The sequence below is a fragment of the Larimichthys crocea genome, chromosome XI (genome assembly GCF_000972845.2).
Source record: "Larimichthys crocea isolate SSNF chromosome XI, L_crocea_2.0, whole genome shotgun sequence".
Lineage (NCBI taxonomy): Eukaryota > Metazoa > Chordata > Actinopteri > Sciaenidae > Larimichthys > Larimichthys crocea.
Genome location: NC_040021.1, coordinates 24,138,428 through 24,193,601, shown reverse-complemented (window position 1 = coordinate 24,193,601; position 55,174 = coordinate 24,138,428). Strand labels below are relative to the sequence as shown.

Below are 55,174 nucleotides of genomic sequence, written 5' to 3'. Positions count from 1 at the left end.
GGGGGGGGGGGGGGGGGGGGGGGTCAAAATCAAAATCATCCCTCTTCTAAAATGGTCATCCCCATTCTTCCATCCCTTATGGCATTTTATCAATGCATGTGAAAATTACTTATATTTAACACTGGAAATAGAATTACCATTCGACAATTAGGGGGGCTTTATGATAATCAGTCTATTACCTATGACAGCGGTTTTCAAAGTGTGAGGCGCGCCTCCCTTGGGGGGCGCCAGAGAACTTCAGGGGAGGCGCGGCGGGGGAAAAAATAAAAATATATCTTACGAAGATACAGTATGTGTCTCATCACTGTGCGATGAAAACTCGGCGAGCTAGCCCACAGAGTAGCAAAAAAAATCCACAAAACGACACAGTATGTCTTATCTTTGCTTTTTCGTGTCAAAAGTTCTATTTCAGCGCGAAGAAACGCTGCTAATGTCTCCTGCTATGTCTCTGCTTTAGTTTGAATCAGTCATGAAGCTCCTGGTTGTTACATAAAGACAAAGAGGCTTTGACAGTGAAGTGTGACCTCTTGGTGCGATATACTACCTTTGGGTTTACTTCATTCTGGATCGTCATTGGTGGGTCAAAGGTGAATGTGGGCGGTACTAATAGATTTTCCTGACTCTGATTGGTCGACAGGTGTCAATCATCCACACTGTTTTAGCCTGAGCAGCACCGCTAGCTGCTACCTGCTGCTTCATATTCTTTAATACTGCCTGTTTCAAACATCGCGTCGTCTTAAAACTCGAATTCTTCTTTCCTCCTCCTTACATTGTGTTTTTTTAAGTGAAGATTTTTAACAAAAATGTGTTTAAATGTATTTAAATGTGTTTAAAAACACACAAAGATGTTAAAAACATACACAAAGTTGTGTTTACAGTTTTTTCTGATGGCTTAAACACTTACATGGATTCTTATAGCACAATTTCTAAAACTATTAATATTTATCACAAAACCCTTCACCGAGTTTGCAAAACTGAAAGCACAAACATTGCTTTGCACTTAGTTTGCAATTTCGTAACACACACTTTGTATATGTGTAAACACAATTCACTGCACAGGACTCCTTTTGCAAAACTGTAAACACAGCTCCACTGCTTTACACTCAATTTCCAGATGATCTACACACTCCTATCAAAACTATACATATTTATGGCTATTTTTTACACAATTCTGCCAACTGTCAGGCCACACTTTCACATGTGAAAACTATTATTTATAATTACTTCACTTTGCAATCAGCCTGAGCACTATAAATAAGCCACAGGTAAGCTTTTTGTGTGGAGAACAATGGAAGGAGACAGAAGAGTAAGAGGAGTGAGAGTAAGAGGAGGGCGAGGAAGAGGACTTGGAGGTGAAGAAGCAGGAGGACGAGGACGTGGACAAGGAAATGAATTCGGAGGAAGAGGAGGAGGAGGTGCAGAAGCAAGAGGGAGAGGAGGACAGGGAAGACAAGGAGGAGCACTTAGAGGAAGAGGACAACGAGGTGCACTTAGAGGAAGAGGACGAGGAGGTGCAGAAGCACAAGGAGAACGAGGAAGGGAAGAGGAACGGGAAGGAGTACGAGTAAGAAATAGAATCACTGATGTCATCAGAGCTACAATAGTGGACCATGTAATCAACCATGGCATGAGCCTAAGGGAAGCTGGCCAACGGGTTCAACCCAACCTGAGCCGCTACACTGTAGCAGGCATCATAAGAACATTTCGAAATGAGAATCGGTTAGTACAGTATCTTCTTCACACTAAGTTTTACATTATACTGTAATAGTGTCATATTCTTTTGAGAAACAATACTATACATTTACTGTAAAAATACTGAAATTGCTACTTTACAGAATTGTTAGACAACCTGTTGCTGGGGGCAGAAGAAGACTATTCACGGCTGAACAAGAGACCCACATAGTGAATATGGTGCTGGCAAACAACTCCATAAGGCTACGAGAAATACAGCAGCACATAATAGAGGATGACACAACATTCGAACACATAAATAATGTGAGCATCTCTGCATTATCTCGCATACTGGCACGAAACCGAATAAGGATGAAGCAGGTCTATAGGGTCCCATTTCAAAGAAACAGTGAACGTGTGAAACAACTGCGATATGAATTTGTGCAGGTAAGCTTACTGTATCATTGGTACTCAATCTGGAAGTGCATACTGTGTGCTGTGCATGGGCCTGCTGTGCTGCATTTGTTTTGCCTTTCCAGAGTGATGGCCCTAGAGGCAGATGCCATGGGTCATGAGCTGGTCTTTGTGGATGAGGCAGGCTTTAACCTCAGCAAAACCAGAAGACGGGGAAGGAACATTATTGGACACCGTGCCATAATCAATGTCCCAGGACAGCGCGGTGGAAACATTACCATGTGTGCAGCCATCAGTCAAAACGGTGTTGTTCACCATCATGCAACTCTGGGCCCATACAACACTGCACACATTCTTACATTCCTGGACACCCTGCATGACATATTCACTATCGTTCAGAGACCAGAGCCGACCAGATATGTCATCATATGGGACAATGTTAGTTTCCACCGCGCTGTTTACCGACTGGTTTACCGATCACCCGGAATTCATTGTGGTCTACCTCCCCCCTTACTCTCCATTCCTAAATCCCATTGAAGAGTTTTTCTCTGCTTGGCGCTGGAAGGTTTATGACCGTCACCCCCATCAGTGCATAGCCCTTCTACAGGCAATGGAGGAGGCATGCGGAGACATTGACCAGGTGTCATGTCAGGCCTGGATACGACACTCCAGGAGATATTTTCCCCGGTGCCTAGCAATGGAAGACATTGCATGTGATGTGGACGAGATTTTGTGGCCAGACCCAGTAAGAAGACAAGACTGATTTTTTTCCCTCAATGATTGTCATTTTATGTTTTTTTTTTTTTTTTTGTGCCTTGACCTGAAAAACACACTTTATGTTTACGTATTTGGATGTGTGTAAATAAATATCCATTCACTTTGACCCCTGTGTGTTACTGTAAAAGGTACTGAAAACCGATATGCCCTGCACACAGGATAAGCAAAAGCCAAATGAGTTTTTCATTGTTACTGTCAGTGTGCAGTGGCTGCTTTGTGTGCTTACTGATATTATGAGTTGGGTGCACCGTCGGATACAAAAATAACTATTTTTAAAAGAGTGTGAACAGTTTAGCAAAAAGTGCGTATGCAACAGTACAAAAACATGCTTTTGCAATTAGCAAAAAGTGCGTATGCAACAGTACAAAAACATGCTTTTGCAAGCGATCTACTGTGTTTTGCTATTTGGGTGAAAGGTTTTGCGATTTGTGTGTAGAGTTTTGCAAAAAAAGCCAAAAGTTTCAAAAATTGCGTCTTAGCTATCAGAAAAAACTGTAAAAAAAATATTTGAGCACATTCACAAATAAAGATATTTAAAATGTTTTTACAAATATGTTTAAAAAAGATGTGAATGACATGATGTCAATAGTTAAGTGGTTATTGTTTCTTTCTGATAAATAGTATTGTCTTGTGCAGGCCATGCAACTGAGAATGCAAGCTATGAATCAGATGGGATTTAGGATTTGCCATGTCTAGCAAGTCACCCTAAAATTGACTAGAATGCAGGAAATTGCATCTAAGAAATACAAAATTTTCTGGGGGAGGACCCCCGGACCCCACTGCTGGAAAATATGTCACATAAATGAAAAATTTCACCATCCCCCCTGGTTTCATTTTACAACTCGACTACTGCTGCCAACACACTCCCATACGTCACGGATGCCGACTTTTGAACATTGGGTAATCTAGATGGTCTTTTTTCTCCTTATCCAGGTGGACATGATATACATGATTTCTAAAAAAACTATTAGAAAGGTTGTTAGAACATTGCCTGCCACTTAGACCCAGCTCCTGATAAAGAGATATGGAAACAGAAGGCACTCAAATTATTAGACCTCTCTTTACAGACAAAAAAAAACAAACAAAGTTATTGATTCTTGATATCAGGCATGTTATTGCAAATGTTACTTCACTATTAATGATCTTTTATGCATGGAAACTAACTTCTTTGTCAACAGGTCTGATGATGTTTTTGAGAACAAAAATCTCTGTATTGAATCAGCAAATGTATCTGGCATGAGCACCTTCACCACCACCACATATTTATTATGTGTTTCTGTTGGCTGTTTATCAGTTCTTATAATGTTTGGAAACCTTCTTGTAATAATCTCCATCATTTACTTCAAACAGCTCCACACTCCTACAAACTACCTCATTCAGTCTCTTGCTGTAGCTGACCTGCTTGTTGGCTTTTTAGTTTTGCCTTTTAGCACCATACTGACTGTAAGTTCATGTTGGGATCTTGAATATTTACTTTGTGAGGTACGAACCACCTTTGATATCTTTCTGTGCACATCCTTTATTTCAAACTTGTGCTTTATTTCTGTTGATAGATATTATGCTGTGTGTCAGCCTCTGCGGTACAGAGCTAAAATAAATGTCCTTGTGGTTGTGATCATGATCCTGATGAGCTGGATTGTTCCTGCTCTAAATGGAATTAGCCTCACAATTTTGGGAGTAAACCAAGGACAGTCTAACAGGTGTGTATTTCATTTTACCATAAGTTTAGCAATTATGGGAATTGTTTTGAGTTTTTAGTAAAGATTCTGACGGTGGCACAGAGACAGGCACACAGCATCCAAAACGTAACCTGTCAGAGCAAAAAGTCTGAAAGGAAGATGGAGAGAAAGGCCACTAAAACTTTGGCAATTGTAATGGAAGTTTTTCTCATCTATTGGACCCCTTATTTTCTTTGCGTGACTTTTAACCCTTTGAATAAGGCATTACCAGTTGCTGTAATTGCAGCATTTAAGTGGTTTGGGTGGTCAAATTCAATGCTCAACTTATCTATGTCTTCTTTTACAGCTGGTTTCGATCAGCTTTCAGAATGATATTTTTAAGGGAAATTATTTCAGGGTAATTTTACTAATTCTAAGCTCCTTTGACTTTTTTTTTTAATGCTATATATTTGAATAAACATTAACATCTGCTGTAGTTTTCTGATGTGTGGTAAATGCACATAAAGGCTGTTTATGCTCTAAATACAAAATTGTGTTTACTCACCTTTTTTATAATAGCTTACTCACTTGTATTTGTGTATTTTTTGCATTAAATTTGTAAGTAAAAAGTACATATCACTCATCACTAGTTATTATTGAATGTGAAGCTTGGCAATCTCAATAAGACTATTTATTTACAAGATACCATTAGCTAGCTAATAATATTAGAGTTTGATTTAGGCTATTTGATACTAATTTCAAGTGATGCTGGTTGGATACTAACTTGCTTATTTTTACAATGAATGCACAAAGGGAGAGGCACTACTATGTGTCTGCTCCAAACTGCTAGTGTGATTTGTTTTATGGTTTGTGACAGTTTTGTGGACAGTTTGGATGGTTTTGTACAGAGTTTTGATGGTTAACGTTTTAAATAATTTCAATAAATGAAACTGATCCCAAGTAAACTTGCTGTAAAATTATTTTTGTTGTGTTCTGTTCTTTTGTCATTTCATGATAAATGGTGTAGTATTTCCCCAATATTAAGCTTTGGTGTAACAATCCTAGGTTCCTTGTAATGCGGCTTCCTCTGCACAAGCAAATGGGGAGGTCAGGGTGTTTCAAATAAAAAAGACAGAAAAGTGACAGTTGCATGTATCAGACTTTATAAATTTTGCACCAAGCTTTTATTTTGGTACTTTGTGTCTTCCTCTTTGTGTGGAAAACTTTTAAAAATAATACTTAGAGCTTTTAATCCAGATTGGACAGAGTCTTATGTGTTCATTCTTCCCAAGGGAAGTTCAAAACCAGTATGTCTTATATGCTCTGTGGTAATCATTTTAACCAAACATACCCACTCAAATTGTGCTTGTTGCAACAGCTTGTGTGAACATTTTCTTTTGTTTTTTGTCATTTATCTCTGTTATGTGTCATGTTTTTTGTGTTTCAGGTCAACTCTCTGACCTGGACTTACCCACATTGGACCTCAATATTCCCCTATCAACACTTTCCCACATATCTGGGATCTCCGAGCCCCCTGTCAAAACCTCCACCAAACTGACTGTTTCCAGCAGCCAGGCGAAAAGACAGCTGGAGAGAGTACGCCAGAACAAAGCCACAGCCCCGGATGGTATCAGCCCCAAAGTACTAAATAAACTCCACCCCATCCTTTACCCCAGTCCTCCAGAAACTCCACCGGCTCCCTGTTTCAGAACAGGTCCAAGTCAAAGTCCTCTTCCTAACCTATAATGTCCTATATAATCAGACCCTCAGTGACCCACTCCACCACCACACTCCATCCTAAAGCCGGCACTCCTCTGATGCCAACCACCTATCTCCATTATTTAGAACCTGGCACTGTAGCTGTGAAGTCTGAGCGTACTCCATAGCTGCCTCTGGAAATTTCTTCACAAACAAATCAGAGACTGCACTAACCTGTCTATGTTCACAACACTACACAAAACTCACCTTTTTAGAATAGCTTTTATTGTGTGATTTATGTTGTAACTTGTATATTTTCACTGTGCCTCAGGTCAATTTTCAAAATAAAACACCCTATGCAAACTCTCAATCATAACAACGTAAAACAACCAAAAGGGAAACAATTTAACCACATAGTTAATAAATTTGGCATTTATATATGGGTACAGGAGAGTAAAAGCATATGTGCAAATAACATGAGTAGATATGATTACACGTGATATTGCCCTGTATCAAATGCCACTCCCCTGACCATGATACACTACTGAGTCCAGTATTGATGTGGTACCCACAAAATAAGTGTTTTTGTTGAGATATTGTTTCATCACTGAGAGTCACTTTTTAGTTTATTGCTATTGTATTATTTATTTTATTACAGTCTGTCTGTCTAATTTAGAAGAAACACACTGACGTGCTGTTGCATGGAATGGACACTGGGTGGCAGCACTTACTAGCAGCGTCACCGGGGGGTTCTTAGCGAAGCAGCGCGAAAGCGGGCTCATAATCCGGTTGAATGGAGAATGAGCAACAGTTGTCCTGCTTTGCTGATTTCTGTTTTATAATTCCAGGTTGGTTACTCACTTGTTCTGTGATTTCAGATGTTTATAAGCTAATATGAATCCCCGGTGATGTGTGGTCCATAAGCTAAAAGCTCGTTAAGTGCGTAAATAAAGTAAAATGTCACAGTACGTGATGATTGTAATTGAGAAAATGGCGTCCGATGCTGTAGCCAAATGTTTACTTTCATTTGTTTCTTTCGGCTCCTGAGCATTTGTGAGTTATTACTGTATGTGTGAAAATCAGTTGTGTGTGTGTAGTGCATGGCTCGAAATGTTGAAGCTAAAGCTAATGTGCAGTTTAAGATCAGCTACGGCTGCGGCCTTGGTAAAGGGCACGCACATAAATTGTAAACAATGATATGGTTCAAGTTCATGGGTTAAGGCGGCAAGCTATGGGCTAGCCATGTTTATTATTTCAGTTTGTATTCATATAGTGTAAACGTGAAATAGGTTAACTGCAAGAGAGAATTATTCTGTTATATTAAGTGAGCACTTAATGTACTTTATGTACAGTTATATGAAGGAAATATTTTTTCAGTGGATGAAGATGATGTGTGTAAGGGCTAAACGCATACATGATTGATGATAGACCGATGACATGATTAAAGGGAAAATGTTTATTTATGGTTTAATACAAATTGTGATAAGTTGATTTTTTTGGAAATATGTATAAAATAGACATTTAATGTGAATGTTACCTAAAAATGTTTAATACTAGTGCTTTAATGCAGACAAAATAACGAATAATTCATGATTGCAGTGAAAAGGTTCAAATGAATGTGAGAATAAACATAATCCGGATGAATGGAGAATGAGCAACAGTTGTCCTGCTTTGCTGATTTCTGTTTTATAATTCCAGAAACCTCCAATCAGAGGGTTATCTATATATCTGCCTGCGGGGACCAAGCCGGGACCCGCTACATTATAAAAGCAGATTACATTGTTTGGTGGTACAGAGATGAAGGACTCCAATCAGTACACTTTTTTTCTTTTTGTTTTTTATTTAAGGAAAGTTATTGCAAATGTTATCTCACTATTAATGATCTTTTATGCATGGAACCTAAATTCTTTGTCAACAAGTCTGATGATGTTTTTGAGGACAAACATTTCTGCAATCAATCAACAAATGTATCTGGCATGAGCACCTTCACCACCACCACATATTTATTATGTGTTTCTGTTGGCTGTTTATCAGTTCTTATAATGTTTGGAAACCTTCTTGTAATAATCTCCATCATTTACTTCAAACAGCTCCACACTCCTACAAACTACCTCATTCTGTCTCTCGCTGTAGCTGACCTGCTTGTTGGCCTTTTAGTTTTGCCTTTTAGCACCATACTGGCTGTAAGTTCATGTTGGGATCTTGAATATTTACTCTGTAAGGTACGAACCACCTTTGATATCTTTCTGTGCACATCCTCTATTTGGAACTTGTGCTTCATTTCTGTTGATAGATATTATGCTGTGTGTCAGCCTCTGAGGTACAGAGCTAAAATAAATGTCCGTGTTGTTGTGATCATGATCCTGATGAGTTGGATTTTTTCTGCTTTAAATGGAATTAACATCACAATTTTGGGAGTAAACCAAGAACAGTATAAGATATGTGTCTTTTATTACACACTAAGTTCAGCAGTTATGGGAATTGTTTCAGCTTTTTATCTCCCAGCTATCACAATATCAACTATCTACTTGAAGATTTTGATGGTGGCACAGAAACAGGCACACAGCATCCAAAACACAACCTGTCAGAGCACAAAGTGTGAAAATAAGAGGGAGAGAAAAGCCACCAAAACTCTGGCAATTGTAGTGGGAGTTTTTCTCATCTGTTGGACCCCTTATTTTCTTTGTATGACCATCAACCCTTTCAGTAATCATACAATACCAGTTGCTGTGATTGCAGCATTTAAGGGGTTTGGATGGTCAAATTCAATGCTCAATCCTTTTATCTATGCCTTCTTTTATAGCTGGTTTCGATCAGCTTTCAGAATGGTCATTTCAGGAAAAATATTTCAAGGTGATTATTGTAATTCTAAGCTGGTTTGACTCATTATTTTAAGTGCAGAAATGTTAGTAAAGTTATCAATAGTTTGTCAATGAACATCTCTTTTGCAATGCAGATCGTACTGTATATTACACATGAAAACTGTCACTTTGCTGTGCATGCAAGCATCTGTATGTACTACTTGGTGTACTGATTGTATATATGAGATATATAGATACTGCATTTATTTACAGACTGCATCTATATGTTGAATTCAGGAGTGGATATCTGTCTTTGTAAACAAAACTTTAGGAATTGATGTAAGGTGAAATTATATTTTTCTGACTGTACATTCTGTCTGCATGTCCAGATCTTTGTTTATTAAATAGCATAAATAGTGAACGTTATAACCACTATCTACATTAAAAACAAAGGTCTCTTGCTGTCCTATTATAGTATGTACATTTTCTAATAATAAATACATTAACATCCTTAATCATACAAGTACTTTTTTTGAAAGTTTTCATACTGTCTGCTTTGACACTGATGCTGTGATTTCAAGACTTAATAGAGAAATTGTCTGCATTTATTCACAAACTATGACCAATTCATGCAACCCCTGAACCACATATTACGTATTTAAAAATACAATATCATTGATCTTTTTTGTAAACAAAGCTTTAGGAATTAATGTAAAGCGAAATAATGGTAAGGGAAAACACTCAAAAAATGTTTTGGCCACCTATGCATTTGAATTACATAGAATTTCCATCCATTTGAATTACATTGTTTTAATATTAATAAACGAACAACTTAACGTGACACAAGTAATACCATTTATGTAATAGTACTAATAAACTCAAAATGACTACATTCATTTTCACTGTTGGATTTGGTCAAACAAATTGACTTTTATTAATACTGAATGCAAACCTGGTTACTGCTACACTACTGTGCAGTGGAAGAACATTGAGTTTATTAGTACTATTACATAAATCTTGACAATGTGAAGCAAGTAATAAGATTCATGTAATAGTACTAATAAACTCAATGTACTTCAACTACACATGAATGTAGTCATTTGAGTTTGAGAATAGAATAGAATAGAATAGAATGCCTTCATTGTCATTATACAAGTACAATGAGATTACAAGCCTCCCCATAGTGTGCACACATAAATAAACAAGTGGAGACATGCACAACAAAACCACCACAACTACCACTATACCACTATATATATATACCACTATAGCAAAAACTACTAAGTACAAGAATTAACATAGACTGTACAATTACTAATATGAGCCACTGTCTGTAAAAAGTTGCATAGACTGTGCATAGACTTGTGCAAAGCCTGGAGGTAAACAGGCACATATCAGCAGCAGGTATGACAATAAAGTGACAGGTGTGACTGACAGCATAAATAGGTGGAGGTATTAAGGCATTATAATTTGCAGAAAACAGTAAAACAGATAAAGTGCAGATAGTCGTGACATAATGGTGCAAAAGGTTACAGTGAAGATATAAAATAAATAAATGATAACGACAGTATACGGAGCAATGTTCAATGTTCAAACAAGTCAGTTCAGTGTAGGTTGGAGTTCAGTATGGTGACTGCCCTTGGGAAGAAGCTGTCTCTGAGTCTGTTTGTTTTGGCTGGTATGGCCCTGTAGCGTCTGCCAGAGGGCAGCAGGTTGAAGAGGTGGTAGTCAGGATGTGTGTAGTCCTTGATAATGCTTCTGGCTCTGCCAAGGCACCGGGAGTTGTAGATGGTGGTCAGGGGAGGTAGGGGGCACCCGATGATCTTTTGCGCAGTGTTGGTTACCCTCTGCAGTCTTTTCCTATCAGCTTCTGTGCAGTTTGAGTGCCACACTGACACAGCGTAGGTCAGCAGGCTCTCGATCGCTGATCGGTAAAAGGTCACCAGCAGGTTGGTGTTAAGTTGTTCCTTCCTGAGCACTCTCAGGAAGTGAAGTCGCTGCTGTGCCTTTCTGACCAGTGCAGTGGTGTTAGCTGACCAGGACAAGTCGGCAGAGATGTGGACCCCTAGGAATTTGAAGGTCTGCACTCTTTCCACACTCTCGCCGTTAGTGTATTATATAAGTCTTATTGCTTCACATTAAGTTTGTTAGTTAATATTAAAACTATGCAATTTAAATCTATGGAAATTTTCTATGTAATTGAAACGCATAAGTGCCCTAAAAAAAAAAAAGAACGTTTGAATGCAGCTGTGTAACTCACTATGGCTTAAATTTGCTTTGTAGACAAAATCTAACAAAACAGACTGAAAAGACAATTCTGAAATAAACTACAATAAATATATTGGAAAATAGTTGCTGAAAACATGTGAAAAGACATTGAACGATATATAAATAGTTGCTGAAAACATGTGAAAAGACATTGAACGATATATTATTAAAATGTGGAGTTTAAAACGGGTTTTCACCAGATTTCAGTCCAGATTTTTTAGGCAGTCCTAAAGGGTGGCTCGATGAGACACTAAGCCCCCCCCTGAGCATACCCTTGCCCTCCTAGCAGCATTAATATATCTCACTCAGAGTGTTTCAAAGTTAGTCATGTACACATGTTTCTGTTGCTTCAAAATTGCTGCTTGACCACTCCCATGACTGGGTGTGACTTCAGCACCTTCAGAGGATATACCCCACAGTCCTGGAGCTGAGAACACTGCTCATTTTTACCCGATTTTGACATCTAATTTCATTAACTTGTCAATATTTTTAATTATTCAAATTTGGTTGGGTGGTTAATAACACCTTTTTTCTTTGGTCTGACAAACTCAAAACACATTTATTTTTACTTTACACAGACTTTAAATTATTCAGTGATATGTCAGAGCCTCTGTCAGGAGTTGGCGACTTGTCCATGGTGTATCCCATCTCTCGCCCAAAGTCAGCTGGGATAAGCTCCCCTTTTCTTTTCCCTTTCTCTATGTTATGTCTTGTGTGTCTGTGTTATGCGAGTTGCTGGGAATAGCTTCCAGCTCTTTCAGAATGGACAAAATCAAACTTGTCTAAGCAATTGCAGAATTACTTAGGTTTTGCTAACCTTTAGTGAAGATCCTTTCAGAACAGACATGTGGTAGCACCCTTGTCTAAGCTAACTTCTACCTTAGTGTTCTGTTCAGTTGACCTCAAGAAGCAGAAAAATCCTTTCAGACACATAAGGCGCTATTCACTGCCACTGCTGTGCTCATCCACCCTGATCCTTTTCGCCAGTTCATTATTCATAGGTAGAAAGTTAGGGTTCATTATTCATTTTATGGACTTACCACAAAAATCTGTCCGAAATTCAGCCAGCCCAGGGACTGATCTCCCATGGAGTTTGTTGGGCTCCATCTTTTGGTTATTTCAATCACTCTCACTTGCTATCCTGATATAAGAAATGTTACACCCAATGCTCTCATCACCAATACACAGCAGAAGAACTTGACTTCATTCTCAGTTTCTGCAGTGGGTTCATCCTGGTTTCCCTGCTATCCTGGGACGGTGTGTACCATAGCCCTACTTAAAGAGGACTCCTGGTGGCCCACCATGGATACCCCAGGACTTTGTGGTTGCTTGTACTCTCTGTGCTCAAAATAAAGCATCTCATGCCCTCCACTGGCACTTCTTTGACCTTTACCAGTACCCATACCCATAGTCTGACACTGTCTTGGACTTTGTCATCAGTCTGCCACCATTGCAAGGTAACACCACCATACTCACCATTGTTGATGGTTTCTTTAAATCCAAGCAAGAAGTCACTGGACAAGAGTAAATTTGGGACTGACTTTTAGTCGTTGGTGAGAGCTTTGTGAAATAAAAGGCTGAAAGACAGAGCTGGGCTCTTTGCTGTTGGACTAGTTAGTAATATTAGCTGGCTGCTATGTCTTGTGTTGTTGAACTTCCTTGATGTTTGTTACATCCCCCGAAAGACGGGGAAATGGGGAGTAACATACAGCCAAAACCACCGATTAAGAGGACCGACGCAACACAGGAGTGGGAAGTTAATTTACAAAAGGAAAACCATGACCTAAAGACAACACCTAAAAGACTCCGGGGGCCGGAGACTGAACTTGGTGGAGAAGAAACACACAGGGTGAGACACAGAATCTGCATCATCTTGCAGCAACACTGCACTGGCTCCAAGTCACTGGCATCAACCTTCAACTTGAAAGGGTTGGAAAAGTTAGGTGCAGCTAAGACAGGGGCACTATAAAGGAAAGACTTGGCAGCTAAACAAAGTGGGAAATGACTGGAGCAACTGGATCACATCAGTCTGCTGGTCATCAGGAAGGTAGGACAGACGACAGCCTACATCAGACAAAAACTCATAGTACAGCTCATACAGCCTACCATTCTGTTGACCACCAGAGGACATGTTGAGACCATCATCAGGAACACTATCTGAGCAAACCAAAGAGATGAAAGAAGCTGATCACCCAGCTCAAACTGACGTTTGGATTGCTTCAGGAAAACGGGTTGCAACACACATTGTAGTCAGGAGGAACTGGTTTCCAGCCTTAGTTCTTGGCAGGGGACCGACGCAGTCAACTATGACATGTTCAAAGGGGACACCAACAGCTGGAACACGATGCAGTGGGAAAGGGGGGACCTTCTGATTAGGCTTCCCAGCTAGGTGGCAAGTGTGGCAGTAACGTGCAATATCACGCTTCATTCCTGGCCAAAATAAATGTATTAATATACGGTCGTATGTTTTAGTGACACCAAGATGACCAGACCATAAATGCTCATGTGCTAAAGCTAGCACATGTTGCCGACAACCAGCTGGAACGACTATCTGGTGAACTGACTTCCAGTCCTCACCAGTGACACCAACAGGAACTCCTGCCTGCGGGATCCACTTGCACACCAACAAACCATTGTCCAGTAAATATGACTGCTTCTTAGCACACGTGTCATCACAGTCGACAACAGCCGCAAAGCACGTGGCTAGGGAGGGATCATCCTTCTGAGCCTGGAATAGCGCACCACACATCAATGGCAGTTTCATCCTCCTCGGAGCAGCTCCTGCTTCCTTCTCATGAACATTAGCTGGACACTTCCCTGCCTCATCGGCAGGTGGCAGCTTGTCCTCAGCCAAAACTGAGGCTAACAGGGAATCTGACAGATCAACACCCTGTTCCTGTTTCCGGTCTTGAGCCCTGGTCAGAACACTAACTCGAAACATGTTTGGATGTTCCTGTGCCAATACGTCAGACCCAGATGTAGGAATAGAGATGTCAACAACCTCTGGGGATACACTTTCCCTCCAGCTATGTCGTTACCCATGATGAAGCTCATACCTTAAATACGAAATGAGGGAAGGACAGCCACAGAATAAATACACATAACCCAATTGAGTGCACATGGACTCGATGTAGAGGAGTTGGTACAAAACTCATCCCGATGCCCCTGAATACAGTGCTCACATCACAAGCCGACTCCTTACACAGGGACAAAGCACAATCCAGGATGAACTACAGGGAACCACCCATACCTCTTAATATTGTGACTGGAACCTGATCCTGAACTCTCCCTGTCAGAGACACAAACCCTTGGGAGACATATGGTTTGAAACACGAATGTTTTAAAACACTCATCAGGCTCAGTAGCTGTCAAAGGTTGGGGAACCTGGGCCGGCCAGAGCAGGGTTGGCCACAAACTCACTCAGCATGAATGCCATAATAAAACCAAATGCGTCGACCACATCAAGCTAAACTAAACTAAGCTAAGCCACAAAATACCACCACGGCGTCCACAAAACTCGACAAAGCTAAATTAAGCTCGGCTAAGCTGAGCTACAAGCTGAGATGTCTAAAACAATAGCCCCACTGCAGCAAAGAGTGCACACACTGAACCAAGGTTACACACATTCACCGAGCTAATGCCTGTTGTCACCCACAAACAGGTCCGCTTTCCAAACAAACTTCCTCAGATCCTGCCTGATCCAAACCTAACCTGCCTATCTTCAGAGGCGTGCTGGGCTCGAGGCAGCTTGAAAGGCACACATCAGCGGCCGAGGCCACAAAACGCCTACCCCCATCAGGGATCTATGTTCCCGCCCAGGATTACCTCAAAAATAAAAAAGGAAAAATAACGAGTGCCGATGGAAAAGGGCTAGGCTGAACACCCACCTACCTGAACTGAGGAAACTGTTACAACTTAGCAAAAGCAAGACCAGACAACCAGGCAACAGGCCCACTCACCCAAAACTAGTGAGATTCCGGACGAGCCACCAATTATGTTACCAGGCAACAAAACACACAAAGAGAGAGCAACCAAACACGCCCCCTGGGCCGCAACAATGTTGTTAAAAATGGTATATAGATAGGAGATTAAACTCATGCATGCACAAGAAGTTGTATAATTACCCATCATATTGAGCTATGTTTAAAAGCCACTCCCTTGACCATGATATGCTAATGAGCCCAGAACAATAAGAGTAGAATATGCAGCTCAGTGGCACAGAGACTGTGCAGGACTCCCATCAGTAAAGATGCACGGACCAAACAGGTATGATATGAAACATACAGAGCACTAACATTAACTGATAAGCTCTCTCATGATATAAAGCATGTTATTGCAAATGTTATCTCACTATTAATGATCTTTTATGCATGGATCCTAACTTCTTTGTCAACAGGTCTGATGATGTTTTTGAGGACAAACATTTCTGCAATCAATCAACAAATGTATCTGGCTTGAGCACCTTCACCACCACCACATATTTATTATGTGTTTCTGTTGGCTGTTTATCAGTTCTTATAATGTTTGGAAACCTTCTTTTAATAATCTCCATCATTTACTTCAAACAGCTCCACACTCCTACAAACTACCTCATTCAGTCTCTTGCTGTAGCTGACCTGCTTGTTGGCCTTTTAGTTTTGCCTTTTAGCACCATACTGGCTGTAAGTTCATGTTGGGATCTTGAATATTTACTCTGTAAGGTACGAAGCACGTTTGATATCTTTCTGAGCACATCTTCTATTTTGAACTTGTGCTTTATTTCTGTTGACAGATATTATGCTGTGTGTCAGCCTCTGAGGTACAGAGCTAAAATAAATGTCCATGTTGTTGTGATCATGATCCTGGTGAGTTGGACTGTTCCTGCTCTAAATGGAATCACAATCACAATTTTGGGAGTAAACCAAGGACAATCTAATCTAAGAAGATGTGTTTTATTTCAGAATCTGAATTCAGCAAGTACAGGACCTGTCCTTTCATTTTACCTTCCAGCTATCATAATGTTAACTATCTACTTAAAGATTTTAATGGTGGCACAGAGACAGGCACGCAGCATCCAGAAGACAACCTGTCAGAGAAGAAAGACTGAAAGTAAGATGGAGAGAAAGGCCACCAAAACTTTGGCTATTGTAATGGGAGTTTTTCTCACCTGTTGGACTCCTTTCTTTGTTTGTATGACCTTTAACCCTATAAGTAATTTTACAATACCAGATGCTCTAATGGCAACATTTAAGTGGCTTGGATGGTCAAATTCAATGCTCAATCCATTTATCTATGCCTTCTTTTACAGCTGGTTTCGATCAGCTTTCAGAATGATCCTTTCAGGGAAAATATTTCAAGGTGATTTTACAAACTCCAAGCTCAATTGACTCATTATGCTGAAATCTGTTTCACTTTATGTTTTGTCGCTTTACTATGCATATCTGTATGTACAACTCAGTATAGTGAAAGCAGTGCATAGTAAAAAGTATGTATGATAATCTCCTTGTCAGTCTCTCTAGATAAATGCAAGATCCATATATCTTAGTGATACATGTTGCATTATATTGCATTGCAGTTTACAGTGAAGGATTACTTCTCGGTTTCACTGTACAGAAACAGCTACAGTAAACAGTGTCTTTTGTCACTTGCTATCCTGTTAAAGTGTATATACATTTTCTTATAATACATTAACATCCTTAATCCTAAGATTTAGTTTAAGAACCACATTGTTTGTTGATTGATATCGAAGTTTTATTCTTAATACCATTTAAAATCAAGTGGAGAAGACATTATCAAGCCCCAAAAAGGACATAGGAGCTTGGGTTAGCATACTAACCTGTGCCTGTATTGTTCAAAATAACTTAACCTTTTGGACAGCATGTTCAAGATTTGAATGTTGTGCCATTATTTCGAGCCGAAATTAACTTCCTCTGACAATTAATTCCATTGCATATCCGGTGTCAGGTTGCAGTGGCAGTAGGTTTTGCCCAGGATCGCATTTCATGTGTGCTATGTCCTCTGCCCCTGGGTCTCCTGCCAATTGACATGCCCAGAACACCTCTAAAATAAAGTGCCCAGGAGGCATATCACTTAGATACTCAAACCACTTCAGTTAGACGGAGACACAAGGAGCAACGGCTCTACTCCAAGCTTCCTGCAGATGTCTGAGCTCCTCAGTCTCAAGTCTGAGCCAAGCAACCCACAGAGAAAACATTCTGGCTGCTTGTATCCATGATTTTATTTTTTGGGGAACTACTGAAAGCTAATGGCCTAAGGGAGGGTTGAGACACATTGCCTTCTGGCCCAACTCCCTCTTCCCCACTGTGGTTCAATACAAAGTTGGCCTTGGTGCTGACGCTGTACAAATCCGCCAAATCATTTTCTCATCACTCATGAACAAGACCGTGAGAAACTTCAACACCCTTGGGGCAACAACTCACTCCCAACTTGGAGAGAGCATTCCGCAATTTCTGTCAGAAACCATGGCCTTTGTTCTGGTATTATGAAAACATTAACAGCATCCCCCAGGATGCACAATTTTTCCAGAGGTTTGAGATGAAGACCACGTGGACAGGGCCATCCACCAGACATGTTTAATTTACAAGGTCTGTCCGGCATCCTCCCATGCCATCTGATCCAACTCACCACCAGGTGGTGATCTGCTGACAACATTGCTTTTCTCTTCACCTGATTGTCCAAAACATCTTTATCAATGTGTAGGAGAGCAAAACAAAAGATGTTTCTATGTATTACACCTTACCCCAAGAACTGATAATACCAAGGACCTCTGGATTTGTGTTCTGTACCATTTTCCAAATCAACACAATGCCCTGCCTATAAATTTAGCTGATTTTTGTGGTCATGTTCTACAGTCAAAATAAAGGGGATTGTGGTAAAATCAATTAAGTCTTGTTTTTTTAGTAGCCTATTCACAACTACAGATGGATGAATGAAAGTCACAGGTGGAAAAGCAGAGCCCTCAAATCTGTTGACAGACCGTTTTTAAGTTTGCTGTTGATCTGCTGTGTTGCATCTGAAACCATAGCATAGTGGTTTAAAAGTACCCTGACTCCCCACCTTTGAGTATATACTTCAATGGTAATGATGAGACGTTAAGAGCAATGGGTAAATTCTGTCAAAATGCTCCGAAAAAATAGGGAGATAGTGAGATAGATCTACTTTTAGATACCTACAATTAAAAAGTTTAACTTTAAGCCATCCTCTCCAATTGGAACAAAATTTCTTGAATAATCTATATATACACTGTAAAAAAAAAAATAAATAAAAAAACTGTAAAAAAAAATGGTAAAAGCACTGGCAGCAAAGTTTCCAAACAGATACTGTAAATTTACAGTAAATAACTGGATCACAGAACTACACACAATAACTGTAAAATTAAGTAAAATACAGTATATTATAGTTTCTAAATGCCCATCATACTGTAAAATAACATACATATCATGTCAAAAAACATTAAAATAAGATAACTTTAAGATTAATCTCGGTAATTTAGCAGTATACATTATTCATTTTAGGAAACGGCCCAGTCCATCTACAGAAATTTCATGTTAAAATACAATTTTTTCCATGTACAATAACAAAGTTGTAACATATAATGAAATATATATATTATATGATATTATATATATATAATATATATATAATTATTAACACATACAGTGGTCCCTCGTTTATCTGCGGGGGATACGTTTAAAAATAACCTGCAATAAACCGAAATCCGTGAAGTAAGTTTTACATATTTACATGTTTTAAGGCCGTAAAACCCTAACCACACACTTTTAACACCTTTTTACACGCATTTTGTACAGTACTCCTTAAACAGGACGCAGAACACATGTGCGGTCTCCCTTAGCCATTAGGACGCAGAACCACAACTGCGTTCATACGACAGTACGTGAATAAAAAAAAGCATGCAAAATCTACACTAAAAATCGCGAAACAGCGAGTCCGCGAAAGTGAACCGTGATATAGCGAGGGACGACGGTATATATATATATATATATATCTAATATGATATATATATCTATATTCTCTATATCTATAATATTTGTCTGTGCTGGTGTTCTACAGAATCTTCCACACGTGTGTTCTCACCCGTGCAAGTTGTTCTCCACTGCTGTTCATTTATCTCTTCCCATTCATTCGCTGATATGACAATATTTGCCTCCCTCTCCCACCTCTCTTTTATATACACTGTGTCATTTCCCTTTAAGTCTTCCTCTCCCTTATATAAATTTGAAATCTTTCTTAAGAGTTCCCAGAACATCGTAGGTCCCCATTCCCGATTTTTAAAACTCTTATCTGTTCTATTTGGTATGGATTCTGGATCAAATGTAAATATAATGTGTAGCAGGGCCCCTTTCCAAACAAACTTCCTCAGATCCTGCCTAAGCCAAACCTAACCTGCCTATCTTCAGAGGCGTGCTGGCCTCGAGGCAGTTTGAAAGGCACACAATAACGGCCGAGGCCCTGAAACTCCTACCCCCCATCAGGGATCTACGTCCCCGCCCAGGATTACCTCAAAAATAAAAAAGGAAAAATAACAAAAGAGTGACAAAGGAAAAGTCGGAAACAGCCTAGCTGGACACCCACCTACCTGAACTGAGGAAACTGTTACAACTTAGCAAAAGCAAGACCAGACAACCAGGCAACAGGCCCACTCACCCAAAACCAGTGACCTTTCGCCGAGCCCCAAAACGGCCATTGTCCAATCACACATCCTAGTAACCGTTACTATGTAAGCAAGGTCAGTCAAGCTTCAGACTCCTAGCAAGATGGTGAAGCGCTGTGCCTATGGTATATGTAAATCAAACAGTAGATACCCCAAGAGCTTGACCGGAGAAGTTGTGTTCTTTCCATTCCCAAAGCCAAAAACACAACTGGAGCGGTGCGTACAATGGATTAAACAGTGTGGACGGCCCCACTCCCAGCTAAATGGAGAAGCCCCTGGCTGCCGCCCGCAGATTGGGGCGTGACTCAACGTTGAGGCACATTGAGCCACGCCCACTTGCCCCCACATTGGACTGCCGAAGAAGAATGTGTGCAGACGAAGAAGAAGCAAATCAGTTTGCAAAATGGAGGTAAGAAAGGTATCTTTTTTGTTTTTACGTGCTATTTTGCAATATTTGTGACAGACAAGGAAGGAAGTAACATTATTTTATTTCTGAAACAGGTTATGCTCTGTATGTATTTGCGTTCTACACCTTGATGATCCACCGTGTTCTTAGTTCCTAGATTACCAGTCCGTAATCTGGTGTAGGCTACGGAGCATTTTACCGGTAGGCTGACGTACTTTAGGCGCGATATGAGACTGTAGTCAACCCAGTAGCTCCAACATTGCAAATGCAGATAGATTACAGACTGCAAATAGACGTAGATGATTGAGAAAGTCAGCGCTAACCTACTACAGAATGTGGAAATGTCCGGTTTTCAAAACAAACGAGGACTGCCAAAATTTCATTAAAAAGCTGTGTCTCGTAAAACAAGTGCTGTACTATGCTCCTACGCCCATTTTAAAATAAATATGAGAATTTAGCTCTGTTTTTAATCACAATCTGACAGTCCTCATTTATTTTGAAAACCAGAAGTTTGCTGTAGTAGGTTAGCGCTGACTTTCTCAGTCGTCTCTGACATTTACTTATTACTTAGCTACTTTTATTTGTCAGAGTTATTTTGTTGTGATACTTACATGGTAAAGAGCAAGCCTATTAACAAAGAAAAGCAAGTTTAACAATTCAGTCAATTCTGTGATAAGTAGATTTAAAAAGAAGATTTAAAAGATGTCATTCATATAAGCATTAAATCGAACATCAAAATATATATCATCAAATCAATCAATATCATCAAAATATTTAGTAAGTATTTAGTAATCTACAGGAAAGTTTAAGAACAAGTGCTTGTGTTTATTGAATAAAACAGAAGATCAGGATCTGGAAGAACAATCATATCACGATAGTGGTATATCTATCTATCTATCTATCTATCTATCTATCTATCTATCTATCTATATATTGATATATATAGATATTTATATATAATAATATAATTATAAAGGTGGTTCTGATCAGTTGTATTGGGCCAGTCTGGGCCACAATACCAGGCTGTTATTTGTCTCAGTCCAGCTGCAGCTGTCATTGTTGCAGACGGTCAGGTGTCTTTTCTCGTGGAGACAACCCTGAGCATCCATGAATCAACATTTGTTGTTGAGGTGAAAAATTCTTTTTAATATTTTTGGTCTTGTGGATTTCTAATTATTATTTTTGTGTCTATTCTTTTCCTCTATGATATGTAAAGACATGTCAGTATACTGCTGGAAGGTGATACACCAACCATGTATCAATGCACCAACAATGGACTATTCCTGCCCCTTTTGCAAGATGGCGGCTGCAACAAAACTGGACTACCATATCAAAGATCATCGTTAGTGAAGTACAGAGGTGCATCATACATTTGGTTTGTGAATCCTGTCCTGTTAGTTTGTTTTGTTTTGTCATGTTGTCTTTGGGATCATATTTTATTGGAAATGTATCTCTCTCCTCTCCTCTCTCTCTCTCTCTCTCTCTCATTCAGGTGACTTGGCCCTTCCTCTTTCCGCTTTATTGTTTCCACTGTTCCACACCACCTTAAATGTGTACTTTGTCTGCATTTCCTTTTGTTTTGTGCCAGTCATCTTGTCCAGAGATCCAGTGTCTCCAGGCATGTCCAAACTATTCCATAAAGGGCGGCGTGGCTGCGGTTTTCGTTCCAAGCAGTCGCAGCACACAACTTGGCTCATTAATCAACTAATCTCAGTCTTCAGACAGTCAGATGTGTGCTTCTGATTGGCTAAAAAAAAAAACCACCTGCCACACACCCTTTGTGGAGTAGTTTGGACCCTTGTCTACTCAATGCCATGCTTTCATGCCCAAATCAGGTTTTGTCCTTTTGTTGCTTGTTTTGTCCTTTTAATGTAACTGCTGTTTGCCCCCTCCAAAATTTTGTTTGTACCTTGTCCAATTAAAGACTGCTTATTCGAAACTAAATTTAGAGTCGTGTATTTGGGTTCGAGATCAGTCTGTCACATTCCTCTCTTTAAGAATTCACAATCATCAAGTGTAGCTTAAGTTGTCGCACTTCAACACATTTTCATTGCTGCTGTTGTGCAGCAACATACAAGGATCACAGTTTTTAAGACACTTAGAAAAACACCAGGAGGAGAAGCATGCTGCAGCCATAACAGACAAACAAAGGCCTCAGCACAAGCAAACTCAGCACCCAGCTCCCGCTGTACAGAACCAGCGTCCAATCAGAACCCAAGCCCCCCACTTAGCAACCAGTGTCCTCTATCAGAACCAGCAGCCCCCACTCAGCACTCAGCAACCCCTGCACAGAACCACGGCCCCCCACCAGCACCCATTTATTAATTATGGACACAAGACATATGCAGGCATTTTCTGCTTTTGAAACCTAAGTGTAGGCTACTGTCATGGTCTGTGTCTTTTGTTTCCTGTTTCTGGTCCAATGTGAATAGGGGGGTGTGGCCAATGTGGGCATGGCTCAACGTTGAGGCACGCCCTGATCTGCAGGCGGCAGCCAGGGGTACTTGGCTAAATGTGGGGAAGATAACGAAGCATACATATGTCTGTCAAAGGTAAGGACGAACATTAAACGTTAACTACGTACTGTGTTGTCTAGAACTAGAGGCAATAACATAATTGGACCAAAGTATACCATGACAAGGATATCATTGCCAGAAGTTACCCTCTAAGCTAAGTTCAGCGAGCACTTTAGCTTTAGCCAACATTAGTTAACGTGTTATTCCTTCAGCATTGAATCAAATGCCATGTCTAACTGTAACAGAGGACTTGTCTACTTCCTTTAGCCACCCACAAATAGACCATCTTGTTGATAGTATTACAGGCTCATTACGGACAACTCTAGACTCTTTGGCACCTCTCCTGAAAAAGAAGATAATTAAAACAAAGAAGGCTAGCACCATGTATAGCCAGCAGACTCGTCAATTAAAGCAAGAGGCACTAAATCTGAACGCAAATGGCATGCACAAAATGGAAGACATCTATCTAGTCTGGCAAGATATTCAAAAACATACAGGAAGGCTCTCGTAATGCCAGAGCGCTATTACCTTCTTTTAATTGAGGAAAGATAGACAACCACAGGTGTTCTTCAGCACTGTAGCCAGGCTAACAGAGAATCACAGCTCTACTGAACCATCTATTCCTTTAGGTCTAAGTAGCAATGACTTCATGGACTTCTTTAATGATAAGATTATAATTAGAGAAAAAAACCATCACCTCTTGCCCTCAACAGGCATTGTCTGCATTCTGATCGCAAGTTTGGACCGCTGTAAAACCTGATATTTATGTACTGTTTTTCCCCATCGACCTTCATCAATAACTTTAATCATTTCTGCAGCTAAGCCGTCATCCTGTCTCTTAGACTCCATCCCCACCAGGTTGCTCAAGGATGGTTTTACCTGTAGTTAGTATTCGTTATTGGATATGATTAATCTGTCTTTATTATCAGGATATGTACCACAGTCCTTTAAGGTAGCTGTAATTAACCTCTTCTTAAAAAGCCCACTCTAGACCCAGAGGTCTTAGCCAACTACAGACCGATATCAAAACCTTCCCTTTCTGTCTAAGATATTGGAAAGTGTAGCATCAGCTGTGTGACTTTCTCCATAACAATAGTCTATTTGAGGATTTCCAGTCAGGATTTTGAGTGCATCATAGCACAGAGACCGTTAGTCCAAGTTACAAATGACCTCCTATGGCATCAGCAAAGGACTCATCTCTGTACTTGTCCTGTTAGATCTTAGTGCTGCATTTGTACCATTGACCATCAAATTCTTTTACCGAGACTGGACTCGAATTGGCATCAAAGGAACCACCAGCTGGTTTACGTACTTTTTAGTCGATCTCAGTTTGTTCACGTCATGATGAATCCTCCTTGCAGACCAAAGTTTGTCATGGAGTCCCCACAAGGTTCTGTACTTGGACCACTTCTATTCAGTTTTATATGCTTCCTTTAGGGAACATTATTAGGAATCACTCTATCATTTTCATTGTATGCTGACGAAACCCAATTATATTTCGTCAAGCCTGATGCAACCGATCATTAACTAACATCCAAGCATGCCTTAAGATATAAAAGTGGATGACCTACATTTTGATGTTAAATTCAGACAAAACTGAAGTTCTTGTAATTGGACCCAAACACCTCAGAAACTCTCTTTCTAGAGACTTAGTTACTTTAGATGGGATCACCCTGGCCTCCAGCTCCACTGTAAAGAATCTTTGAGTTGTTTTTGTCAGGATTTGTCCTTTAAGTCCAATAAAAACAAATTTCGAGACTGCATTCTTTCACTTACTAACATCGCTAAAATCAGACGCATTGTCTCTCAGGCGGATCTGAGAAAAAACTAGTCCACGCATTTGTTACGTCAAGGCTGGACTATTGTAACTCTTTGTTATCAGGCTGCTCTAATAAGTCTCTTAGGACTTTGCAGTTAATTCAGAATGCTGCTGCACGTGTTCTGACAGGACCAAGATCAGAGATCACATCTCTCCCATTTTGCTCCTTGCATTGGCTACCTATTAAATCTAGAATAGAATTTAAAATCTTCTCCTTACTTTAAAGCCTCATGTCAGGCACCATCTTATCTAAAAGAGCTCATAATACTTATACCCCTCTAGAACACGCCTCTCAGGAGCTGGGTTCCTTGTGGTTCCTATGTTTCCCAAAGTAGATTGGGAGCCCAGAGCTTTCAGCTATCAGGCTCTCTTCGTGGAACGACAACTACCTTTCTGGGTTCGGGAGGCAGGACACATCAACACCTTTAAGAAATAGACTTAAGAATTCCTTTTTGATAATGCTATAGTAGGGCTGGTCGGTCCTTAGTTATGCTGCCATAGGATACATGCCGGGGGCCCCACCGAGGTTATGCCTAGCCAGGCACGGTATGGGTGAAGATGCACACATTCCTACCGCAAACTCTCTCTCTCTCGTCTCTCCTCTACTCCACCTCTCTCTTTATATACTCTCTCTATCTATATATCTCTCTAGTATTCTCTATATCTCTCTCTTAATATACATGATCTCTATCATATCTCTATATCTCTCCCTCTGTGGACCTGTCTCCTTAATGCATGTACTAACCAAACTTTCCCGGAGTTCTGTGCTCTGTCGTCCAGCAGGTTCTCGTGGATCGTGGCTGTGCTGTGATCCTGCTCATGACACCCACTACTATATTATTACTGTCCTTATTACTACCATATCTATTACTTAATCATTTTTATCATCATTATAATTCATTGTCTTTTATCAGTCATTGTTACAATATGTTTGTGTGATTTGTCCTGTACCCGTGACATCCATTGCACGTCTGTCCGTCCTGGGGAGGGATCCCTCCTCTGTGGTTTCCTGGGTTTCTTCCACATTTTTTCCCTGTTAAAAGGGTTTTTGTGGGCAAGTTTTTCCTCACTCGAATCGAGGGTCTAAGGACAGAGGGTGTCACTCCCTGTACAGATTGTAAAGCCTCTGAGAAATGTTACTTTGTGACTTTGGGCTATACAATAAAAATTGATTTGAAAATTGATTTGATTTGTGTTAGCTCTCGCTCGCTATATTAGATGTTGTTTGTGTTAGATCTCATGCTTGGAGCTCCCTAACCTTGAATAGTCCACGAGTGACCCCCATCAGAGGGCCCCCTGCGGCTGGCCCACGTGCCGTGTTCGGACAGGAGGCTCCTCCGGCACCGTGGGTCCGAACCCCTCAGGGCTGGGAGGGACACGCGCAAGGGCGGATCTGCTCCCACGCTTCCTCCCTTTGCCCACAGCTCTGGTGATTAAACTCCCTTGAAGCACTCCTTGAAGCCACTCCCTTGCACATGATATGCTAATGAGCCCGAACACTAAGAGTGAAATATACAGCTCAGTGGCACAGAGACTGTCCCGGACTCCCATCAGTAAAGATGCACGGACCAAACAGGTATGATATGAAACATACAGAGCACTAAAATTAACTGATAAGCTCTCCCATGATAAAAGCAGTTATTGCAAATGTTATCTCACATTAATGGCTTTTATGCATGGAACCTAACTTCTTTGTCAACAGCTTGATGATGTTTTTGAGGACAAACATTTCTGCAATCAACCAACAAATGTATTGGCATGAGCACCTTCACCACACATACTATTTATTAGTGTTTCTGTGGCTGTTATAAGTTTTATAATGTCTGGTAACCTTCTTGTTATAATCTCATCATTTACTTCAAACAGCTCCACACTCCGACAAAACTAATCATTCTGTCTCTCGCTGTAGCTTGACCTGCTTGTTGGCCTTTTAGTTTTGCCTTTTAGCACCATCTGGCTGTAATTCATGTTGGGATCACCAAGATTTACTCTGTGAGGTACGAACCACCTTGATATCTCTCTGTGCACATCCTCTATTTGAACTTGTGCTTCCTTTGTTGACAGTATATTTGCTGGTGTCAGCTCTAAGGTACAGAGCTAAATAAATGTCCTTTTATTGTGATCATGATCCTGGTGAGCTGGATTTTTCCTACACTAAATGGAATTATCCAAGCAATCATTGGAGTACACGACGGGCCAGTCTAACAAAATGTGTGTTTTAATTCAAAAATATTAATTCAGGAAGTACCGGACTTGTCTTTTATTTTACCTTCCAGCTATCATCATGTTAATCACCTACTTAAAGATTTTAATGGTGGCACGAGACAGGCACCAGCATCCAAAACACGACCTGTCAGAGTAAAAGTCTGAATGTAAGATGGAGAGAAAAGCCCACAACAAACTTGGCTATTGTAATGGGAGTTTTTTCATCTTGTTGTGAGTCCTTTATTCTTTGTGGACCTTTAACCCTTTCACTAATTTTTAATTCCAGATGCTGTGATTGCTATATTTAGTGGCTTGGTGGTCACATTCAATGCTCAATCTATTGATCTATGCCTTCTTTTACAGCTCGGTTTCGATCAGCTTCAGAATGTTATTTCAGGGAACTATTTCTGGGTGATTTTATGTCAAGCTCTTTTGACTCTGCGCTGAAATGTTAATTCATCTGTACTTTGGTTCGAAATTACATCTTCCACTACATGCCTGCTTTACTATGATGACGTACCTGTATGTACAACTCAGTATACCAATAGCCCCGGCATAGCTGTCAACATTCATGTTTTAAATATGCACCCTTTATGCAATGGGTTGACTTTTGTGTTATGTGTGGATTAGGTGTCTAGATTGTGTTTCATAGTTATTTAATCTTGTAATTTAGGGTGATTTCAGACACAATCAGTGTTGATTATTCTATAATATTGGAGAGTGCACTCAAAGAAAAAAAAAATTAGCCAAAATGCATGACAGAAATTTCCATCCATTTGGAAATAAGGTTAAATATAAAAACAACTAAAAACCTAAGTGAACCAAGTAATAAGATTTATGTAAAAGTACTACATAACCTCAATGTGATTCCATCGCACAGTAATGTTAGTAGTAACCAGGTGTTATGCATTCAATATTAATAAAATCAATTTGTTGCCCAAACCCACAGCGAAAATGAACGCAGTCATTTTGAGTTTATTAGTACTATTGCATAAATCTTCTTTACTGCGTCATATTAAGTTTATTTTATTTATATGAAAACAATGCCATTCAAATGGATGGAATTCTATGTAATTGAAATGCATAAATGCCCGAAATATTTTTTGAGTGTAACCAGGTTTAATTATTTAATTTTAATAAAGTCAATTTGTTTGCCAACCCAACGTGACAATGAATGCAGTCATTTTGAGATCATTAGTTACTATTACATAACATTATTTGCCTCACATAAGTTTTAGTTTATTGATTTATATTAAACCTATGTAATTTAAATGGATGGAATTTCTGTCATGCATTTTGGCCAAAATCTTTTTTGAGTGAAGGACTTGTCAGTCCAGATGCAGAAAACAAAAAAAAGTAATTTTTTATATAAGAATGTTATTGCAAATGTTACCTCACTATTAATGATCTTTTATGCATGTAACCTAAATCTTTGTCAACAGCTCTGATGTATATTCTTGAGGACAAACATTCTCCGATCAATCAAAAATATGTATCTGGCATAAGCACCTTCACTACCACCACATATTTATTATGTGTTTGCTGTTGTTGTTTATCAGTTCTTATATGTTTGGAACCTTCTTGTAATATCTCCATCATTTACTTCAAACAGCTCCAAAACTACCTCTTGCTTAATTGAACATGTGTGTATCTATAAAGACATTTACCCATGCATCCTCTGAGATGACTGGTCTACTATTCCCTCTCCCAACATCTCTCAGATGTTGTGTCTTGGGAGACTTTGTCTGGTGAGTTATAAGTTCAAATGTTAAAAAAGTTTGCTCTAGTATAGTTCCTGACTTGCAAGTACCTTAAAAAAGTGATAGATGGTTGTAAATCAAATTTGCCTTTAGTTAGTCAACATGAGGTGAAAACATTGTCATTGTAAAAGGCTTTCACAGTAACCAGGCCTTTCCCTTTCCACTAGAGAAACAGGATCTGACTGAGAGGGATGAAATGCATATTGTGACAAATGGGGGCAAACTATAGAATGTTTTGTTAGATTAATGTTTCTTTTTAAATTTGGTCTCACCCTTTAATGAGTGTTCTACTATAAGTCCAATCCCTTTAAATGGTTCAGGACTTCTCTTTGGAGTAGTGCCAGGAGGGGGTACCAGTTGATGTCTCCTGTTCTAGGCCAGCATGATGGGGTAGGAGTCATTAGGTTCTACAGGGCAAGCTCGCTACCAATATACGTGCTCATGCATTAGCTATATAATAATGTTGGAATAGAGGGAGCACTAGTCTACCCATTTATTTTGACTTGCAAGTGGTGCTCTTACTTATGCGTTGTGGTTTATATCACCAAATGATAGTGCAATATTGAGTCACTGTTTTAAAAACCTTTTGACCGAAAATGGGTATATTTGAATATTGTACAGAAAATCTGGGAAGGTCACCATTTTTATAGCATTAATTCTGCAATCATTGAACATGGGGAGTGTTCGCCAGAGTTCAAAACATCTTAGTTTATCATCAGAGCTTGTTGTATAAATGTATATAAAGTGATTAGATTGTTTGGGCATTGCAGTTCCAGATATTAACTGGGTTGGTCACTTTTCCAGGTAGATTCCTGAGAAAGTTGGGGTCGTAAGTTCTCGCTCAGAGGCCATAAATTCAAATTTTGCCAGTTTATAGTATATCCTGACAGCTTTCCAACTAATTTATTTGGTCCAAAATAAACATTTTTTCACTCAGGAATTCTCTTTATGGCCGCGAAACCTGCTGTAATGTAATTCAGCGTTAAGTTCTTTTGCGCATTGCCAGTCTATTTTAGGAAGCAGGATTTTGCTGCAAAGCTTTGGGTTTATATAGATTTTCATAAAAGTCCCTGAAGCACTATTTATTTCACCAGGGTGTGTAACAGTAGAGCTCGCCTGACTTTTAATTTCATGGGCTCCTGCTAGCCTGCGCCCTCATAGCTGTCGTGAAGGCAGGAGGGCAAGGTTTATCCCCCACTAAAAATGTCTGTGCCTCACTAAGTATTGATTTGTTGAGAGACGAATACTGTGATATTCATGATTTAACTTAACTGTCTCCTTCTAAAGCTGAAGATGTAACCTTCATACTAGTTTTTCAAGGGGGCAAGCTGTGGGATCTATAACTGACACCTTTTTCTCCCGTGTTTTTTTGGGTTTTTTGTGCAGCTTCATAGGGCCAAAACACAACTTCTCATCACAACCTTAAAGGTTGAAGCTAAGTTCAGCGAGCACTTAGCTTTAGCCAACATTAGTTACGTGTTATTCCTTCAGCATTGAATCAATGCCATGTCTAACTGTAACAGAGGACTTGTCTACTTCCTTTAGCCACCCACAAATAGACCATCTTGTTGATAGTATTACCAGGCTCATTACGGACAACTCTGACTCTATTGCACCTCTGAAAAAGAAGATAATTAAACAAAGAGGCTAGCACCATGGTATAGCCAGCAGACTCGTAAATTAAAGCAAGAGGCACGTAAATCTGAACGCAATGGCATGCACTAAACTGGAAGAATCTCATCTAGTCTGGCAAGTAATCTCAAAACATACAGGAAGGCTCTCCGTAATGCCAGAGCAGCCTATTACTCTTCTTTAATTGAGGAGAATAAGACAACCACAGGTTCTCTTCAGCACTGTAGCCAGGCTAACCGAGAATCACAGCTCTACTGAACCATCTATTCCTTTAGGTCTAAGTAGCAATGACTTCATGAGCTTCTTTAATGATAGATTATAACTATTAGAGACAAAATCCATCACCTCTGTCCCTCAACAGGCATTGATCGCATTCTGATACAGCAAGTTTGGAAACAGCTGTAAAACCTGATATGTATTTGATACTGTTTTTCCCCATCGACCTTCATCAAATAACTTTAATCATTTCTGCAGCTAAGCCGTCATCCTGTTCTTAGACTCCATCCCAACCAGGTTGCTCAAGGATGTTTTACCTGTAGTTAGTAATTCGTTATTGGATATGATTAATCTGTCTTTATTTCAGGATATGTACCACAGTCCTTTAAGGTAGCTGTAATTAAACCTCTTCTTAAAAGCCCACTCTAGACCCAGAGGTCTTAGCCAACTACAGACCGATATCAAACCTTCCCTTTCTGTCTAAGATACTGAGAAAGCTGTAGCTAATCAGCTGTGTGACTTTCTCCATAACAATGTCTATTTGAGGATTTCCAGTCAGGATTTAGAGTGCATCATAGCACAGAGACCGCATTAGTCAAAGTTACAAATGACCTCCTAATGGCATCAACAGACTCATCTCTGTACTTGTCCTGTTAGATTTAGTGCTGCATTTGATACCATTGACCATCAAATTCTTTTACAGAGACTGGAACATCGAAATGGCATCAAAGGAACCACCCTAAGCTGGTTTAAATCGTACTTTTTAGATCGATCTCAGTTTGTTCACGTCAATGATGAATCCTCCTTGCAGACCAAAGTTTGTCATGGGTCCCACAAGGTTCTGTATTGGACCACTTCTATTCAGTTTATATATGCTTCCTTTAGGAACATTATTAGGAATCACTCTATTCAATTTTCTTGTTATGCTGACGACACCCAATTATTTATCGATCAAGCCTGATGCAAACCGATCAGTTAACTAAACTCCAAGCATGCCTTAAGGATATAAAAGTTGGATGACCTACAATTTTTTGATGTTAAATTCAGACAAAACTGAAGTCTTGTAATTGGACCCAAAACCTCAGAAACTCTCTTTCAGAGACTTAGTTACTTTAGATGGGATCACCCTGGCCTCCAGCTCCACTGTAAAGATCTTGGAGTTGTTTTTGATCAGGATTTGTCCTTTAACGTCCACATAAAACAAATTTCGAGGACTGCATTCTTCCACTTACGTAACATCGCTAAATCAGACGCATTGTCTCTCAGGCGGATGCAGAAAAAACTAGTCCACGCATTTGTTACGTCAAGGCTGGACTATTGTAACTCTTTGTTATCGCTGCTCTAATAAGTCTCTTAGGACTTTGCAGTTAATTCAGAATGCTGCTGCACGTGTTCTGACAGGAACCAAGATCAGAGATCACATCTCTCCCATTTTGGCTTCCTTGCATTGGCTACCTATTAAATCTAGAATAGAATTTAAAATTCTTCTCCTTACTTACAAAGCTCTTCATGGTCAGGCACCATCTTATCTAAAAGAGCTCATAATACCTTATTACCCCTCTAGAACACTGCGCTCTCCGGACGCTGGGTTCCTTGTGGTTCCTATAGTTTCCAAAAGTAGATTGGGAGCCAGATCTTCAGCTATCAGGCTCCTCTTCTGTGGAACAAACTACCTTCTGGGTTCGGGAGGCAGACACGACACACCTTTAAGAATAGACTAAGACTCCTTTTTGATTATGCCTATAGTTGGGCTGGTCAGGTCATCCCTTAGTTATGCTGCCATAGGATTACACTGCCGGGGGACCCACCGAGGGTTATGCCTAGCCAGGCACGGTATTGGTTGAGATGCACACACTCCCTACCGAAAACCTCTCCTCTCCTCTCTCTCTCTCTCCACTCTCACTCTCTCTCTTATATCTCTCTTCTATATATATCTCTCTATATTTCTCTATATCTCCCTCTCTCTATATATATACTCTATATCTCTATATCTCTCCATATCTCTCCATCTGTGGACATGTCTCATTATGCATGTACTAACCAAACTTCCCCGGAGTATTTCTGTGCTCTGTCGTCCAGCAGGTTCTCTGTGGATCGTGGCTGCTGCTGTGATCCTGCATGCACCCACTACATATATTATTACTGTCATTATTACTACCAATCTATTACTGTATCATTTTATCATTCATTATATTCATTGTCATTTATCAGTCATTGTTACAATATGTTTGTGTTGATTTGTCCTGTACACGTGACATCCATTGCACGTCTGTCCGTCCTGGGAGAGGGATCCCTCCTCTGTGGCTCTTCCTGAGGTTTCTTCCACATTTTTTCCCTGTTAAAAGGGTTTTTGTGGGCAAGTTTTTCCTCACTCGAATCGAGGGTCTAAGGACAGAGGGTGTCACTCCCTGTACAGATTGTAAAGCCCTCTGAGGCAAATGTACTTTGTGACTTTGGGCTATACAAATAAAATTGATTTGAAAATTGATTTGATTTGTGTTAGCTCACGCTCGCTATATTAGATGTTGTTGTGTTAGATCTCAATGCTTGGAGCTCCCTAACCTTGGAATAGTCCACGAGTGACCCGCCATCAGAGGGCCCCTGCTGGCTGGCCCAGTGCCAGTGTTCGGACAGGAGGCTCCTCCGGCACCGTGGGTCCGAACCCCTCAGGGCTGGGAGGGACAGCGCAAAGGGCGGATCTGCTCCCACGCTTCCTCCCTGTGCCCACAGCTCTGGTGATTAAGCTCCCTTGAAGCCACTCCCTTGAAGCCACTCCCTTGACCATGATATGCTAATGAGCCCAGAACAATAAGAGTAGAATATACAGCTCAGTGGCACAGAGACTGTGCAGGACTCCCATCAGTAAAGATGCACGGACCAAACAGGTATGATATGAAACATACAGAGCACTAAAATTAACTGATAAGCTCTCCCATGATATAAAGCATGTTATTGCAAATGTTACCTCACTATTAATGATCTTTTATGCATGGAACCTAACTTCTTTGTCAACAGCTCTGATGATGTTTTTGAGGACAAACATTTCTGCAATCAACCAACAAATGTATCTGGCATGAGCACCTTCACCACCACCACATATTTATTATGTGTTTCTGTTGGCTGTTTATCAGTTCTTATAATGTCTGGTAACCTTCTTGTAATAATCTCCATCATTTACTTCAAACAGCTCCACACTCCGACAAACTACCTCATTCTGTCTCTCGCTGTAGCTGACCTGCTTGTTGGCCTTTTAGTTTTGCCTTTTAGCACCATACTGGCTGTAAGTTCATGTTGGGATCACCAAGATTTACTCTGTGAGGTACGAACCACCTTTGATATCTCTCTGTGCACATCCTCTATTTTGAACTTGTGCTTCATTTCTGTTGACAGATATTATGCTGTGTGTCAGCCTCTAAGGTACAGAGCTAAAATAAATGTCCGTGTTATTGTGATCATGATCCTGGTGAGCTGGATTTTTCCTACACTAAATGGAATTATCCACGCAATCATTGGAGTACACGACGGCCAGTCTAACAGAAAATGTGTTTTAATTCAAAATATTAATTCAGGAAGTACAGGACTTGTTCTTTTATTTTACCTTCCAGCTATCATCATGTTAATCACCTACTTAAAGATTTTAATGGTGGCACAGAGACAGGCACGCAGCATCCAAAACACGACCTGTCAGAGTAAAAAGTCTGAAAGTAAGATGGAGAGAAAAGCCACCAAAACTTTGGCTATTGTAATGGGAGTTTTTCTCATCTGTTGGAGTCCTTTCATTCTTTGTAGGACCTTTAACCCTTTCACTAATTTTATAATTCCAGATGCTGTGATTGCTATATTTAAGTGGCTTGGGTGGTCAAATTCAATGCTCAATCCATTGATCTATGCCTTCTTTTACAGCTGGTTTCGATCAGCTTTCAGAATGATTATTTCAGGGAAACTATTTCTGGGTGATTTTACTAAGTCAAAGCTCTTTTGACTCTGCGCTGAAATGTAAATTCATCTGTACTTTGGTTCAGAAATTACATCTTCCACTACATGCCTGCTTTACTATGCATGTACGTACCTGTATGTACAACTCAGTATACCAATAGCACCGGCATAGCTGTCAACATTCATGTTTTAAAATATGCACCCTTTTAATGCAATGGGTTGACTTTTGTGTTATGTGTGGATTATGTGTCTAGATTGTGTTTCATAGTTAATCTTGTAATTTAGGTGATTTCAGACACAATCAGTGTATGATTATTCTATAATATGGGAGAGTGCACTCAAAGAAAAAAAATATTAGCCAAAATGCATGACAGAAATTTCCATCCATTTGAATTACATAGGTTAAATATAAAATCAACTAATAAACCTAATGTGAACCAAGTAATAAGATTTATGTAAAAGTACTAATAACCTCAATGTGATTCCACTGCACAGTAATGTAGTAGTAACCAGGTTTATGCATTCAATATTAATAAAATCAATTTGTTTGCCCAAACCCAACAGCGAAAATGAACGCAGTCATTTTGAGTTTATTAGTACTATTGCATAAATCTTATTACTTGCGTCATATTAAGTTTATTTTATTTATATGAAAACAATGCCATTCAAATGGCTGGAATTTTCTATGTAATTGAAATGCATAAATGCCCGAAATATTTTTTTGAGTGTAACCAGGTTTATTTATTAAATTTTAATAAAGTCAATTTGTTTGCCCAAACCCAACAGTGAAAATGAATGCAGTCATTTTGAGATCATTAGTACTATTACATAAACATTATTTGCCTCACATTAAGTTTTAAGTTTATTCATTTATATTAAACCTATGTAATTTAAATGGATGGAAATTTCTGTCATGCATTTTGGCCAAAATCTTTTTTTGAGTGAAGGACTTGTCAGTCCAGATGCAGAAAACAAAAAAAGTAATTTTCTTGATATAAGACATGTTATTGCAAATGTTACCTCACTATTAATGATCTTTTATGCATGTAACCTAAATTCTTTGTCAACAGCTCTGATGATATTCTTGAGGACAAACATTTCTCCGATCAATCAAAATATGTATCTGGCATAAGCACCTTCACTACCACCACATATTTATTATATGTTGCTGTTGGTTGTTTATCAGTTCTTATAATGTTTGGAAACCTTCTTGTAATAATCTCCATCATTTACTTCAAACAGCTCCACAAACTACCTCTTGACTTAATTGAACATGTGTGTATACTATAAAGACATTTACACCATGCATCCTCTGAGATGACGGTTCCTATTTCCCTCTCCCAACACTCTCTCAGATGTTGTGTACTTGGAGACTTTGTCTGGTGAGTTATAAGTTTCAAATGTTAAAATGTTTGCTCTAGTATAGTTCCTGACTTGCAAGTACCTAAAAAAGTGAGATGGTTGTAAATCAAATTTGCCTTTAAGTTAGTCAAATGAGGTGAAAACATTGTCATTGTAAAAGGCTTTCACAGTAACCAGGCCTTTCCCTTTCCAGCTAGAGAAAACAGGATCTGACTGAGAGGGATGAAATGCATGATTGTGACAAATGGGGGCAAACATAGAAGTGTTTGTTAGATTAAATGTTTCTTTTTAAATTTGGTATCACACCTTTAATGAGTGTTCTACTATAAGTCCAATCCCTTTAAATGGTTCAGGACTTCTCTTTGGAGTAGTGCCAGGAGGGAGGTACCAGTGATGTCTACCTGTTCTATGGCCAGCCATGATGGGGTAGGAGTCATTAGGTTCTACAGGGCAAGCTCGCTACCAATATACGTGCTCATGCATTAGCTATAATAATAATGTTGGAATAGAGGGAGCACTAGTCTACCCATTTATTTTGACTTGCAAAGGTGCTTCTTACTTATGCGTTGTGGTTTATATCACCAAATGATAGAGTCCAATATTGAGTCCAATGTTTTAAAAAACCTTTTTGACCGAAAAATGGGTATATTCTGAAATATGTACAGAAATCTGGGTAAGGTCACCATTTTTATAGCATTAATTCTGCCAATCATTGACATGGGGAGTGTTCGCCAGAGTTCAATATAACTCTTAAGTTTATCAATCAGAGCTTTGTAGTTCAATGTATAAAGCTGATTAGATTGTTTGGGCATTGCAGTTCCAAGATATTTAACATGGGTGGTCACTTTTACCGGTAGATTCCTGAGAAAGTTGGGGCGTAAGTCTCGCTCAGAGGCATAAATTCACATTTTTGCCAGTTTATAGTATATCCTGACAGCTTTCCAAAATATTTAATTTGGTCCAAATTAAACATTTTTCACTCAGGAATTCCTTTATGGCCGTGACAACCTGCTGTAATGTAAATTCAGCGTTAAGTTCATTTTGCGCATTGCAGTCTATTTTAGGAAGCAGGATTTTGCTGCAAAGCTTTGGGATTTATATAGATTTTCATAAAAGTCCCTGAAGCACTTATTTATTTCACCAGGGTGTGTAACAGTAGAGCTCGCCTGACTTTTAATTTCATGGATAGCCCTGCTAGCCTGCGCCCCTCATAGCTGTCGTGAAGGCAGAGGGCAAGGTTTATCCCCCAACTAAAATTGTCTGTGCCTCACTAAAGTATTGATTTGTTGAGAGAGAATACTGTGATATTCATGATTTAACTTAACAGTCTCCTTCAATAAAGATGAAGATGTAACCTTTCAATACTGTTTTTCAAGGAGGGCAAGCTGTGGATCTATAACTGAAAACCTTTGTCTCCCGTGTTTTTTTGGGGTTTTTTGTGCAGCTTCATAGGGCAAAACAAAACTTCTCATCACAACCTTAAAGGTTGTTTTTGTTCTACCCAAAGTCCATACCTATAGAAACCGGGTTGTGGTCTGAAATTAAGATGTTGTGATATTTAGATGACTTAGTCATTTCTATTCGCTTAGAATCAATAAAAAAAAACTAGTCATTCCTTGTGTATGTATTGTGAACTTGTGAGAAGAAAGAATATTCTTTCTCTGTGGGATTGTGAATCCTCCAGATATCAACCAGGTTAAGTAACTTCATCAGATTATTTAACGCAATTGAAATGACCACCTGCAATCAAGTTGGTTGTTGCTAGGTCAGGTATTAGACAGAAAACACCTCGGGACAAAAGCAAGATTGTCAAATTTTGGTGCATAGAAATTAAGGAGGATAACGTGAACAGTCAAAATAGTACGAGTCATCATTTATAAAATGACCATTTGAATCCATTTTAGATGAGATATGTTGAAGGGAATGTTTCTTTTAATTAAAATTGCTACACCACGTGCTTTGGCGGAAAAAGTTGACTGGAAGATTTGTCCTATCCAGCTACACCTCAGTTTTAAGGCTTCCATGTGTTCAAGATGGCATTGTATACAAACAAAATATGACGAGTACAGCATGAACCAAACTGAAAGAAAATACCCCCCAAACTCCCTGGTTTGCCTTCCCTAAAGAAAAGGCCTAATGTAAACCCCACATAGCAGCAGAGCTGGTGAGAAAGCAACCTACACATGCAGTAAAGAAGCACAAAAGCAAAAAACAAACTAACCTTATTGACACATCTCGTCAAGCCTTTTAAGGTTATGTGTTTTGTTTTCTGTTTTATTGTGAAACTTACCCTTCCTCTCGTTTCAGACCACCTCACTTCCTGCCCCTGTGTTTTTCCCTCCAGTTTTGATTGTCTGCCCCGCCCTCATTAGATTCACCTGTGTCTTGTTACCACTCCCCTCTCTTGTGTATTTAGTCTGTGTTTCTCCCCCTCTCTGTGCCAGTTCGTTTTGTACCCCAGTGCCTTACATCCCAGCCTTGTGAGTTTTTCTAATGATCGGATTTTCCTGTTTTTTTCGGGTTTTGCCTGCCGGACTGGCCTCTGCCTTTGCCTAGCCCTTTTTGGATTTGTTTGCCTGATCTGACTGATTACCGTGTACCGAACCTTCCTTCTGACCAGTAAACGGATTACGTTTCAACTCCGAACTGTTTTCGAGTCGTGCTTCTGAGTCCTACCTTTTGGGAAATACCAGTCATAACACTTATCCCCTGTCTCCGCCCCTCACCACCCTCCTGTAAGTGATTTTTAAGTTTCCAAAAGAATTAGGAATAAGAAACGTGAAGTCTTTTTTTTTTTTTTTTTCCTCAAGAGCAAATAATGTCTTTGTAACTTTTGAGCCAATCAAAAACAATCCTATGTAACTAACAGGACGTTACGCAGACAACGTTAAGGCATCATAACTGAACATAAACTCTGAGTTCTATAATTATTGCAAAAATATGAAAACATGCCGGCTTTTGCTTCACCGTTCATTTGGTCCATTTGTCCATAATGAAAAAGAATATATACCCACACCGGTGCAGGCAAGCCTGTGTGACTCATACCATATCCCGTCACGTTGGTGGTACCTGGATCATTCGGTGCCTTCAGCTGCTGTATGTCAGCATAGGTGGCTGCATCTTTCAATGCAATTTCCAGCATGAGTAAAAATCAGACACGCAGGTGATAGAAACCCATGCCGGATGCCGGGCTCCTTAAGCTTCAGTCAAACTGCATTAAATTCCTTGCGGTCCTTCATCACCTCTGCTGTAAGATGCTGATGCGCTGCTATTAGAGTTGTCACGATACCAAAATGAGTAACCACGACACTATGCCAGACAAAGTATCACGGTTCCGGCTATTATCGCGATACTGCAGCCTTTTTTATTATTTTTATAAACTGCAATATATTTGTACAAGTTATAAATACTTATTAATTATTCATAATGTTGTTTGGTGCATGATAAACATAATACTGCTGAAGTAAGAATTAGACTGAAACAAGTTTGAAACAATGTGTTTTTTTGTTTTTTTTAACAAATTAGTGGTGCCACTGACAACGATGCTGTGGCAGACTCGCCGCTCGTGCCCGCTGTTTCTGCCATGGTGAGCGTGTTGTCTCGTATTTGTGACTGTAAGCCATGTGCGGGTCTGAGCGACACAGAACTTTAGCTTGATGTTTGTTTTGAAGCGAGTTTCTATCGAAGCAGAGCTGTCTTCATGGAGGTAATTCTTGCCGGCAGAAACACACGAACAGCCAATCAGCTAACAGACGGGCAGACCCAGCGTGGGGGGGGGGGGGAGTCCCTCCCACAACGAAAGCTTATTGGTGTATTTTGCTGACCAAACCAATCGGCGCGCTCTCTCTCGCAACCAGTCGCCCTGAACACGAGAACACGCTGAACAGAGTTTTCGCTTGAATGCATGCACGGGTGCTTCATGTAGCTCATTGTATCTCAGTCTCACGCGCTCACCCCCCTCCCCTCCTCTCGCCTATGCCTGCGCAATGTAACTGAAAGTAATCCGAGCATGATGCGCGAGGTACTATCTTTTCTTTATGCTCGCACTCGCGTTTTTTTTAATCTCTCTCGCGTAATCCAAAATCCGGGATGTTTTACCTAGCTCGCGGGCATCAGGGAGCCACTGTTAATATCAGGGAGACTCCCGGAACTTCCGGGAGACTTGGGATGTCTGCGCTATGTAGCGGCAATTTCTGTGCCATTCTTCTAGGTTTATAATGCAGGAGGTCTTGGAGGTGACAGTATTTTTAACCCCAGTGAGAGTTGTCTCCAAGTTGTCCAACTTCATGTTCTCCATCCAACTAATGGCCACCAGACCGGGCGACGGGGAGGCGTCCTCCTCTGGTGCATCTCTTTGAGCATGCTGGTCGAGCCAGGTGACCTAGTGTTAGCAGGCTTGGTCAGCAGATTGTCTTTGATCTCTGAAGGAGACTTGAGGGTTTTCTGAGTCGTTTTTTTTGGCTTGACCATTCTTTGAGGCTTTATAAACAAATTATAAGTCAAAAAGTGCAAAAAAGGAGTGTTAAATGGTTAAATTGGAGTGGAGAAGCTGATGAAAAACACAACCTACTACATCGTCAGGAAAAACACTTCAAGGTGATTATAGTAATTCTAAGCTTAAAAAAAAAAAAAAGAGGTGAAGAAGCGTGCGCAGGCAGGTTGGAACGGGTAGAGAAAAGTGTCAGGTGTGATTTTCCTGTTGAGGCTGCTGTCGACGACGTGCTTTGCGGTAACGTATTGTGTCACTTCCGGTTATCGGTGTTGTTGCCACGGTGCTCTCTGCTCACCTGAACAGATTTTCGTGTATTTCTCACATCAGCGACTATCTACTTATCTCTGCACTATCCTTTGACTTGTTCTGTCTGTGCACGAACAGGTCTCTTAACTCTAGTAACCACTATCTGATAGTTTCACCAGTTTCAAGTTAGCCACACTAACTAGCCTAGCTATAGCAATGGCGTCTCTCTCCTCTCCTGCTCTCTTCTGCCCTGTGTGCCACATGTTCAGTTACTCCTCGTCCTCCTTTAGTGATAACGGTACTTGTAATAAGTGTAGTTTATTTGTAGCTTTGGAGGCGAGGGTCAGTCGGTTAGAGGCACGGTATCGCACCACCGAACAGTCAGTAGCTCAGATAAGTTAGCCAGTCCCCTGTAGCCAGTGCGGTACCGCCGCAGGTAGCTTCAGCTAGCCGTCCCCCGGTAGTTCCCGAGCAGCTGGGAGGCTGGGTGACTGTTCGAAGGAGGCATAGCCCCAAACTGAAGCCCACGGTACACCACCAACCGCTCCACGTTTCAAACAGATTTTCCCCGCTCAGCGACACACCCGCTGAGAGGCCAACTCTGGTCATTGGCAGCTCCATAGTCCGAAACGTGAAGTTAGCGACACCGGGGGCCATAGTTAAATGCATCCCGGGGGCCAGAGCGGGCGACATCGAGTCTTTTTTGAAACTGCTGGCTAAAGATAAGCGTAAATACAGTAAGATTGTTATTCACGTCGGCGGTAATGACACCTGGTTACGCCAATCGGAGGTCACTAAAATTAATGTTTCATCGGTGTGTGAATACGCCAAAACGATGTCGGACTCCGTAGTTTTCTCTGGTCCCCTCCCCAATGTGACCAGTGATGACATGTTTAGCCGCATGTCGTCATTTCACCGCTGGCTGTCGAGGTGGTGTCCAGCAAACGATGTGGGCTTCATAGACAATTGGACACCTTTCTGGGGAAAACCTGGTCTGATTGGGAGAGACGGCATCCATCCCACTTTGGATGGAGCAGCTCTCATATCTAGAAATATGGCCAAGTTTATTAGCTGACCAAAATCATGTCGACAACCCAGAGTTGAGACCAGGAAGCAGAGCTGCAGTCTTACACGCTTCTCTGCGCCTCCATTAGAGCAGTTGCCCACCCAGTCCTTTAGTATAGAGACTGTGTCTGTCCCCCGTCCACCTACATTATTTAAAGATAAAACAAACAGAAGAGGAGTTCATCATAAAAACTTAATACAAATTAAATCAACATCTCCAACAGTCCAAAATAAGAGAATTAAATGTGGACTATTGAATATCAGGTCTTTGTCATCTAAAGCTGTCTTAGTCAATGAATTAATATCTGACTATGATATTGATTTGTTTTGCCTCACTGAAACCTGGCTGCAGGAGGATGAATATGTTAGCTTAAATGAATCCACTCCTCCGAGTCATTATAATACTCATGTTCCTCGAAGTACTGGTCGAGGTGGTGGAGTTGGAGCCATATTTGACTCAAGTCTATTAATAAATCCCAAACCTAAACTAAATTATAATTCATTTGAAAGTCTTGTCCTTAGCCTCACTCACCCAACCTGGAAAACTTTACAGCCAATTTTATTTGTTACAGTATATCGAGCTCCAGGTCCTTATTCTGAATTTTTATCTGAATTTGCAGAATTTGCATCAGGCTTGATCCTTAAAACAGATAAAGTAATTATTGTAGGTGATTTTAACATTCATGTGGACAACCACAATGATAGTCTTAGTACTGCGTTTATCTCTCTATTAGACTCAATTGGCTTTTGTCAAAGTGTAAATAAACCGACTCATTGTCTGAACCACACTCTTGATCTTGTTCTTTCATATGGCATTGAAATTGATAATATAATAGTCTTCCCACAGAATCCTCTTCTGTCTGACCATTTTTTAATAACCTTTGAGTTCATACTACCGGACTATAAGCCTTTGTGTAGAAGCTTCTACAGCAGATGTTTATCTGATAGTGCTGTAGCCAAATTTAAGGAAGTGATTCCTTCAGCATTGAATCAAATGCCATGTCTAACTGTAACAGAGGACTTGTCTACTTCCTTTAGCCACCCACAAATAGACCATCTTGTTGATAGTATTACAGGCTCATTACGGACAACTCTAGACTCTATTGCACCTCTGAAAAAGAAGACAATTAAACAAAGAAGGCTAGCACCATGGTATAGCCAGCAGACTCTGAACGCAAATGGCGTGCCACTAAACTGGAAGAATCTCATCTAGTCTGGCAAGATAATCTCAAAACATACAGGAAGGTTCCCGGTAATGCCAGAGCAGCCTACTACTCTTCATTAATAGAGGAGAACAAGAACAACCCCAGATTTCTCTTCAGCACTGTAGCCAGGCTAACAGAGAATCACAGCTCTACTGAACCATCTATTCCTTTAGGTCTAAGTAGCAATGACTTCATGAGCTTCTTTAATGATAAGATTATAACTATTAGAGACAAAATTAATCACCTCTTGCCCTCAACAGGCATTGATCTGCATTCTGATACAGCAAGTTTGGAAACAGCTGTAAAACCTGATATGTATTGATACTGTTTTTCTCCCATCGACCTTCATCAAATAACTTTAATCATTTCTGCAGCTAAGCCGTCAACCTGTCTCATAGACCCCATCCCAACCAGACTGCTCAAGGATGTTTTACCTCTAGTTAGTCATTCTTATTTGGGTACGATTATTCTGTCTTTATTATCAGGATATGTACCACAGTCCTTTAAGGTAGCTGTAATTAAACCTCTTCTTAAAAAGCCCACTCTAGACCCAGAGGTCTTAGCCAACTACAGACCGATATTAAACCTTCCCTTTCTGTCTGTGTGACTTTCTCCATGACAATAGTCTATTTGAGGATTTTCAGTCAGGATTTAGAGTGCATCATAGCACAGAGACCGCATTAGTCAAAGTTACAAATAACCTCCTAATGGCATCAGACAAAGGACTCATCTCTGTACTTTTCCTGTTAGATCTTAGTGCTGCATTTGACACCACTGACCATCAAATTCTTTTACAGAGACTAGAACATCAAATTGGCATCAAAGGAACCACCCTAAGCTGGTTTAAATCGTATTTCTTAGATCGATCTCAGTTTGTTCACGTCAATGATGAATCCTCCATGCATACCAAAGTTTGTCATGGAGTCCCACAAGGTTCTGTACTAGGACCACTTCTTTTTAGTTTATATATGCTTCCTTTAGGGAACATTATTAGGAATCTCTTTATCAATTTTCATTGTTATGCTGACGACACCCAATTATATTTATCGATCAAGCCTGATGCAACCAATCAGTTAACTAAACTCCAAGCATGCCTTAAGGATATAAAAAGTTGGATGACCTACAATTTTTGGATGTTAAATTCAGACAAAACTGAAGTTCTTGTAATTGGACCCAAACACCTCAGAAACTCCCTGGCCTCCAGCTCCACTGTAAAGAATTGTTGGAGTTGTCTTTGATCAGGATTTGTCCTTTAACGTCCACATAAAACAAATTTCGAGGACTGCATTCTTCCACTTACATAACATCGCTAAAATCAGACGCATTGTCTCTCAAGCGGATGCAGAAAAACTAGTCCATGCATTTGTTACTTCAAGGCTGGACTATTGTAACTCTTTGTTATCAGGCTGCTCTAATAAGTCTCTTAGGACTTTGCAGTTAATTCAGAATGCTGCTGCACGTGTTCTGACAGGAACCAAGATCAGAGATCACATCTTTCCCATTTTGGCTTCCTTGCATTGGCTACCTATTAAATCTAATACTCATAATACCTTACTACCCCTCTAGAACACTGCGCTCTCAGAACGCTGGGTTCCTTGTGGTTCCTATAGTCTCCAAAAGTAGATTGGGAGCCAGAGCTTTCAGCTATCAGGCCCCTCTTCTGTGGAACAAACTACCATTCTGGGTTCGGGAGGCAGACACGGTCAACACTTTTAAAAACAGACTTAAGACTTTCCTTTTTGATAAAGCCTATAGTTAGGGCTGGCTCAGGTCATCCCTTAGTTATGCTGCCATGGGATTAGACTGCCACATTTTTTCCCTGTTAAAAGGGTTTTTTGTGGGCAAGTTATTCCTCACTCGAACCGAGGGTCTAAGGAAAGAGGGTGTCACTCCCTGTACAGATTGTAAAGCCCTCTGGGGCAAATGCATTTTGTGACTTTGGGCTATACAAATAAAATTGATTTGATTTGATTTAAGCTGCTTTGACTCATTATTTTAAGTGCATAAATCCTAGTAAAGTTATTAATAGCTTTTTGCAATGCAGGTCATACTGTATATTACACATGAAAACTGTCACTTTGCTGTGCATGCAATCATCTGTATGTACTACTTGGTGTACTGACTGTAAATAAATGCAGGATCTGTATATCGCATTTGCCCTGGGGTATTGCCCGATTCTTTCAGTGACCACTCGATTGTTTTTTGTGTCTGGAAAATTAAAATACTGAACTCTTTATCCAAGATATATTAGGCATAAATTGGGAGAGATTTCAATTAATACCATTTGTTGAAGAGGTCTGGAATTATTTTTACACTGAATTTGTTGAGACCATTAATAAACACGCCCCCTGGACAACAATTAAAGTCAAGGGTCGTCACCTTCCGTGGATTAAAGGAGATCTTAGACAGTTGTTCAGAGAGACGAGGCATGGAAAAAGCACCGCACAACAAAGGATCCTGCTGATTGGAATATTTATAAAGAGCTAAGGAATAAATGTAAAACCCATACTAGAAATGCTAAAGTAAATTACTACAAAGACCCAAAACAATTTTATAAGAGAATTAATAGTATAACTAATAAATCCACAGAAACCCCTACTTGTCTTAGAATCAGTGGTGAAAGTGTCAGTGAACCATTTTCAATTGCGGAGGCATTCAGTCAGCATTTTTCTACTATTGGTAGCTCCCTCTCTTATTCTCACTCTGAATCTTCCCCAACTCCGAGCAGGTGTGGTAGTTCCTTTTCTTTTAGAAGAATCACACCAATAGATGTTCAACGTGTGATTGATAATCTCAACTCTGGTTGCAGTGCTGGTCCAGATGGTCTGGAGATTAAGTTCTTTAAAATGGCCTCACATATTTTATCATTTCCCCTGTCTGAATTGTTTAACTTATCTCTTGCTACTTGTAAAGTTCCCTTATCTTGGAAATGTGATATCTGACTGATAACTGATATCAATAGTTATAGACCAATCTCAATTATTAATACCATAACAAAAATATTTGAAAAATTGATCTTTAATGAGTTATCCGCATATCTTAATGACCATAACATATTATCTCCTCATCAATCTGGTTTCCGTCCACACTTCTCGACCACCACTGCCCTTCTAAAAGTAACTAATGATATATTTTCAGCTATCAATAGCAATAAGCACACAGGTGCCATATTTATTGATCTTACTAAAGCATTTGATTTGGTTGATCACTATCTTCTTTTGGATAAATTATATGCCATTGGTCTTTCTCCTGATTCTTTGTTATTTTTCAACTCTTTTTTGCATCATAGAAGTCAATGTGTTTCCTTCCAAGGTTGTCAGTCTGATTTTAAGATTATTGATAAAGGCGTGCCACAAGGTTCATCCTTGGGCCCTTTACTATTCTCAATCTTCATCAATGATCTTCCACAAACTTGTTCTGACTGCCAAATTCACTTATATGCTGATGACATACTCCTCCAGCTCTGATATCACTCAGATTCGTCACTCATTACAATCAAATTTCAACTCAGTTCAAAATTGGTTCTCTTCAAATAAACTACAACTGAATAAGAAAAAATCATATACTATGCTATTTTGCACCCGACCTGATTCTCTGCCCTCAAATACAAACTAGTGTATTAGTTTTCTTGATGGAACAGCACTAGTAAAAACTGAAGAATTTAAATATCTGGGTCTTTGTCTTGATTCACGGCTCTCCTTTAAATCTCATATCAAGAGATGTAAGGGGGGGAAACACCCTGGGAAATGGATAATAGAGAGTTTCTCACTGTCTGGCCTTGCAAATGGGGAAGTGAAACTCCCCAACAGAAGGCCTGAGAGTTGGGAATGAAGGGACTTTCCATAACTGCCAGTGATGGCATAAACCTTTGGACAGTTGGGGACTCTCCATCTAAATATGTGAGTAATGCATAAAGATAGAAATGAGCTAAGTTGTAATGTAATTAATGATGATTCTGTGTTAAACAAATGTAAAAATGAAATGAAATGTTGAAATGAGTGTAACCATAAGAAAAGAGTGTTATTATAACTGAAATCTGACTACTGAAAATTGTGAAATCATTGCAATAGTTGGTAGCTAAGGCGAAATAATAATAACTAAATCATGCTGAGGGGTTGAGCAAGGAAAACTTGAGCAACTGGACTGGAGAGAAGGTGAGAAGGGAAGGGGTAAGTGAAGCAAGCAGGACATCTGGATGGACAAAGAGGAGGATAGATTGTGTAACATGACACTGCTGCGTGATATGGTTAGAATCCGCCAAATGACTCATCGAAGCCTGAGATGGGGTAGGTCCAGCGAGCAGGGAGTATAAGAGACACTGCACAACGGAGAACGTGGTTATCCTCGTCGGCCGGCACTCGGGTTCAACACATGCTAAACGATCGACCACATCGGAGCATCATGTCGTTGGACTTAGACTTATAACTTCAGAAACGGAATAGACGAACAGCCAAACATTGCAAGAAAAGAGTCCAACAATCTACAGCTAGCAACAAGGAACCGTTCCAAGGAGGATTAACCACCCCCAACCGGCTGTGGGTCTCAACTGGGCCAACAAGAATCCTTTTCATATCTGTCCAGCCAATAAAAGACTGTGGACACTGGGGACTTTCTGGGCTTTGGACAAAGCCAGGAGTTTTCGACAGAATCCAACAGTTTTGCAGTTGTGAAAGGATTAGATCGACTGATCACAACTTCACCCTTTCCCTTCCTCTCTCCAAATTGGATAAAACTCAACAACTCAGCAACAGCCTTTGTATCAGGTTTTTCAATTTTTATTAGTATGAGAATAGTGATTTCAGGAAACAGATTTGATCAGATTTGAATGAATTAAACTGTATGCTTGTCCTTGCTAAACTTTGCAATAAATATATCTACGGCAGTTAAAGACTAAGTTGTGGACCTCAAATTTATAGCATCTCCTAAGGTTGTAATTATCAGGTACATTGTGTTTAACATCTTTAAAGGTTCTAACAGGTTCTTCTAGCCCAAGAAATTAACTGACCCTTGGGGCTTACTGGCCGAGCCACTAAAAACTATCCTAGTAACCATACCAAGTGCTGAGATCAATGAGAGGAAAGCTGCCGTGAACATACGCGGCTAGTGTAGTATTTGGCCCTAGGGGCTATTCGGTCAGGTGCTATACTAGAGTAAGCATGGTAGACGTGCGGATGAAGGCAGTTAGAAGCTAGGCGAATCTCCTCGCCACCAGCTTAAACAGTCCTCTAAACTGTCCCGGTAGGGTAAGACCCACAGGCTTGAGGATCGGACCCGTTAGACGGAGAGCTGGTCCAGTACCACCTGTATAGGGGCAACTCACGATCTAACACTGTGTACTGCATGAAATGGTCAGGGGTCACAAAGGCTGAGATGTCTGAAGCCCTAGACGTTAATGGAACCTGCCAGTACCCTTTCAGCAGATCAAGTTTGGTAATGACAGTAGCAGGACCTATGCTATCCAGACAGTCTTCCACCCGAGGCAAGGGGAAAGAGTCTGTCATTATAATCCTGTTCACTTTCCTGAATTCAGTGCAGAAGCGAGGGGTCCCATCAGTCTTGGGAGGCATCAGGCACGGAGAACTCCAGGGGCTGTGACTAGGGATGGCTAACCCATTTTCCACCAGATAGTTAACCTCAGCTTTCATGATCTGACGTTTATCATATAAGCAACGGCACATGTGCTGCTTGATGGGAGCAGCACCGGCCACATCAATGTCATAATGCAACACATTTGTACAATATAGCACATCACTAAACAATGTGGGAAATGACTGGAGCAACTGGATCACATCAGTCCGCTGGTCATCAGGAAGGTAGGACAGACGACAGCCTACATCAGACAAAAACTCATAGTCAACCATTCTGTCATTCTGTTGACCACTAGAGGGCATGTTGAGACCATCATCAGGAACACTATCTGCGCAAACCAAAGAGACAAAAGAAGCAGACATCTCAGGAGGTCACTTCTTCGCGGAAGTGCCTCTGGAGAAATACAATGATAATGTCATCTGTGCCAGAAACCCATTGTTTCACTACATATGGGCCTAGGAACCGAGCAGTAAGGGCGGAACCTGGTACTGGCAACAACACCTGATCACCCGGCTCAAACTGACGTACCACAGCTTTTCAATCAAACCACTTCTTCATGCTCCCCTGGGAGCCTGTTTTGCATCACGTATCGCAAAGAGCATGAAAGGCAGTCCTTCATCCCAGTCTAGTCCTGTTTCACAACAATACTTCTGCAGCATAGCCTTCAAAGTCTGATGCCAGTGCTCGAGCACACCCTGTGATTCTGGATGGTACGCACTACTCACAGTGTGAAACGTCCAGACACATGAAATTCATACCCCCATCAGTCTGCACAACACGCAGCAACCCAAAAGTGGTAAATCAGAGCTATCAGGGCTTTACTAACTAGCAACACACATTGTAGTCAGGAGGAACTGGTTTCCAGCCTTCTGATTAGGCTTCCCAGCTAGGTGGCAAGTGTGGCACGTTCTGCAGTAACGTGCAATATCACACTTCATACCTGGCCAAAACAAATAGTCTTCAGAGGATTGCTTTAGGAAAACATTGTAGTCAGGAGGAACTGGTTTCCAGCCTAAGTTCTTGGCAGGGGACCAACGCCGTCAACTATGACATGTTTAAAGGGGACACCAACAGCTGGAACACGATGCAGTGGGAAAGGGGGCACCTTCTGATTGGGCTTCCCAGCTAGGTGGCAAGTGTGGCAGTAACGTGCAATATCACGCTTCATTCCCGGCCAAAATAAATGTATTAATATACGGTCGTATGTTTTAGTGACACCAAGATGACCAGACCATAAATGCTCATATGCTAAAGCTAGCACATGTTGCCGACAACCAGCTGGAACGACTATCCAGTGAACTGACTTCCACTCCTCACCAGTGACACCAACAGGAGCTTCCGCCTGCGGGATCCACTTGCACACCAACAAACCATTGTCCAGTAAATATGACTGCTTCTTAGCACACATGGCTAGGGAGGAATCATCCTTCTAAGCCTGGAATAGCGCACCACACATCAATGGCAGTTTCATCCTCCTCGGAGCAGCTCCTGCTTCCTTCTCATGAACATTAGCTGGACACTACCCTGCCTCATCGGCAGGTGGCAGCTTGTCCTCAGCCAAAACTGAGGCTAACAGGGAATCTGACAGATCAACACCCTGTTCCTGTTTCCAGGCTTGAGCCCTGGTCAGAACACTAACTCGAAACATGTTTGGATGTTCCTGTGCCAATACGTCAGACCCAGATGTAGGAATAGAGACGTCAACAACCTCTGGGGATACACTTTCCCTCCAGCTATGTCGTTACCCATGATGAAGCTCATACCTTAAATATGAAACGAGGGAAGGACAGCCACAGAATAAATACTCGTAACCAACTTTGAGTGCACATGGATTCGATGTAGATGAGCTGGTACAAAACTCATCCCGATGCCCCTGACTACAGTGCTCACATCACAAGCCAACTCCTTACACAGGGACAAAGCACTATCCAGGATGAACGACAGGGAACCACCCATACCTCTTAATATTGTGACTGGAACCTGATCCTCAACTCTCCCCGTCAGAGACACAAACCCTTGGGAAACATATGAGTTGAAACACGCATCAGGCTCAGTAGCTGTCAAAGGTTGGGGAACCTGGGCCGGCCAGAGCAGGGTTGGCCACAAACTCACTCAGCATGAATGCCATAATAAAACCAAATGCGTCGACCACATCAAGCTAAACTAAACTAAGCTAAGCCACAAAATACCACCACGCCACTTAACACCACCACGGCGTCCACAAAACTCGACAAAGCTAAATTAAGCTCGGCTAAGCTAAGCTGAGCTACAAGCTGAGATGTCTAAAACAATAGCCCCACTGCAGCAAAGAGTGCACACACTGAACCAAGGTTACACACATTCACAGAGCTAATGCCTGTTGTCACCCACAAACAGGTCCCCTTTCCAAACAAACTTCCTCAGATCCTGCCTGATCCAAACCTAACCTGCCTATCTTCAGAGGCGTGCTGGGCTCGAGGCAGCTTGAAAGGCACACATCAGCGGCCGAGGCCACAAAACGCCTACCCCCATCAGGGATCTATGTTCCCGCCCAGGATTACCTCAAAAATAAAAAAGGAAAAATAACAAGAGTGCCGATGGAAAAGGGCTAGGCTGAACACCCACCTACCTGAACTGAGGAAACTGTTACAACTTAGCAAAAGCAAGACCAGTCAACCAGGCAACAGGCCCACTCACCCAAAACTAGTGAGATTCCGGACGAGCCACCAATTATGTTACCAGGCAACAAAACACACAAAGAGAGAGCCTGGGCCGTAACAATGTTGTTAAAAATGGTATATAGATAGGAGATTAAACTTATGCATGCACAAGAAGTTGTATAATTACCCATCACATTGAGCTACGTTTAAAAGCCACTCCCTTGACCATGATATGCTAATGAGCCCAGAACAATAAGAGTAGAATATACAGCTCAGTGGCACAGAGACTGTGCAGGACTCCTATCAGTAAAGATGCACGGACCAAACAGGTATGATATGAAACATACAGGGCACTAAAATTAACTGATAAGCTCTCCCATGATATAAAGCATGTTATTGCAAATGTTATCTCACTATTAATGATCTTTTATGCATGGATCCTAACTTCTTTGTAAACAGCTCTGGTGATGTTTTTGAGGACAAACATTTCTGCAATCAATCAACAAATGTATCTGGCATGAGCACCTTCACCACCACCACATATCTATTATGTGTTTCTGTTGGCTGTTTATCAGTTCTTATAATGTTTGGAAACCTTCTTTTAATAATCTCCATCATTTACTTCAAACAGCTCCACACTCCTACAAACTACCTCATTCTGTCTCTCGCTGTAGCTGACCTGCTTGTTGGCCTTTTAGTTTTGCCTTTTAGCACCATACTGGCTGTAAGTTCATGTTGGGATCTTGAATATTTACTCTGTAATGTACGAACCACCTTTGATATCTTTCTGAGCACATCTTCTATTATGAACTTGTGCTTTATTTCTGTTGACAGATATTATGCTGTGTGTCAGCCTCTGAGGTACAGAGCTAAAATAAATGTCCGTGTTATTGTGATCATGATCCTGGTGAGTTGGACTGTTCCTGCTCTGAATGGAATCACAATCACAATTTTGAGAGTAAACCAAGGACAATCTAACAGAAGATGTGTTTTATTTCAGAATCTGAATTCAGCAAGTACAGGAGCTGTCCTTTCATTTTACCTTCCAGCTATCATAATGTTAACTATCTACTTAAAGATTTTAATGGTGGCACAGAGGCAGGCACGCAGCATCCAGAAGACAACCTGTCAGAGAAGAAAGTCTGAAAGTAAGATGGAGAGAAAGGCCACCAAAACTTTGGCTATTGTAATGGGAGTTTTTCTCACCTGTTGGACTCCTTTCTTTGTTTGTATGACCTTTAACCCTATAAGTAATTTTACAATACCAGATGCTCTAATGGCAACATTTAAGTGGCTTGGATGGTCAAATTCAATGCTCAATCCATTTATCTATGCCTTCTTTTACAGCTGGTTTCGATCAGCTTTCAGAATGATCCTTTTAGGGAAAATATTTCAAGGTGATTTTACAAACTCCAAGCTCAATTGACTCATTATGCTGAAATGCCATAAATCCATCAGTAGTTTGGCAATGAAAATTTACATCTGTTTCACTTCATGTTTTGTCGCTTTACTATGCGTATCTGTATGTACAACTCAGTATAGTGAAAGCAGTGCATAGTAAAAAGTATGTATGATAATCTCCTTGTCAGTCTCTCTAGATAAATGCAAGATCCATATATCTTAGTGATACATGTTGCATTACATTGCATTGCAGTTTACAGTGAAGGATTACTTCTCGGTTTCACTGTACAGAAACAGCTACAGTAAACAGTGTCTTTTGTCACTTGCTATCCTGTTAAAGTGTACATACATTTTCTTATAATACATTAACATCCTTAATCCTAAGATTTAGCGTAAGGACCACATTGTTTGTTGATTGACATCGAAGTTTTATTCTTAATACCAAATAAAATCAAGTGGAGAAGACATTATCAAGCCCCAAAAAGGACATAGGGGCTTGGGTCAGCATACTAACCTGTGCCTGTATTGTTCAAAATAACTTAACCTTTTGGACAGCATGTTCAAGATTTAAATGGTGTGCCATTATTTCGAGCCTAAATTAACTTCCTCTGACAATTAATTCCATTGCATATCCGGTGTCAGGTTGCAGTGGCAGTAGGTTTTGCCCAGGATCACATTTCATGTGTGCTATGTCCTCTGCCCCTGGGTCTCCTGCCAATTGACATGCCCAGAACACCTCTAAAATAAAGTGCCCAGTAGGCATATTACTCAGATACTCAAACCACTTCAGTTAGACAGAGACACGAGGAGCAATGGCTCTACTCCAAGCTTCCTGCAGATGTCTGAGCTCCTCAGTCTCAAGTCTGAGCCAAGCAACCCACAGAGAAAACATTCTGGCTGCTTGTATCCATGATTTTATTTTTTGGGGAACTACTGAAAGCTAATGGCCTAAGGGAGGGTTGAGACACCTTGCCTTCTGGCCCAACTCCCTCTTCCCCACTGTGGTTCAATACAAAGTTTGGCCTTGGTGCTGACGCTGTACAAATCCGCCAAATCATTTTCTCATCACTCATGAACGAGACCGTTAGAAACTTCAACACCCTTGGGGCAACAACTCACTCCCAACTTAGAGAGAGCATTCCGCAATTTCTGTCAGAAACCATGGCCTTTGTTCTGGTATTATGAAAACATTAACAGCATCCCCCAGGATGCACAATTTTTCCAGAGGTTTGAGATGAAGACCACATGGACAGGGCCATCCACCAGACATGTTTAGTTTACAAGGTCTGTCCGGCATCCTCCCATGCCATCTGATCCAACTCACCACCAGGTGGTGATCTGCTGACAACATTGTTTTTCTCTTCACCTGATTGTCCAAAACATCTTTATCAATGTGTAGGAGAGCAAAACAAAAAATGTTTCTATGTATGACACCTTACCCCAAGAACTGATAATACCAAGGACCTCTGGATTTGTGTTCTGTACCATTTTCCAAATCAACACAATGCCCTGTCTATAAATTTTGCTGATTTTTGTGGTCATGTTCTACAGTCAAAATAAAGGGGATTGTGGTAAAATCAATTAAGTCTTGTTTTTTTAGTAGCCTATTCACAACCACAGATGGATGAATGAAAGTCACAGGTAGAAAAGCAGAGTTTCATTGCCCTCAAATCTGTTGACAGACCGTTTTTAAGTTTGCTGTTGATCTGCTGTGTTGCATCTGAAACCATAGCATAGTGATTTAAAAGTACCCTGACTCCCCACCTTCGAGTATATACTTCAATGGTAATGATGAGACGTTAAGAGCAATGGGTAAATTCTGTCCAAATGCTCCGAAAAAATATGGAGCTAGTGAGATAGATCTACTTTTAGATACCTACAATTAAAAAGTTTAACTTTAAGCCATCCTCTCCAATTGGAACAAAATTTCGGAGCATTTTACCAGTAGGCTGACGTACTTTAGGCGTGATATGAGACTGTAGTCAACCCAGTAGCTCCAACATTGCAAATGCAGATAGATTACAGACTGCAAATAGACGTAGATGATTGAGAAAGTCAGTGCTAACCTACTACAGAATGTGGAAATGTCTGGTTTTCAAAACAAACGAGGACTGCCAAAATTTCATTAAAAAGCTGTGTCTCGTAAAACAAGTGCGTAAAACAAGTGCTGTACTATGCTCCTACACCCATTTTTAAATAAATATGAGAATTTAGCTTGCTCCTACACCCATTTTTAAATAAATATGAGAATTTAGCTCTGTTTTTAATCACAATCTGAAAGTCCTCATTTATTTTGAAAACCAGAAGTTTGCTGTAGTAGGTTAGCGCTGACTTTCTCAGTCGTCTCTGACATTTACTTATTACTTAGCTACTTTTATTTGTCAGTGTTATTTTGTTGTGATACTTACATGGTAAAGAGCAAGCCTATTAACAAAGAAAAGCAAGTTTAACAATTCAGTCAATTCTGTGATAAGTAGATTTAAAAAGAAGATTTAAAAGATGTCATTCATATAAGCATTAAATCGAACATCAAAATATATATCATTAAATCAGTCAATATCATCAAAATATTTAGTAAGTATTTAGTAATCTACAGGAAAGTTTAAGAACAAGTGCTTGTGTTTATTGAATAAAACAGAAGATCAGGATCTGGAAGAACGATCATATCACGATAGTGGTATATCTATCTATCTATCTATCTATCTATCTATCTATCTATCTATCTAT

General features: G+C 40.3%; 5 protein-coding genes and 1 pseudogene across 5 annotated transcripts; all 6 read left to right on the top strand.

The window, feature by feature from the left end:
- Nucleotides 1-916: 916 nt before the first annotated feature.
- Nucleotides 917-2,622, top strand: LOC113746895 (uncharacterized). Its single transcript, XM_027284332.1, has 2 exons — nucleotides 917-1,719; nucleotides 1,836-2,622. The coding sequence occupies exons 1-2, from the start codon at nucleotides 1,289-1,291 to the stop codon at nucleotides 2,620-2,622; spliced, it is 1,218 nt and encodes a 405-aa protein (XP_027140133.1). The 5' UTR covers nucleotides 917-1,288.
- A 1,476-nt stretch (nucleotides 2,623-4,098) lies between these two features.
- LOC104939566 (trace amine-associated receptor 1-like) lies at nucleotides 4,099-6,293 on the top strand (annotated as a pseudogene).
- A 1,420-nt stretch (nucleotides 6,294-7,713) lies between these two features.
- On the top strand, nucleotides 7,714-9,357 carry LOC109140429 (trace amine-associated receptor 1). Its single transcript, XM_019267348.2, has one exon. It carries the CDS (start codon nucleotides 7,862-7,864, stop codon nucleotides 9,098-9,100), a length of 1,239 nt encoding a protein of 412 aa, XP_019122893.2. The 5' UTR covers nucleotides 7,714-7,861; the 3' UTR covers nucleotides 9,101-9,357.
- Nucleotides 9,358-15,657: 6,300 nt separating this feature from the next.
- Nucleotides 15,658-16,653, top strand: LOC113746894 (trace amine-associated receptor 1-like). Its single transcript, XM_027284330.1, has one exon. It carries the CDS (start codon nucleotides 15,658-15,660, stop codon nucleotides 16,651-16,653), a length of 996 nt encoding a protein of 331 aa, XP_027140131.1.
- Nucleotides 16,654-33,585: 16,932 nt separating this feature from the next.
- LOC109142651 (trace amine-associated receptor 1-like) lies at nucleotides 33,586-34,494 on the top strand. The gene has a single exon (XM_027284329.1). The coding sequence runs from the start codon at nucleotides 33,586-33,588 to the stop codon at nucleotides 34,492-34,494; it is 909 nt and encodes a 302-aa protein (XP_027140130.1).
- A 17,069-nt stretch (nucleotides 34,495-51,563) lies between these two features.
- LOC109142652 (trace amine-associated receptor 1-like) lies at nucleotides 51,564-52,472 on the top strand. The gene has a single exon (XM_019277043.2). It carries the CDS (start codon nucleotides 51,564-51,566, stop codon nucleotides 52,470-52,472), a length of 909 nt encoding a protein of 302 aa, XP_019132588.2.
- Nucleotides 52,473-55,174: the final 2,702 nt, after the last annotated feature.

Excerpts from the sequence above, each read along its gene's own strand:
- LOC113746895 (XM_027284332.1), top strand. The coding sequence starts at position 1,289 with ATGGAAGGAGACAGAAGAGTAAGAGGAGTGAGAGTAAGAGGAGGGCGA. Across the intron at positions 1,720-1,835 it reads ACATTTCGAAATGAGAATCG|AATTGTTAGACAACCTGTTG; the intron begins GTTAGTACAGTA and ends GCTACTTTACAG.
- LOC109140429 (XM_019267348.2), top strand. The coding sequence starts at position 7,862 with ATGGAGAATGAGCAACAGTTGTCCTGCTTTGCTGATTTCTGTTTTATA.
- LOC113746894 (XM_027284330.1), top strand. The coding sequence starts at position 15,658 with ATGGATCCTAACTTCTTTGTCAACAGGTCTGATGATGTTTTTGAGGAC.
- LOC109142651 (XM_027284329.1), top strand. The coding sequence starts at position 33,586 with ATGAGCACCTTCACCACCACCACATATTTATTATGTGTTTCTGTTGGC.
- LOC109142652 (XM_019277043.2), top strand. The coding sequence starts at position 51,564 with ATGAGCACCTTCACCACCACCACATATCTATTATGTGTTTCTGTTGGC.